Source organism: Cricetulus griseus, chromosome 8 (genome assembly GCF_003668045.3).
Source record: "Cricetulus griseus strain 17A/GY chromosome 8, alternate assembly CriGri-PICRH-1.0, whole genome shotgun sequence".
In the NCBI taxonomy this organism is placed as follows: Eukaryota; Metazoa; Chordata; class Mammalia; order Rodentia; family Cricetidae; genus Cricetulus; species Cricetulus griseus.
Window position 1 is genome coordinate 32,229,655 of NC_048601.1, and position 62,690 is coordinate 32,292,344.

The window sequence follows — 62,690 nt, forward strand, 5'->3', positions numbered from 1 at the left end:
TCCAGTGGTTGGCTGATGTGGGAAGTCCTTCTGTGTATATGTCTCTCTTATTTGTTAACGAATAAAACACTGTTGGCCGATGGGGAAGCAAGATAGGCAGGACTAGGAGAGAAGGAGGATTCTGGGAAATGTAGTAAGGAGAGGCACCTTGTAATATCCAGGAAGGAAGGCTGGTGTTCTCGGTCATATAAGTCCTTATAAAATATATAGATTAGTAGTTATGGTTGATAATTAAGACTGAGCTAGCAAATAAGAAATCCTAGTCATTGGCCAGCAGCCAATGTAACTAATTGTAACAATGTAACAATTGTAACTAATATAAGACTCTGTGTATTATTTAGGGCCCCTAAAGCTTCGGTAGAACCCAGGCAGCTGGCAGAAAGAGTTATCATTACAGTTGGCCACTCCCACAATTTCTGCAACATCTCTATCCCAGCATATCTTGTAGGCAGGACAAACTGTAGGTTGAAGATGGCTGGGTTGGTGTCCCAATCCCTCCACTGGAAGTCTTGCCTAGTTATGGGAAATAGCCAGTTCAGGATCCTATAAAGAGAGTTCTTAATTGGTCTAAGTAATAAAAACCCAGAGTCAGACATAGAGGAAAATGCTGAGAGATCAGAGACAAGGAGCAAGCTCACACCTTACCTCCTTAGCATCTCAGCAGACAAGAGAGCAAGTTCCTGTTTCTCCCTGCTTATATCCTGTTCCCGCCCAGCTATCTCACTTCCTGTGTGTCTGTACAGACCTCCAGACCTCTATGGTTAGCTAGTGGCAAGCTCCATTTTGTGACCTTCAGACAGGCTTTATTTATACATGCAAGATATCACCACAGACAGGCTCCATATTCCCCCATTACTAGGAGTCTTAGCTAGGTTCACCCTCAAAAATTCCCGAGAGTTTTCATTGCACTAGGTTTCTAGCTTGTCCCTGAGATGCCCTCCACCATGCCATTCGCCTCTCCCAGTACTGTCTCCCTCCATCCTCCCCCACTTGATCCCTCCTGTTCCCCACCCTCACCCCCTCCATCTGAGATGTCTATTCTATTTCCCCTTCTCAGAGAGAGTCATGCATCATCCCCCCTTGAGTCTTCCTTGTTATTTACCTCTCTGGGTTTGTGGCTTGTAGCATGGTTATCCTTTACTTATAAGTGAGTACATTCCATGTTTGTCTTTCTGGGTCTGGGTTAGTTTTGCTGGGGTTCGCTCTCATCAGTCCCACACTACAGAGGCCATCTATTCCAGACTGATGTCTTTGGGACTGTAATCAGAACCATCCAAACAGCTCCAGGTCCATCCCTGAGTGGGAGAGTATGGACATGGGAAAACTCCTAGCTACCCTGTGGCATTAAGGATGAGACACAGACACATCTTGTCATCTCAGGAGGGCTCTCAGTCCATGCTGGAAACTGGAGTCCACAGTTTATTCAAGCATCCTCATAAATAGCTTTCCAACCATGGGGTGATATCAGAAGACATCTATTATCATGTATAAAGCTGATATCAAATATTTCCTTTAATCTTAGAGGCACCTCTAAAACTGCACATCCTCTCCAGCCTCTCACCAATCCCTAGGCCTAGTTCTATTGTTAGGCTAACTAGGAGACATTCTCCACTGAGGCCAAGCCATCCAGTGGTAACCAGCCAGACATCTAAAAGACAATGTGAGATTCGAGCTCCTGGGATAGAGCTTGAGACTTGCACCTCAAAACATCATAATCAATGTTTTTCGGGCCTGGACAGGTTAGCTCACTGAGAATGATTTTTTTCTAGTTCTATCCATTTGCCTGCAAATTGCATAATGTTGTTTTAGAACAGCAGGACAGCAGGGGAGCTGCCCCTGTTGGTAGGGGTAGGGGGCATGGGTGGGCAGACCGAGACCTTGAGCATAGGAGATTTGGCCCTGTCCCTCATCTGGCATATGGTGGCATGGGTCGGGGAGAGATGTCTTCCCCCTACCCCTTAATGCCTAAGGCAGGTGGGAGAGCTGGATCTGAGGTCATAAGAGTGAAAGAGCTGCCTCTGTCCCCCATCAGCTGCAGGACTTGGGAGTACAGGCCATGTAAGCTGTCTGGGAAGCACAACAGAACCAACACTGTTGGCAGAGGAGTGGGTGAGTATAGTAGGAAATTACCAATACGGAGTCAGGTAGAAATATAAGGGTATTTAATAGGGAAAAGCCTTGCTTACAGAGCGACCTAGCCAGCCAGTGTGGCAGCAGTCTGTCCAGCAAGTACCAAAGTGAAACCGAAAGAGAAAACGCAGTCACTCTACATCACCCTGACCACACCCTGGCAAGCGCAAGCGTGGTCAGGCACACCTATAGCCAGCCCCTAAGTAGGCGTGGCTACAGCTTCCCCTACAGGTGAGCCAGCCCCAAAGCTTAAGTTGGCAGAGGAGTGGGTGAGCCAGCCCAAAGCCTAAGTAGAACCTGACACTACTCATCTGTCAGGCTGTGGTGTGGGTAGGGAGACAAGTCCTTTACCTCTTGCCCCTTACAGCCCATGATAGATGAGGGAGCTGCTCCCCCTTGCCAGCTGCAGCACTCAGGAAAGCAGGCCCTGCTCTTTGCCTTAGCAACACAGTTGAGCTGACCCTGTTGGCAGAGGTGCAGGTGAGCTGGCCCTGAAGATGTGAAAGTGGGATAGCTTGTTACACCTCTCTAGTTGGCCATGTGGTGGTGAGGGCAAGGGAAAGATACCCTTCCTCCTCTTTGCCCCTGCCACCCATGGTGGGTAAGGGAGCTGGCCCTCCCCTCACCAGCTACAGCGCTCGGGAAAGTGGCCCTTAAATCTCAGGTGGGCAAGACAGTAGAACCAGCCCTGAAGGTGTAGCTGTGTGCAAGAATGTGAAAGCAGTACTAGCCTTGTCTCTTGCTCGTCCCTGCAAGGGATGCACTAGCAAGGGCAATGCTGGAGAGCTCACCCTGGAGGTGAAGACAGGGGAGCTCTAGCAGGCTGACCAGCCCTGCAACTACCCAGGCCTAAAGCCAGGGTTATGAGTTAGCCCACCCCAGCATCCACTCTATCTATTATCTGCTGGAGCAGAAGGGGTGGGTCCTGGAGGCCCAAAGCTGCAGGATCCTCCATGACACAAGGCAACAACAGGATATCCAAGAGGAGTCCATGTGAGGGCCCAGCATCAATAGTGTAGCAGAAAGCAGAGACACACAAACCAGACCAATGACTCTTTGCAATGAACACTCAACGATATATGGACAAAAGGGTTTACTGCATGACTTACTATGTCACACTACAGCTTCCATGGTGAGTGTTCCCCTTTTTTTCTCTTAAATTTTATTTTATTATGGGGAGGGGGTTTGCAAGGGCCCAAAGTAGATATGAAGGGATAGGAAATGAATGGGACCAAGATGTATGATATAAAAGACACAAAGAATAAATAAAAAGAAAGTAAAAAAAGAATTGTGTTGGAATTTTGATGGGGACTGTGTTGAATCTGTAGATTGCTTTTGATATGATAGCCATTTTTACTATATTAACCCTACCGATCTATGAGTATGGGAGCTTTTCCATCTTCTGATATCTTCTCTAATTTCATTCTTCAGTGACTTGAAGTTCTTATCATACAGGTCTTTCACTTGCTTGGTTAAAGTCACACCAAGATATTCTATATTATTTGTGGCTATTGTGAAGGATGTTGTTTCCCTGATTTCTTTCTCAGTCCATTTATCTTTTGTATATAGAAAGGCTACTGATTTTTTTTTGAGTTAATCTTGTATCCAGCTACTTCACTGAAGGTGTTTATTAGTTGTAGGAGTTCCATGGTAGAATTTTTGGGGTCACATGTATACTCTCATATCATCTACAAATAATGATATTTCTTCTTTTTTTTGATGGGTACAGTGAACTTTATTAATGATATTCAAGAGAGTAGAGCTCCCTAAGCCCCTCCTTATTCTGGGGGTCTGGGATGGAAACTGTGAGGGAGATGATCAGCGTGGGGGTTGTTGGACAGGGACTGCTCAGCAGCCAGGGCCTCTCTCTTGCTTGAGTCCTTGCTGGGAGTGGATGGTCCAGGGTGGGCTTCTTACTTCTTGGAGGCCATGTAGGCCATGAGATCCACCACCCTGTTGATGTAGCTGAATTCATTGTCATACCAGGAAATGAGCTTTACAAAGTTGTCATTGAGAGCAATGCCAGCCCCAGCATCAAAGATGGAAGAGAGGGAGTCACTGCTGAAGTTGCAGGAGACAACCTGGTCCTCGGTGTAGCCCAGGATGCCCTTCAGCGGGCCCTCAGATGCCTGCTTCACCACTTTCTTGATGTCTTCATTGGCAGGTTTCTCCAGGCAACATGTCATATCCACAATGGACACATTGGGGGTGGGAACACGGAAGGCCATTCCAGTCAGCTTCCCGTTCAGCTCTGGGATGACTTTGCCCACAGTCTTGGCAGCGCCAGTGGATGCAGGGATGATGTTCTGGGCAGCCCCATGGCCATCACGCCACAGCTTCCCAGAGAGGCCATCCACAGTCTTCTGGGTGGCAGTGATGGCATGGACTGTGGTCATGAGTCCTTCCACAATGCCAAAGTTGTCATGGATGACCTTGGCCAGGGGGGCTAAGCAGTTGGTGTCGCAGGACGCATTGCTGACAATCTTGAGGGAGTTGTCATACTTGTCTTGGTTCACACCCATCACATTGCTGACAATCTTGAGGGAGTTGTCATACTTGTCTTGGTTCACACCCATCACAAACATGGAGGCATCAGCAGAAGGGATGGAGATGACGACCCTCTTGGCCCCGCCCTTCAAGTGGGCCCCAGCCTTCCCCATGGTGGTGAAGACTCCAGTAGACTCCACAACATACTCGGCGCCAGCATCACCCCATTTGATGTTGGTGGGATCTCGCTCCTGGAAGATGGTGATGGCCTTCCCGTTGATGACAAGCTTCCCATTCTCAGCCTTGACTGTGCCTTTGAACTTGCCATGGGTAGAATCATACTGGAACATGAGGACATGTAGTTGAGATCAATGAAGGGGTCATTGATGGCAACAATGTCCACTTTGCCAGAAGTGAAGGCAGCCCTGGTAACCAAGTGTCCAATATGGCCAAATCCATTCACTCCAACCTTCACCATTGCGTCTCAGGAACGAGGCTAGCACTGCACGAAAAGATGCAGCTGTTTCTAGAACAGGAAGGAGCAGAAAGCCATGATATTTCTTCTTTTCCAGTTTCTCCCACCTTGATCTTCTTTTGTTGTCTTATTGCTCTAGCTAGAACTTTGAGTACTATATTTTTTAATAGATATGGAGAGAGCTGACAACCTTGTCTCTGTTCCTGGTTTTAGAGGAATTGCTTTGAATTTCTCTCCATTTAATTTGATGTTGGCTGTTAGTTTACTATACATTGCCGTTATTATGTTTAGGTCTCTCCATTTAACTTGATGTTGGCTATATGCTTGCTGTATATTGCCTTTTTTATGTTTATGTATGTCCCTGAATCCCCTAATCTCTCCAAGGCTTTTATCATGAAGGAGTGTTGTAGATTTTTTTTATCTTTTTTTTTAATTCTTTGCTCTTTGGGGGCCTGCTACCCAGCTCCCAAATAAATATACAGAGACTCATTCTTACTTTTGAATGTTCAGCCTTAGCTTGGCTTGCTTCTAGCCAGTTTTTCTTAAGTTAAAATATCCCATCTACCTTTTGCCTCTGGGCTATCAACTTTATCTATTCTATATTACTTTCTTTCATTGCTGGCTATGTGGGTAGGTGGTTGGCTCCTGGTATACTCCTCTCCTTCTTTTCTTGCTCCTCTCTCTCCTTTTCTTATTTGTTTTTTTCTGCCTGGCAGCCCCACCCAGCCCTCTCTCATGCCTAGCTATTGGCCATTCAGCTCCATATTAGACCAATCAGGTATTTTAGACAGGCACAGTTAATACAGCTTTACAGAGTTAAACAAATGCAACATAAAAGAATGCAACAGATTTTTGCATCATTAAACAAATATTCCACAGCATAAAAGAATGTAACACATTGTTAAGTAATATTCCATAACAGGGCATTGGATTTTGTCAAAGGCTTTTTCAGCATCTTGATGAGATGATCGTGTGTGTGTGTGTGTGTGTGTGTGTGTGTGTGTGTGTGTGTGTGTGTGTGTTCAGTTTGTTTATATTGTGGGTTACATTGACAGATTTTATTTTTCTTTCTCTTTTTAGCTATTCCATTTTATTTAAACTATAAAGGACTTGGGGTAAGTAATCTCAAGATAACTTTAAAGGGCACACAATCCCACAAGCCCTTCCCTGAAGAAGGAAGACATAGGCTTCCCCTATGTCTCCTTGTCAGAGACATAGATCTCATGTCTTTTTATGCTGATGGGAATGGTATCTGGGACTACATCTTCATGGCTGTGTTCTGTAACAGCAGCAAAGATCAGGAGGAGGCAGCCCTGGTCCAAGGCTGAGTCATGGGTCTACAAATGTGGCCAGTGGGGAGAAGGTCTGGATGGGCCTCTCCTTTTTATCTGATTCATCCACAGTCTTCCAGCCAGTATGGTGTGTGTGCAGCATGTATAGTACTGACCCTGGAGTCCGGCCTGTAGGGTTTGTTCTTCCAGCTCTGCTATTTTCTTAATTTCTTTTAAATTAATTAATTAAAAATTAATTATTTTATTGAGTCATATATTACCCCCACTTCCCTTCTCTCCTTTCCTCTATCATTCCACCCTCCCCAATGCCCCTCATGCTCCCAATTTACTCAGGAGATCTTACCTTTTGCCCCTTCCTAGACAGAGTCATGAATATCACTCTTAGGATCCTCTTTGTTACCTAGCTTCTCTGAGGTTGTAACTTGTAGACTAGTTGTCCTTTGCTTTATGTATAATATACACTTGTGAGTCAGTATATATTATATTGTATTTTTGGATCTGAGTTACCTCACTCAGAACAGTGTTCTCTGGTTCCATCCATTTGCCTGCTAATTTCAAGATGTCATTGATTTTTTACCGCTGACTAATACTCCATTGTACCACATTTTCCTTATCCATTCTTTGGTTGAGGAGTATCTAAATTGTTTCCAGGTTCTGGCTATTATGAGTAATGCTGCTATGAACATTGTTGAGCAAATGTCCTTGTGGTACGAGTATGTATTCTTTGAGTATATGCCCAAAAGTGGTATTGCTGGGTTTGAGGTAGATTGATTCTCAATTTTCTGAGAAATCACCATACTGATTTCCAAAGTGGCTGTACAAGTTTACACTCCCACCAGCAATGGAAGAGTGTTCTCCTTATTCCACATCCTCCAGCATAAGCTGTCATCAGAGTTTTTGATCTTGACCATCTGACAGATGTAAAACGGTATCCCAGAGTTGTTTTGATTTGCATTTCTCTGATGACTATGGGTGTTGAGTATTTCCTTAAGTGTCTTTTGGCCATGTTTAACCATCCCTGCATCTCTGGGATGAAACCTACTTGATCATGGTGGATGATCTTTTTGGTGTGATCTTGGATTCAGTTTGCAAGTATTTTCTTGAGTATTTTTGCATCAATATTCTTAAGGGAAATTGGTTTCCAGTTCTCTTTCTTTGTTGAGTCTTTGTGTGGTTTTGGTGTCAGGGTGGCCCAAGGGTTTTAATGACTGCTTCTATTTCCTTAGTGGTTATAGGTGTATTTAAATTGTTTATCTGATCTTGATTTAACCTTGGTAAGTGGTGTCTAACAAGAAACTTGTCCATTTCTTTTAGATTTTTCAGTTTTGTGGAGTACAGGTCTTTGAAGTATGACCTAATGATTCTTTGGATTTCCTTAGTGTCTATTGTTGTATCCCCTTTCTTGTTTCTGATTTTGTTAATTTGGATATTCTCTGCCTTTTAGCTAGTTCAGATAAGGGTTTGTCGACTGTTTTTGGATATTTGTGCTCTGTGTGAAGATGTATTTCTGTGATTGGTGTCATCAAAAGCTAAATATCAACTAGCTAGGCAGGAGATAAAGGCAGGACTTCCTGGCAGAAGAGAAGAGGGAGGTGGGATCTAGGTGAGTGAGCTGCAAGGAGACATGGAGGAGGCAGAATGGGTGGTGCCTGACAGAGTGTAGAGTAATAGAAATGGGTTAATTTAAGTTATAAGAGCTACTTAAAAACAAGCCTAAGCTAAGGCCAAGCTTTCATAATTAATAAGTCTCCGTGTTGTTATTTGTGAGTTGGCTGCCCAAAGAAAAATCTGACTACATTTGTTGTCTAACATGTGGCATATACACAGAGCTCACTGCTCTCAGTGTAGAGAGGCCCAACTTGTAAGAGTCTCCCTGGCCTGTTTAAGAGGCTCTCTTATGAGCAGCCAGCGTGTTACTCTGCATCAGCAGACTAGAAGGAAATGCCTGCTGCAGTGCTGGGACACAGCAGCTTCCCTGAGCTGGGATGGTTAGGCAGACCCAAAGGGGGCAGAACCAGCCACTAGAGCCATAAGCCAAAGCCACATGGTGGAGGCCCTAGCCATACAGTTTAAGATTTGTTTCACATGGTCAGAGAATGCTGCAGATGCTTAGTAAAGTTAGGCCCAGACTGAAAAAAATCTAAACAGATACAATACATTTGAACAGGCTTAGGTGATGAAGGAAAATAAAAAAGGAAAATGGGTATGGATAGTCATAGAAAAAATGGTTTAAAATAATAAAGTAAAGGCTTTAAATAAAAAAATAAAGTAATGTAAAAAGAATAAGCCATGTAAAGATGGGAAATACATAGGGTGTTTGGATCCTGTATGGTGCCTTGATGACTTTGAATTTTTAAATGCTAATGAACAAAAAGCAATAGCTGCTGAGACACATTGGATTATGAAAACTGTTAAATTAAGTCAACCTATATACTTTAGGAATATCTTAACTTTAGAATGGAAGTCAGAAAATGTGTTGTGTTGGGGGAGAGGTTTTGCCTTTGTTTCCATAGGAAACAAAACGTTATGGTTCTCTTTAAAATTAATAAAGACCAGATTTGATTGGGGGAGACCTCCTGAGGATCATGGCTGTAGATGTGAGAAAAAAAAATCCAAGAAACACGTCACGCTTTATAACTGCCACAAACAACATAAAATACCTTGGGGTAACGCTAACCAAAAAAGTGAAAGACCTGTATCATAAGAATTTTTAGTCTCTAAAGAAAGAAATTAAAGAAGATACCAGAAAATGGAAGGATCTCCCATGTTCTTGGATAGGTAGGATCAACATAGTAAAAATGGCAATCTTGCCAAAAGCAATCTACAGATTCAATGCAATCCCCATCAAAATCCCAACACAATTATTCACAGACCTTGAAAAAAACAATTCTCAACTTTATATGGAGAAACAAAAGACCCAGGATAGCCAAAACAAGCCTGTACAATAAAAGAAACATTACAGGACAGGTGACATTTAAGAAACATTACAGGACAGGTGACGTTTATGCTGATCCCTGTATGAAACATGATAAATCTTGCTGGCTGCAGAGTCCTCATGACTTATTATTACATGCCATCCTTTCTAATGGCATGAATAGAAGTTTGGTTATGCAGTCCAAACTTACAAAGTTAGCAGATGCCTTTTACTTGCTCAAGCATAAATATATATATATATATATATATATATATATATATATATATATATAATCTTTAACTGACTTGTGCACATTCTGTACTTATGTTAATGCAGATATATATGCTACCTTTAGACGTTTCTGTGTTTTCAGGGAAAAAAAGATCAGACACTAATAAAGCTAAGTATTCTAGGTGATCCAAATCTCAGAATGCCTTTGTTGCAGTTTCCTCAAAATTCTTCATCCAGAACAACTTCAAAGCTGCTAGCTGAGATGGTCCAGCCTCACAGACTACTCCAGCTAGGGCTTCAGATAAGCTCTACACTTTCCCATCACACAGAGACTAAACAAAAATTAATAAAGCTAGCTCTCACAGGACTTGAAAATTATCTAATTTTTTTAAGGTTCCTCTAAAGATTCTGTCACCCCAGACAACAGGAAAGCAGTCTAGAGAATGTGATGTTCACAAATTCAAGAGGTGGCACAGTGGATGGTTTTTGGTCATTTTGTGGCTTATGAATGTTTGTCATCATTTGGGAGGTTGATTACAAGTTTTTTATTGGTAATGGTCAGAAAAAGTGCTAAACAAAGAGATTGGATTCAGGGATCTCTTTCTGAAGGAAAAAGGGGGGTATAGTATAAAATGATGGGATAAAAGGATGAATTGTTGAGTCTAGTTTTGAATAACTATAGTGTCATATACTTTACATTGATAAGGATTTTTGTATATTGATACAAATTTAAGGTTGTTTTTGTTATACTATATATATGTTTCTGCTCTTGTTTAAGGTATTGTACCTATCCAGTTCATTTAACAATGCAATGTAAATTTCCAGTCCTTAAAAGTTATTATTACAAACTATTTAGGATAATTAAGAAATACAGGTTAGTAGGGCTGGAAAGATTGCTCAGTGGTTAAGAGCACTGGCTGCTCTTCCAAACAACCCTGGTTCAATTCCCAGCACCCACATGACAGCTCATAACTGTCAGTAACTATAGTTCCAGGGGATCCAACACCCTCTCACATTCATGAATGTAGACAAAACACCAATGCACATAAAATAAAATTATATAAAAATCTAAAAAAAGAAATACAGGTTAGTAATTAGTCATCTATAATTATCAAACTTGTAGTCATGCCAGGTATGCTTTCAAGGTCAAGCAGATATATTTTAGATAGACAGGTGGTCTTCAAACACTTCAAAGACCTATAGAATATATCATTTAAAATGTTTTAAAAACACAACACTTTTCATGACAGCAAGATACATCCTTTACTTCATAAAAGGATGAAGGGCATTGAAAAAACTCCTTATAGAATTTGCTACTTTTGTGGCAAAGTTAGCCACCAGGCAAGAAACTGCCCTTGGCTTGACTGCTGACAGTATGCTGGACAAAACGGACAAGCAGGACACAAAAGAAAGGATGGCTGAACTTTGCCAAGACAAGGTAGGACAGTCCTTAAAAATTCCTACTTCACAGAAAAGTCTGTTAGACATTCTAGGCCTGTAGGCTGAGGGTGGATGCCCCAACATTGCAGAGGAACCTTGGGTTACTGTCTAGGAAGTTGCTTGATCTGAACTTCCTATTTAATCAGGTAATATTTTATCCTTCTCAGATCTCTGATGGGGCTGAAGACTAGATAGTTACAGTTTTACAGTTTTTTTCTGTTACTGAATTCAGAAAAGAAACCTACCAAAGAGGTATAAAATATATAGGGTTGAGAGATGTAAAGATTAAGTTGTTTATCTAAGAAAATGTTTTGAAGTCTAAAAAGATAGTTTTGGGTTGATAATACAGTTATCAATATAATAAAATGAACAGTTTTATTCATTTATTTTACTTGTTTGTTTTTGTTTTCCTGGAGTTCTTTAAGTGATTTACTCATTCCCTCTTTAAGGGCCTTTACTGTCTTCATAAGATTGGATTTAAGATTATTTTCTTGTGCTTCAGCCATGTTGAAATATCCAGCCGGGGCTTGCTGTAGTAGGATGCCTGGGTTCTGGTGGTACCATATTGCCCTGGGCATTTTAATTGTGTTCTTTTTTTTTGGGGGGGGTTCCAGACAGGGTTTCTCTGTGTAGCTTTAGAGCCTATCCTGGCACTCGCTCTGGAGACCAGGCTGGCCTCGAACTTACAGAGATCCACCTGCCTCTGCCTCCTGAGTGCTGGGATTAAAGGCGTGCACCACCAATACCCGGCATTAATTGTGTTCTTATGATGGCCTCTAGTCATATAGGTTTGGGATTATTATAGGTTTAGGTGCTGATTTCTGAGTTTATCTTTGTTGGATGGATGTTTCTTTCCATTGCTTCCTGGTTCCTCTCTGGTGTTCTGACCTGAGTGGCCTGTGGTTCTGGTGACCAGTAAGTCTTCAGGTTCAGTAGTGGACCTGGTGGGGTTTTGGCAGCTTGTGTGACCTCTGGGTTTCAGGGTTTTGGTAGATTGGCTTGGCCTTTGGGGTTCTGGATACCAATGTGGTCTCTGGGGTTCCAGGTACCTGGGATTCATGGGTTTCCTAGTACTGTGTTGGTCTCCAGTAGAATGGGTGTCTTCTGCCAGAGTTGTGGGTCAGGATATGGAGTCAAAAGGAGGGGCTGTTGTTTGGGACTGGGGTTCCAAGTACCTATATGGCCTCTGGTAGAGAAGGAATATTCTGCTAGAATTGTTGGCCAGGATCAAGGTGCTTTTGTCTTTGACATAAAAGTGTTTTGAGTTTTACCAAATGCTATGACTGTGCTAATAGTTTATCACTAGAATTTTATTCCTACTTCTTTTTGAGGGATTGCATCACTAATTGCTAAATTCTTGCCCATTTTTAAGACCCAAGAAGGCCTCTGTAGTAGTTCCCAACTTCCTGTCATAGAGAATCCTTTCTCCTCTCCTTTTACTCAATAGCTAGTCTTTCTGTGAATGGAGACTGTACATTTCATGTATGCATCCCTCAGTGCCCAGTGCACTGGCACACAGTCATGTTAACAACATGTTGGCTCAGTCCTGCATCTTTATTATGGCACCTAATAATAAATGGCTAATAATAATATGGCTCCAGTTTTGGTTGTGCGGTCCTCTTGTTTACGTGTCTTTGCTTCTCCAGTGGACTAGAATCTTCAGTGGTACAGTCCGTATTTGATTATTGTCATTATCACTGTAGGGTCCATCCCATGACCTGTTCCTTGCTTTCTTTGGTAAACTCTCATTCTCTTTTCAGACTTCTAGGAGTGGCCAACTTCTTTAAGATCCCATTTGAAGTTTGTTTTACTCTTACCCACAGGGACCCAGGCAAGGTATGCCAGCTAAGGACAAAGGAATTTGATCCTTTGCTCCATAGCAATTTTTAAAAAGTGATTTTGCAATAGTCTGGGCTTGGCTGGCCAGGAAGAGAGGATGAAGAAAGAAGCCATAAAGAGCATTCCTTCCTGAGATGGAAACTGAAACAAGAACAGGGCCAGCAGCCAGGCAGTCAGCCGCTGATGAGTCTTCAGCCTCTGTGCAGCCTAGTCTCATATGTACTCTCTCCACTCTGACTGTTCAGAGCTTTCAAAATCATCCATAAGACCACAGGACTCCTGCTTAAATGATTAAATGGATTTCCATGCCTTGAGGAGAACATTCTCATAGTTCTTTTTTAAAGTGAGTTTAGATCTTCATGAGCCTCATCCCTGCCTATTCTGGAGGGAGATCTAAGTCTCATTCCTGGCCCTGGAGAATTTGTTTCTTACCTCGAAAGAAGGAAATCTACACTTGACTAGTTAAACAGCAGCACAAGGCCATCCACACACTTACCCTAACATCCATTCCCTTAGTATTTAAGTTGGAGGCAGGTACTGTACTCAGCACTAGAAGACTCAGGAGTGAAAAGATGCTGCCTCTGCCCCAGGGTGGTGCATGGCTGAGCAATGGGGCTGGCTGTGTAGACATCTCCAGGACAGTGTGGTAAGCGTGATGGACAAGATATGCTTTCAGGTACCAGAGAAGAAAGAGATACAGTGGGCCTCTGGGATACACCGAATGCGTTAACAGAGGACATAGATTTGGTGCATAAGCTCATTACTGGGGTACGAGGCGAGGACATGTGCAAAGCAATGGGAACTTCGGAGCAGGGAGAGTTTGCGGGATGATCGCTGGGACTTAGAGACAGGATTGGAGGTAAGAGAGGAGGAGAAAGGAGGGCAGAATAGGCAGGAAGGAGTCTCATGAAGAACTTAATTCACTTTGAAAAACTGAGAATGTTCTTCTTGGGACATAGAGATCCATTTAATCATATAAGCAGGAGAGTCAAGGATACTATTATGATTTAGAAAGCTCCAGCCAGAGTGGAGAGAAGAAAATAGAATCTTGTAAAATACAGAAGTAGGATGGATCTCTCTTCCAGCTCTGCCAACTTAGGATGCCACACACTTGCCACTACTATTGCAATCACTACTGTGCTTGCATTTTCCAGGCCATGATAACCATATTCACCACCTAACTGAATCCTTCCAAAGTCTGCACAGGAAGCAGAACTCATGAAAAGAAGGGACAGGACCCAAATAAGCAGAACATCAGAACACAAAGCAGGGCTAAGCACCCAGGAAGATGGTAACAGACAAGGAGACCCCAGTATTTGAAACAAGAGATCTGATGAGTAATCTTAGTGACAGAAAGGAAATAGTTGAAGAAAAACACACCAGCAAGCTGTTGCTGTGTAACAAATTACTGCCGATCTTAGTGATCTTACCACAGTAGCTTTTGTGTAAAGATCAAGCAGGAGGTGTTATTGATCTCGGGCAGACTCTGTTGGTCTCAACTGACCTTGCTTATGCTGGAACGTCAGCTCAGGGCTTGTTGGTCCCCGTCTTTCAGGAATGAGAATTGTCTAGATTTCAGCGGGAACAGGGGAGCTAATAGGGCCACATGTTTTCCATTGATCATTGATCTTGTCTACATGCTACTGTGGTTTGAGAAAGTCCTCTACAAAACTCATAGTGAAATTGTGTTCTCACAGTGGTTAAAAGAGTGGGGTCTCTGGGAAGTGATGCAGCCATTAAAGCACCTGTCTTATGGATGGATGGATAAATGAATGAATGAATGAATGAATGCCCTTATGAAAGACACTTTAGAAAGAACTCTCTGGCCTTTTCACTTTCCACTCTGAGGACACAGAAAAAAAAGACACTACCTTGGAAACAGAGAGTGGCTCCCACCAAACCAATGCTTGAACCTTCAGCTTGGATTTCCAGTGTCTATAACTATGAGGAATGTGATTGTTCCTTATAATTTCATTAGAGCAACACAAATGGACAGTTATATGCTGGTATCAGGATTCAAAGAGGCAAGAGGGAAGGAAGGCAGGAAGGCAGGAAGGCAGGCAGGAAGGGAGGGAAGAAGGGAGGGAGGGAGTCAGGAAGGGAGGGAAGGAGGGAAGGAGGGAGGGAGGGAGGGATACAATGGTAATATGTTACAAGGCCCATCAAGAGTCAAGGATAGAGATGCTGCGAAGTACCACTAGAGATGGTCTAGACAGAAGGAGGAATGGAAGAATGGGGCCATTTTTCTTTTCATTCTACTTAAGTGAATTCTTTGGCTTACATTATTCACATGACTGCCATTGTACATATGTACATTTCATTCTAGCTTCCCACCACTAATTCACATCAAATTATGACATCTAGCTTGAAATCTAAGGCCATATGACTGTTATCACATTCCAACAAGACTTCCCTTGTGTGGCTTCTCTTCTCTTGTAGATCCAAAGGCCAAGAAGGGAAGCTACCTGATTGATACATCCTGGAAGTGCATTGGTGGGCAAGGGGAAGGATAAATGTAATGCCTCACAGTTGCTAAAAGTACAGAAACTGGGAAAGGATAGCTCTGGCCATAGAAATACTGAAATCCAGCTGGGCTCTTGTTGAGAGGTCTTTCTGTATAAGATGGAGATACTTTATCGGGACTAAGTTTTAATTCTGGTGGTGGCTGTCTAGTCTGTCTCTTTTCATTGGTTCTTGGGTCTTCTCTCAGAAACACCTCCTTGGAAGACATTATTTGTTTCTAGGTTGTGCCTGCTAATCTCAGGACCAGAGACCCTTTGCCAGTGGAAATGAGCTTAGACCGTGGCTGGATCTTAATGACAGCTAGCAGCACAGTAACATACTAGCCTCACTGGAAGCCACCACATAAGTTTCATATGAATCTGACCGAAGTCAAATATAACTGACAAAAATCACACTTATAATTATTTCCCAGGTATTGTTAGACATATTTATGGCTACTTTTGGTCTTTAAAATTCCTTAGGGTCTTTTTTACTATGTGAAAGGAGTCAACAGTTTCCACCCTGACTATGTCTTAACAAAGGGTCTTCCATTCATACTTCATGTCTGCAGGAGAAAGTACATGGAAGCCCCATTGACTTGAAGACTTCCTACCTGGGCAGTGACAGTCCCTCTAGGCTTAACTGACAAATTGTGATGTTTAAAGCAATCCCTCTTACAAGTAGGCAGGGTAAGTTTTGCCTACAGTGTGCTAAGATAGGTACTTGGAAAATTCCATCTCAGACTCCAACTCCTTTTTTATATCTCCCATTTCTTAAGTTCCTTTAATAGAGACTAATTGCTCTGGGTTAATTATTAACCTGTCACGGGGCATCTACCATGCACAGCCATTGTCTTGGATAATGTATATTTATTACCTAGCCTGGTGCTTGGCCCTTAGCAAGGGCTCAGCAAATCTTTTTTCTTCCTCCCAGCACACTTCTGCTCTTGAAGGGTCCTCCTCTTTTGTAATTCTGTTACACTGCAGGAAGGATCATGGCAAGTCTCCATTACTTCTGTGTAAGTGACTTGGTTTTTGAAAATATTTATTAAGTACCTAGTATATTCTAGGCACTGTTTATATTTATACATAATAGGTATATATGTTTATACATAATAAGTACATAGTATATGGTAGGCCCTATTTTAGGTGCTGGGGCTCTGGCCTTGAGTAGAGTCTCTTCCTTTATGGAGCCTACAGTCAAGTATGTGGGGTGGTGGTAGGGGTTATAAGTAGACAGTACATAAACAACTTCTAAAACACTTAAAGAAGACAGTGGAAACCAGCAAGGGAGCTGAGACTGGGCAGCTGGGAAGCCCTGAGGACTGCTAATAGCTGAGTGTGGGGAAGGGAGGGAGGTTAGACAAGAGGAATGAAAGGGAGTCTGAGGACAATGGGGCTGCTGTGCCTCCTCCACAGTTTTGCCCTATGACTACAGAAAGGACACTTTAGTTCAAACAAACAAATAAATCTAGAGAAATATGACCTGTCATAGCAAACCCAACACAGTTAGTCATGATTCCCTCAAGGATCAGAGCCATGGATTTGAGTATCAGGAACCCGTAGACCTATGCTAGCATAGCCCTACCTTCTATACCCTCTCTAGACCTCTGTTCCCAGGATTCTATCTGAGAGGTGAGCCTATATCGCTGTTTGCCCACCCGTGGCGCCAGCAAATGACCAGCACCTCCCATGGGAATGTGAGCAGAGCTCCGGTAAGACTGATGGTTGCCGTTGCCCAATGTCTCACTGTCAGATGACCATTTCTCTGCCTGCTTCACTAGGTTCCAGCTCTGGGCTATCTTTTCTTTTGAGTCACAGTCCAGATGGTTGGCAAGTCACTATGCCCCTAGTGCTGTGGCAGCCTGGCCTGGGCGCTGTTCCAGAATGTCATTGCTTAACTCCCATCAGAAGTTTGAGGACCGACTGCTGTGTTCTAGAGTTCTAAAACCTCCTTACTCCAGAAGTGAACATGAGCCCTCACCCCTAACAAAGAAGCTGTCTTCAGTTGATATCTGCTTACAACAGAAAAATTAGTTTTCTCCAAATGGGAGTCTCACTGGGTGTATAAACCACACTTAAGGGCCAGCAGCAGGAGATAGCCAACATAAAATGGTATTTTGTATAGACTTTTGGTCTCATGTTGCTTTGTTTGGGCTTTTTCTCTCTTTTGGTTTTATTAGTCTTTTGTTTGTATATTATGTTTTCAATTTTTTATTTTGTGAGTTTTGTTTTGGCTTTGTGTCTGTGTATGTGTTGCTTATACTCGTTCTGTTTTTAAATTTTTGTTGTTGTTGTTTGTTTGCCTGTTGGGTTTCTAAAGACAGAAATAAATGTTGTGTGTGGAGTTTGGTGCATGAGGAGGTGGGAAGGATCTGGAAGGAGTTGGGAGAGGGGAAAGCATTATCAGAATATATTGTATGAAATTTTTTTCCAGTAAAAAAAAAAAGATATTTACAACTCAACTCTTTCCATGGACCCCAAAGTCACACTGAGTGAAAGATGCCAATATTCCAGTTCAAGAACAACATACATGCTGATTCATTTACATCATTTTCAAAATAAAAGAATGATAGGTATGGATTAAAATAAACAACACCCCATTCCAGGAATAATAACATATGACAGCAAGAGCCACCACTGCCTACACTGCGTGTCCGGAAAGTGGGGCTTCCATCGAATGCTAATGTCAATCTTGTGTAGTGGGCATCACTGCTGTGATTTTGTACACTGAAAAGCTGAAGATTAGGAAGCAAGTCAGAGGTGATACAATAGTCAGTGCCAAAGGTGTGGCCATCATCCACAAACTGCTGGCTCCTGGAGCCTATTCTTTGCTACTGTCCAGTTCTGCAATTCTGTCACTGCCTGCACAGACAGACTAGCAGCTGGAAGGCCAGGGCAAGATGGCAGTTGCCTTGACCAGAGGCTCTCCTTGGAATGTTCGCCTTCACCATGCACTGCATCAGAAGCATCTGAAGAGACTTACTCAAGCTCAGCCAGTGCCTGGGAAAGGAGCTCTCTGCCTGAGCTCTAACCATTCTTGAAGCTGGTAATTCTTCCCTTCCACTGAAGTCATAGGGACAGTAGAGGCCCTGTACTTCCCACATGTGCCCAATAGTTGGGCACAGATTCATCTATCTGCCTCTCTATCTGCAAAATAAAAGGGAAAGGCTCTTCTCCAACATGGCCAGGACTGGAAAACATTGGGTGGCTGACGAGAAGCAGGAAGTGATGTTGTAATATAAACCTCCCAGGACAGAGATGTTCAGCCAGCTGTGGGCCTTCGACCACAAGTAACTCAAGCAACACTGTTTTCTTCACCTCTGTCTCATGCTCTAACCAGTCACATGCATGCACAGTAGCTGACATAGGTTGGCCCTGGCCCTTCCTGTGGCAATGCAATAGCTCTTGGTCTCTTACCATCTATCCACTCTGCTATTTCAGTGTCAGCTTCCTCTGAGACTGGTCCCCCTTTTGGTCAGATGACAGCTCCAGTGGCAGCAAGCTATACCCTGTGGAGTGAGGCATAGCTTTCTAAGACTTCCTGTTAAGAGGGAAATAGTCTGTTTCCCAGAAGTCGCCAGGAAACGACTCCCAGAACCTTGCTGGCTGGAAAAGAATTAACCCATGAAGGTTAAGATCAATCACAGCCCACATGATACTCTTCCAGTGGCTCGAGAGCAATGACAAGGAGGGGACAGATGTAACACACTGGGACTTCTGTGAGGATGGAGGACCATGGATGGCAACCTAGAAGGTAGTTAGCAGTGTTCATGGCTCAGTGTCAAGCTAGAGAAACTCTCAGGCTCCTTAAGTGTGACCCCTTTGGACCTGCAAATCAACTTACTAGCTAATGGACTCAGGGAAAAGGAACATTTTAAAGGGAGTTACCATAGGTGGCATTTCTCTCTGACCTGGCAATCAGCTCTCTTTCACCAACTGGCTCCCAAATAACCACACTGAGACTTATTATTAATTATAAATGCTCAGCCGATAGCTTAGGCGTGTTACTAACTAGTTCTTACAACTTTAATTAACCCATATTCCTGTCTATATTCAATTGTGTGGCTCCATACCTTATCTCAGTATGGCAAGTTCATCTCCTCTGCATCTCCCAGGGACTCCTTGACTCTGACCTTCTTCCCAGTGTTCTCTCTGCCCTGAAAATACTGCCTGCCTATTGGCTAGTCCATTTTTTTTAATGATTTCTTCTTTTCTCTTCCATTTTTTTTTAAATTTAGATTATAAACAAGCTTGTTTTATATGTCAATCCCAGTACCTTCTCCTTCCCCTCCTCCCCTGCCCATCCCAACACGCTATCCCATACCCTTTCTGCTCCCCAGGGAGAGCAAAGCCTTCCACGGGGGATCTTCAGAGTCTGTCATATCTTTTGGAGCAGGGCCTAGGCCCTCCCCCATGTGTCTAGGCTGAGAGAGGATCCCTCTGTGTGGAGTGGGCTCCAAAAGTCTATTTGTATGGTAGGGATAAATACTGATCTACTACCAGAGACCCCGTAGATTTCTGAGGCCTCCTCACTGACATCCTCTTTCAGGGGGTCTGGATCAGTCCTATGCTGGTTTTCTAACTATCAGTCTGGAGTCCATGAACTCCCCCTTGTTCAGGTCAGCTGTTTCTGTGGGTTTCACCAGCCTGGTCTTGACCCCTTTAATCATCACTCTCTCTCTCTCTCTCTCTCTCTCTCTCTCTCTCTCTCTCTCTCTCTCTCTCTCTGCTCAGTATTTAGCTGTGGGTATCTGCTTTTGCTTCCATCAGCTACTGGATGAAGACTCTAGGATGGCACATAAAGTAGTCACCAATTTCATTATCAGGGGAGGGCATTTAAGGTTTGCCTAGTCCATTCTTTATTAACAATGAGAGCAGCATAGTACAGAAGGATTATTCCACATGAAGTTACTGTTATGAAATTTAAGCACAAGGCTTAAAGGTCAGTGATTGCATGGCTAAGTGGACAACCCAGGAGAATCTCTTTATTGTGGTCTGGATGTTTCCCTTGGGCTCATGTGTTTGAACACTCGCCCCCCAGCTAGTAGCACTGTTTTGAAAGATGGTGGATTGTGGGAAGTAAAGCCTCATTCATGGAAGCCAGTCACTGGCTGGGGTAAGGGTGATGAGCTTGGGGTTTTGTAGCTCAACCCTCTTACCTGTCTGCTCTGATACTTTTCTACCATGGGGAAAGATGGGGAGTGCCTGATACACACTCCTGCCTCCATGGGGTTTCTATGCTTTTCCCACCATGATGGAACAAATCCTCTTGAACTGTGAGCCAAATGAAATCCTCCCTCTCTTGAGCTGCTTCTTCCAGATATTTGGTCACAACAGCAGAAAAAGTAGTCAGTGCTCTCCCATCATATGGTCCCTGACTTCAGTACATCTGTGAAGCTCTCCTTGCCCTTAATGTGACATTGTAGGCACAGGATTCAAGATCTGGATAGCTTTGGGGACTACGATGCAGTCTACTGCTGGAGGCCATGGGAGAGGAGACCTTGATATGAGTCAGTAAAGAGAAATAGGAGCTGGACTGCAGAAGCAGAAGGGAAACAACACTGGAAAGGATAACTGAGCATTCATACGTGCCAAACCTAGAGCTGGATGGAGGTTCACTGTGCAGGAGAAGATGCCAGACAGCGTCAGGCTAGGGCCAGGTGGTGAGGTTCTTGTGGTGGGGACTGTGGTCCATGGCTGAAAGACAGCCATTAAAGGTGTAGGGGTCCAGGAACAGCATGATCAAGGCTTCATCCTGATCAAGCTAGGAATGGACCTGACAAGGCCATGGCTGAAGGAGAGGGGACCTTCGGAAGGGATACTGCAGCAGGTGCTGGATGAAAATTGACTGGACCTGAGCAGATCAGGTGAATCAGTGAAATGGAGGGAGTTGAAAAGTGAGAGGGCAGAAGCAAGGGGAGAGTAAGACAGACTACCAGGGGCCCTGGAGAAAGGTTAGCCGTTCCTTTCTCGTGATAGCAAAGTACGGTAAGGCTGTGTACTCAGAAGAAAAAGGCTTGTCTTGGCTTATGTATGCATCAGCAGCTAAGGCCATGACCTTGTTGGCAGAGTCCTGACATAGTACAGGATGCCATGCAAGACATCAGGTGTGTGTGTGTGTGTGTGAGTGTGTGTGTGTGTGTGTGTGTGTGTGTGTGTGTGTGTGTGTGTCTGTCTGTCTGTCTGTCTGTCTGTCTGTCTGTCTGTCTCTCTCTCTCTATCCGTCCACCCATGTCCTCTGTTCTCTTTTGTCTGATAAGGTCCTCACCTAACTCTGTTCTACTGACCTTTTCTAATCTTAATTACTCCACAGACTGTATTCAGGCACAGTGAGGCTGAGGCAAAAGGACTGTGGCAAGTTTGAGACTAGTTTAAGCTACATGGTTAGACCTTACATGAAATAATAAAAATCTAGTCAGATTGTTTCTACTCTCCTACTTCCTCTTAATGGGGTTTCAATTTCAATGTGTATGAACTTTTAGGCGACGTATGCTAACTGTATGCAAACCATGGCAAGGAGTATCTGAAGGAAATAGGGACAGCTGCCAACTTCCCATGGACATAGTTGGGTTGAGATTGTCAGTATGGGTCACTTGGGCATCTGGGAAAACATAGGGCTCCAAGGCCTTGGACACGAGGGGGTTAGTCTGGGCCACAGATGGAGATGTTGGATACTGAGCACATAGGTGGGCTGGGAATGTTAGACAAGAATTGGGCACAGAGAAAACGGCCATGATAGGATACTGGAAAGATGTGCTGTAGAGCAAAGACTTTATTGGTTTCAGGACTTAAGCTTGTACACTGGGGTCTTTTTGTTTTAAAATGGTGGGGGAAGGGAATGGCTTTCTAATGGTGAAATTTAGGAATACAACTGGAGTGCAATATGGAGTGAAGAGCATCCTAGACTGTTCATGGGTGGACTGCCTCTCGGTCTCTTTGCTGGGCCAGCCCTGGCTGCCGGCTTGTCAGTCTCTGGAACTCCTGAGCACCTGTTTGGATCCAGCAAGGTCCCAGCTGCTCTTGTCACTGAAACTTAAACCATTATGTACCAATATCATGGCTGCAACAGAAAGCAGGGCTAGAGAACAGTCAGGGATGAGCCAGGCTTCTCCAGTGTCCTGTTACAGCAGCTGGGTGAAGCAAGCCTTGCCCCAGATACGCTTCCTGCTCTGCCCACTTTGAGACTCAAATTGTTAAAGCCAGTATGTGGGGAGGAATTGGAGACCCACTGGGTGGGAGCTCTTCTGCTGAGAGGCCTGGGGCAGGTCATCTACCAGCTGGCAGCTGCCTTGTGGTCTCCGCGTTGAGATGATGGATACTCATTGCCAGTGCTGCTTTACGGCCTTGGGAAGCTCTCTCCACATTCACTACTCCCTCAGTCTCCAAACCCGGCAGATAAGAATGAAAAACCCCATTCTAGAAGAGGACCAAGAAATTAATTGCCCAAGGCAGGCCTGACTCCAATTTCCCTGCCTCTTCTCTCCCTGTGTGACTCCATCACAGGTCGCAGAACTCCAAACCCACCACACCTGCCTGGCCTGCCAGACTCTGGGCCCATGCGACAGGCCTTGAGAACTTTTGGGCACTTGCCAGCTGGCTCTTTCAGGAAGAAGGAAAAATACTTTTCAGGAAGAAGGAAAAATAGGGAGGGGCACCAAAACAGATGATGTCTCGGTGTAGCTGTGGGTTGGCTCCAGGTCATGTGACAGGGTAGACCCTGAGATGTAGCTGAGGACATATGTCCTGACCTCAAGTAATTGGGCTCAGGCTTTTGGCTTTAAAAAGAGAGCCAAGTAATGCACAGGGCAGACATGACCCTATCACTGAGCCTGCCCTGCCATCCATCACGAAACCTCAAGCCAGTGGGGTTGAGTATCGTATCCAAATCTTGAACCTCAGCCCGAGATAACCCCAAGCAACCCTCTTACCTCCACCCAAGATGGAATCACCCTTGTCTGTGTCTCATCCGCTCTTTACCCAGAACTGTCCTTGCCTGGTCCTTGAGTCTTAGCTAAGCCCTAGCCCTAATCACTTCATTCAAAATACAACCTTTCACCCCATCACACTCCATCTCATCCCCCGCTCACCCTTAATTCTACCACCATACCTAACCCCAACATTTCACTTCCTATTCAGATCATATACCAAATATCACCCTACTTTACTGCCACTGAGGCCTTTACTCGAGCCTTGGGCTAGGGATGCAGGAGTTTCTTGTGTGCATTACTGGGGAATTTCATGAATGTCCAATGGTTAATGGCATCTTAGGAAACTAACAAACTCAGCATGGCTTTTTGTCCACAGTCAGACAAGCTGCCTCAGAACACTTTTCATGGCTGGGACTAAGTGTGTAAAGTCGCGGAGTAGACTCCTAAGCTTGTCCTTCCTGTTTTTGTCAGAATGAGGGCGTTCATGTTTACAGTGGGCAAGGTGAGCAGCCACATAAATGCTACAAATGGAGTCTGAGAAAAGTGATGTCATTGGTTTATGAGTTGACACGCATTGGTGCCACCTCTGACACAGGGAACACAGGCACAAGTCATCCATCTTTTAAAGAAAACAAGAGGCTTATTTTTCCTGATCTGGTAATATTCATCAGAACTAGGTATTTTTGTTTTTAAAGATTATTTTTATTTTACATTTTTAAAGATTATTTTTATTTTACATGCATGAGTGTTTTGCTTCTATGTGTGTATGTGCACTATCTACTTGCTTGGTGCCAGCAGAGGCCAGAAGAGGGCTTTGTAGCTCCTGGAACTGGAGTTAAGGATGGCTGTGAGCCACCACTTGGGTGCAAGAGCAGTAAGTACTTTTAACCATTGAGCCACTTCTCCAGCCCTATAAATTCCCTGCTGCCCTTCTGAGTGACTGACATTCCCAAGCACTTGGTTCCCTGAAAGATGAATGGGGTCTTGGAAGATGAGGTATGCTGGAATTGTCCCTGGAAGCACCATCAAGTGGCTAAGTGACTCTCCTCTCAACTTGTCTGTGACAACTCTAGCTGTCCTTTGGGAAAATGACAGCCATGCTTCCCACAATGGATTAAGGAAAAATGGTGATATATATATATATATATATATATATATATATATATATATATGTTTGAGTGCTTTACATGCACTGCATGAAGAGACCACGAGAAAGAATGTGAGCCTCCGGAGCTAGAGTTACATCTAACTTCCAAATGGGTGCTGGGAATCTAACTCAAATCCTCTGAAAGATCAGCCAAGACTCAGAATCATTTACTGAGTCATCTCTCCAGCCCTCTACATAAATATTTAAAGATTTTTGTTTATTTGTGTGTGTGTGTGTGTGTGTGTGTGTGTGTGTGTGTATGTTTACCCACAAAGGCTAGAAGAGGGTGTTGGATCCTCTGGAGCGAGAGCTCCAAGCAGATGAAAAACACGGTGCTGAGAGTCAAACTCTGGTCCTATAGAAGAATAGCGAGCAGTCTTAGCTGCTGAACCATCTCTCTTGTCTTTGCCCACGCCCAACACCCTCACCATTTAACATTAATATTTTCCTTTGTTTGGTCCCAAATTAGAATTTTAATTTGTAGAAACTTCTAAGCAGTTTCACCCAATGCTATAGTTAAACCAAAGCTTGGGTTAGGCTGTTAAACCTGTCTCGTTTTTAAAGTGCTGTGCACTTTCCAGCCCTTATCCCACCCATCTTTCTAGCCTCCCTGTGCCCAGGCCTTGTCACCTGCCTTGCATGGGTGAGGAGGCGAAGCTTGAATCCCCCGTGACTTGCCCACATACTGGAGTCTAACTCCCCTTCTTCCAAGCCCTGAGCCTTGTGATGTGGACTGCAGCAGGTATGGGAAGCCAAGGCTGGACTAGATGCTGGTATGGCTGCCTGGGATAGGCAGAGGCAGTGCAGAAACAAACCTAGGTGCTGTCTGTGGAAACCAGACACAGAGCGGGCTCACTGGCAGTGACTTGGCTGTTGTGGTAGCCACAGACTGTGTGTGAGCTAGGAAAAGCAGTGAAGACTTGACTCACTTGTTTTGCTTCTGGCTTGTCACCAACTACTGCTCTTTTTAACCAAGTTTTATGCTTGATACCCATGATCTCATTTCATTCTTGCTACCATACTTTAAAATACAGGCCTATTGCCTGTGTTTTATGAGTGAGCCATTAATTAACTTGCCTCAATTCCCCACACGTTTGGGAGCAGGGCTGAGAGCCGAAAGGTTTAGATTGCTTTGCAGCACTCCAGTAAACCTGATATATAAGAGTTAGAACAGAAATGGACTTTTCAATTGAGCTTTTGCTCTCTTTAGTTCTTGGAGTGAGTTGGACAAGCTTTTCTGGAAGCTTCCTTCTAGAGCTCCCATGCTATCTATGGGAGATAAATGGAAGCGATGTCCAAAGTTTCCATATGTGGGTCTGAGCCTGTTGGAAGTAGTCTTTTTCACATTCCCAAGAGGACTGCATCATTCACCATTGTGCAATTTTAATTTTAAAAATCGGATTTATTTATTTGGGTGTAGTTTGGCAGGGAGTGTGCCACAGCACCTGTGGAGGTCAGAGGACAACTTGCAGGAGTCAGTTCTCTTCTTCACCATTGTGGGCCCAAGAAAGCAAACTTAGGCATGACAAGAAGTCCCTTTACCCACTGAGCCACCTCGCTGGCCCATTTTGATAACTATTATATTTGGTCCAGGCACCCGAAGTCAGAGCTCTGTATATTCACAACACCGTCTTACGAAAACGGAGGTTCATTGACTTTAGTCATTTACCAAATGCCATGGAACTGAGAGGGTAAAGCTAGGGCCGTCCATCAGAAAAATGAATGCACTAGGCATTGCTTCCTGACACTTGGCAGGGAGGCGCCCTGGCCCTGGGAGAAGGTGAGGTATACCAGCAACATGGCCAGCCCATGCACCCGCTGGGCCTCTGGAAGAAGCTTTTGAAGATTCTCAGTGGAGTCACAAGCTCTGCTTCTTCACGGAGCATCTGCTACCTGTGGTACTAGAAGCTTTTCATTCTCCTTCTGACCCTGTCTGTGAGCCAGTCCTTGATTAATGTTAGGACAAACCAGGATGGAGTGAGCGGCCCAGGTGATCTTTGGGAACCTCTCAGCCTCCTGCTCTATGACACAGGGACACTCAGTCTCCCTGAAGCCCGCCTGTCTCTGACTCAGAAACAAGTGGAGACTTTGGGAGACTAATGTCCTCACACTGGGGTGATGTCACTTGCATTTCATGAACTGTCAGCAGCCTGTGTCCCTGACTGGTGGCCATCATATCCCCCAGTGGGCTTTATCACCCCCTTGGAAAAGGAAGGAGGTGAGCTTTCACATCCTCATAGTAACTTCAAGAAAGTGTATTTGCACTGTAAAAACTACTCCCTGGAGCCAAGGAGACTTGATATATCCAGTGGCAAATTATTTTAAAATCAAATAAGTCGAATATATTAGAGTAGTTGGTGGTTACTAAATCTAGCTGGTCACTGGAGTTGAGATGACTGTTTTCCTGTCTGCAGCTTTGAGTTTGTAGACGTGACTTCATTCTTAGATCTCAGCACTCAGAAGCCTGGGGGGTGGGCGAGTGCTGATAACGGAAAAGAATGGGAAGGTTGATATTATCCATACTGTTAACCCTTCCTCTTTTTTGCTGTGATTCCCTCAGGGAGGACTTCCCGGCAGATCCCAAAGCAGCTGGAATCATGGTCAGATATATGACAGAATGATTCATGCATGTCTGCTCATCACCAAAAGGAATTTAGCCATTCCAAAATGGACTCAGCTAATTCCCGACAGCTTCCTCCTCAGAAACACTGCAGAACATGTCCCTCCTCTCCCTGCTTGCCCACAGGACTGTTCTTCACTAGATAGGGACAATCAAAGGCCTTTTCAACATCATTAAATTTCTAGTGGAATTGGCTTCTACAGTGATAAGAGCATTACTTTACAAGCATGTTCTATTGCAATGGAGCCATGCCCTCTCACTGGCTTTTCAATTGAGATATAGCTTATACACGGAAAAGTATATAAATCTAAAATAAATAGTTTAATTAAACCTCACAGATTTATACACCCATGTAATAGTATATTTGTCAAGATTAAAACAATTTGTCATTCAGCACCCTCCCTTCAGTCCACTACCAATTAATACCATTGTCCAAAGTAACTGATGTTCTGGCCTCTTTTATTTTTTGATTAATGTTTTGACTGGATAACACTGAGGAACAATTAGTTGTACTTTTTAAGCTTTTGAGACAGAGTCTCACCGTATAGCCCTTGACTGGCCTGAACTCTCTATGTAGAACAGGCTAGCATCAAACTCACAGAGATCTGACTGCCTCTGCCTCCCCAGTGCTGGGATTAAAGGCCTATGCCACTATGATCCGTACTTCTGATTTCTTTTCTTTTCTTTTCTTTTCTTTTCTTTTTCTTTTCTTTTCTGTTTTCTGAGGGTTTCTCTGTGGCTTTGGAGGCTGTCCTGGAACTAGCTCTTGTAGACCAGGCTGGTCTTGAACTCACAGAGATCCACCTGCCTCTGCCTTTCGAGTAGTACTTCTGATTCCTAATGCTGTATTTTCTTATACATAAACTCATTTGTTGTCTGTGTTTTTGCTGTCTATCTGAGAGCCATGCTGTTCTATGCAAACACCATCTTGTTATCTATGAAAAGAGCAATTTTATGTTTTTGCCCCACTTCTACTTTGTTACAGAGTTTTGTTTTGTTTTGTTTTCGAGACAGGGTTTCTCTGTGTAGCTTTGGAGCCTATCCTGGCACTTGCTCTGGAGACCAAGCTGGCCTCAAACTCATAGAGATCCGCCTGCCTCTGCCTCCCGAGTGTATTACAGAGATTTTAATGTTCCTGTTTAATAATTCCAGCAGTTGGACTGTCTTTATCTCTGTTCATACTATGTCTTCTTTTAGTTATAGACCTCATGACTTGTTTTTCTCATATTTTTTAAATGTCTATGTTTTTTTTTAAAGATTTTTATTTATTTATTATGTATAAAGTCTTTTGCCTGCATGCCAGCAGAGGGCACCAGATCTCATTCAAGGTGGTTTTGAGTCACCATGTGGTTGCTGGCAATTGAACTCAGGACCTCTGGAAGAACAGTCATTGCTCTTAACCGCTGAGCCATCTCTCCAGCCTGTTTTTCTCATATCTTAATACCTTTAATCATATGCAAACATTTAAATTAAGAAATACAGAGCTAAAATACTGTTTCTGATAGCCTTCCTTGTATAGGTGCTGCCTTAATTTGGTTTGAAATCAAGTAGGGTTTAGGTTTTAGCCAGTTCACCATTGCCTAAGAACCATTGGCAACCTTCTGTATCATGTATTCCAGTGGTATAAATCAAGATTCCAGTATATATTAAAAATATCTTTCAGCCAGTCATGGCGATATATGCCCTAATCCCAGCATTTGAGAGACTGAGGAGGAAAACTATGAGTCAGAGGCCAGCATGGGCTATATGGCAAGTTCAAGGCAAGATTGAACCTTATCTCTAAGGCCTGAGGACCTAGCTCAATGGCAGGGCTCTTGGCTGACATGTACAAGGCCCTGGGCTTAATGCCTCCCACCAAAACCAAACCAAACAACCTAAAAAAAAATAAGCAAAAAAACCTTTGCTGAGCATGAATAAACTTAAATAATTCTATTTATTGAACAGTATAGTATAACAACCTTTATATAACATTTGCACTGTATTAGGTGTGGTAAATAATGTAGAAAGGATTTAGAGTGCATAGGAAGATGTGTATAGATTATAAACACTACTCTATTTGAAAGATAGGAGTCAATGCAGAGTTTGGAACCAGGCCCTGATAAAGGGTAAGGCCTGTGTTTGAGATCAGTGATTTCCCCTCAGCAAAGATTCACTCGATTGCCTTGTCATTGAGCTCAGTTGACACCCTCAGGCCCTCTCCTGATGTTAGGTTGGTCAGAAGTTCCACCTTTATCATCACTTGACTGGTGTTTGGGTGACTAGGCCCTACTATGATAGCATATAGGAGCCCATCATGAGTCACCTCTTCAACAGTATAAATCACTAACATCACATTATGACTCAAGAAATTCCAGGAAGTTTGAATCTCTGTGTCAGGAACTTAGATTTAAGACTAGATATGATCTTTGATATGTCCCAGTTTCCCTCAGCCCCTTTGCCCACGTCTGCTCTGAGAAAGATCCCAGACTCATCTTCCTCATCATGGTCCCTCTCTGCTGCCTCTGCCCAATCTCTGCTGAGGATTCAGGAGGATGCGTTCCGCATGGGACTCCTTGGGCTTCTAATGGTCAAGCCACTAGGATCACATGCTCTTCTAGCCTTGTTAAACACCTGGATGACGCCTCCACACTGTGTCTTTTTGGAGCTATTCCACTCTCATCCTGTAGTTCCACATGTCTTCTCTTTGGAGAGGCTCAGCCTTTCACAGTGTTTGGTTTATTTTTGCTTCTATGTATCCATGCCCTCAGAGTGTTTAAAAACTATGATATTTTAGCACATACAAGTTGCTGTTTGTTTTGCTTAGGGAAGGCTGATCTTTCCATAATTCTCTGCCTCGGGACTCAGCCAGTTCACCTTTTCAAGGAATAAGCTAGGAGCAGCCAGATGATTTGTTAATGTGTGTGGAAATTGCATTTATTCCAACTTCATTCAATTCTCTTTAGCACACAATAAGACCTGCTTTGAGTGGTTCCACATCCTCCCAGGCTTCTTTATAGACTTCTTTTACTCCATCTCCATAGTCACCATTCATTTTTTCACAGTCAGAGCAATTACCAGGCTCAGATTCTGGCGCACTGACTTCTACTTCATCCCCCAGCCACAGTATATAGTGTGCGCGCGCGCTCACACACACATACACACACACACACACACACACACACACACACACACACACCACACACACACTGTCTCTCTAAACACACACACACACACACACACACACACACACACACACACACACACACACACACACACACACACACACACACACTGTCTCTCTAAACACACACACACACACACACACACACACACTGTCTCTCCACACACACACACACACACACACACACACACACACTGTCTCTCTAAAACACACACACACACACACACACACACACACACACTGTCTCTCTAAACAACACACACACACACACACACACACACACACACACACTGTCTCTCTAAACACACACACACACACACACACACACACACACACACACACAATACACTCACATACACACACTCAGGCCAGCATTCTTTCTTGTTTAGATTGTCTGAGTCTTTCAAATTTATGTCAACATAGTATATAGGTAGCTAGTAGATTTGGCCCCAACGGATTAATGTATCTGCCATCTGCCATGCTGGTTTTAATTTCAGAGATTGTTTTTCACCCCAAGTTAGGCACTTAGCTCCAAGAAAAGGTCTGTCACACAGGGTGATAGGCCACTTTCACAACTGGAGAACTTTTCAAAGAGGTTCAGTATACATGGCACTCAAAACAAAATCAGGACAGATTAGAAGACACTGGGGTGAAGTGACCTGAAAGAAGCTTGTGCTGGCATCAAGAGCACACTGAGAAATGGGAGGTGAGCATAACCTTCAGGGGTCCAGCATTTCTTCAAAATATGATTGTTATTCTTTGAGCATTTCATAAGGCTTACAATATATTTGATCATACTCATTCCCAGTCCTCTCTCTAACTTCTCCCAGATCCACCCTTTACCCTCTCCCCAGCTTCATGTCCTTAAAAGATTTTTTTTTTTTATACCATCTAATTTGTGCTGCTCGGTACGAATAGGTGTGAAGCCATCACTGGAACATGGCTGACTAATCAGGAACTGTGGTTAGAATGACAGATGTCTCCATGGCCTTTGGCTTTTGAATACTTGGTTATTGGCACTGCTTAGGGAGGCTTGGGAGGTGTGGCCTTGCTGAAGGAAGCACATCACTGGGGACAGATTTTCCAAGTTCAGAGACTCTCACCACTTCAAGTTCTCTCTGCTTCCCATCCGTGGTTTAAGATGTGAGCTCTCAGCTCTCGGCTCTCAGCTTGCTGTTTGATTGCCATACCCGCCTGCTGCCATGCTTTCCTGTCAGGATGGTGATGGGCTCTTATCCTTCTGGAACATAAGCCCCAAACAAATCCTTCTCTAAGTTGCCTTGGTGTTTCATCAATGGTGTTTCATCACAGTAATAGAAAAGCAATTGATACAAAGACTACACCCTTAAAGAAAACTGACTTTTTCTCCCCCAGAAGTCACCAACTGTCAATAGCTCCTCAGCAGGAAGTGAGTCTCGTGAGCCTCTTTCCTACTACTTTGAAGTATTGACTAGCTTGATCTTGTGCAGGTCTTGTGTAAGCCAACTCAGTGGTAGTTATAGTATTTGTACTAACAAAGTAGATAGCAGCAGCAGTGAGGTGCACTGTGTCATATAACTTGTATCAGATAATATAGAGCATAGTAACAGGGTGTGTTGTATAAGATACTGTAGAGCATAGTAATAGGATTTTTATATCAGACAGTATAGAGCATAGTAACAGGGTGTGTTGTATAAGATACTGTAGAGCATAGTAATAGGATTTTTATATCAGGCAGTATAGAGCATAGTAACAGGGTGTGTTGTATCAGACAGTATAGAACATAACTGGCTGCTGCTGCTGAACTTGATTTTGTTCAGTCCGTTAGTACCACCTGTTCTTCTCTTCACTGCCGCAGCCTCTACAAGTGCTTTCCATAGTCATTGTCTGACACATAAAGAGAGGAAGCATCAAATGCTTGAGCTTCAGTAGAGAGCAGTCTGGGGAGCTCTGGCTTTCCATGATAAAAGCCAAGCATTTGAGGCATAATTGGGGTTAAACCTTTTTAAGTCTAAAGGTTTCCCTTTTCAAGTACCAAGAACTGGAAAGACTCAGAGGATAGCATTATACTTAAAATTTATGTTAGGCTTTTCCTATCGGCCAACCAGATAGAAAGGAAGGATGGAGATCAAATTGGAAGATTTCTCCCTCCATGCAAATCGTAGACTGCATGGTTTTGAAACCCGTGTTAGTCATTTTTATAACATTGTGTCGACTATCTGAGAAAAATTACTTATAAGAGAAAAGATCCATTCTGACTCACAGTTTTAAGAGGTTTCTGTCCACTATTGGCTGGCTGCTTTATTTCTGGCCTTTGGTGAGACAGAGTGTCATGGAGGACAGTGCATGGCAGAGCAGAGCTGCTTACCTTAAGGTGGCAGGAAGCAGAGAGGAAAAACAAGAAGGTCCCAGGGAGGAGGTATATCTTCCTACTTCCCCTGACTAGGTTCCAGCCCTCAGTACCAGCATATTGTGAACTCAAGGGATTAATCCACTCACTGGGTCAGAGCCCCTCAGACCCCATCATTCACAAAGGCCCATCCCATCAGCTGGGAGCCAGACCCCAGCATGCGCCTTTGGGGGATGTCAGAATCCAGCCATAGCAATCGCTAAGTTTACACTTTTGCACATTTTCTTGGTGTCTAGGGATTTAAGAGCTCATTTCTGGTGCTGAGGAGGCAGCTCAACAAACAAAGTGTTTGCTGCATAGCTGTGAAGACCTGAGTTTGGTCCTCAGAACCCATATACAAAGTTGGGTGTGGAGGCACACACTTGTAATCGCAAAGCCAGGGAGACTGAGACGGAAAGGCCACAGAGACTTGCTGGACCAGCCTAGCCTTATCGGTGACTTCAAGCCAGTGAGAAACACTGTCTCAAAAAATAAGGTAGATGGCTCCCAAGGAATGGCACCTGAAGTTGACCAGTAGCCTCTACATGCACACGGGAGCATGTATGTCCTCTCCACATGTGTAAACAACACACCAAAGTGTGTACAGCAGTGGTAATGACAGTTTATGCACAGTTATTGGTACTGGTTGATTCTCGGTGCTTAATACAACACAATGCTGTGACAATGAATCTTAAGCTAAAAGCAGAACAGTAGACAAGGAGAGACAGAAAGCAGGAAACTGGGGGCAAATGAAACATTAGCATCTGAACCCAAACCTCCATGGTGACGATGTCTGGCATGAGCTAGCACCACCCATTTCTCCAGCTCTCTCCTCTGCTGCCCCGCACTATCCCTCCTTCTACTTTCTGCTCCACTTAACCTGGCTTTCTTTTCCTCTAGCACACCAGCACCCCCCCCCATTTCATTATCTATTGCTGCACCATACGCCCCCAAACATCAATTCTGCGGGTTGACTGTCCTCAGCTGCATGGCCCTTTCATCCTGTGTGATGTTTGCTAGGACTGTAGCCATGAGAGAGTTCTGCCAGACAAGACAACTTGCCCACGTGGCTAGCAGCAAGGAGTACAACTAAGGTAGGTTTTCAGAGGATACATCAGCCAGGGTTCTCCAGAGAAACAGAACCAAGTGGCCATGTATGTGAAATATTTATAGTGAAGAATTGGCTTATAGGATTCTGAAGGTGGGAAAGCTCCAAGATCTACAAAATACACTGGCCAGCTGAGACCCAGGGGAGCCAGTAGATATTACTAGTCTAATGTGGGAACCTGAGAAAACAGAGGAACTCATGGTGTAGTTCCCTCTAAAGGTTAGAAGACTTAAGACCTAGGAAGAAAGAGCCAATGTTTCAGATGAGTCTGAAAGCAGGGGACATGAAGTCCATGTCCCTATCTCAATGCAGTGAGGGCGTGAGAGCTTCCTCTTACTCAGGAAAGATCCAACTGTGTTGGATCTTTCAAGCTCTTGACTGATCGAATAAGACCTACTCACCTCAGGGGAGGAAATCTTTCCCAAGCCTTCTAATTTAAATGTTAATCTCATCTAAAAATACTCTTAAGAACCACCTAGATTTTTGTTTGATAAAATATCTGGGCCTATGACCCAGTCAAGTTGGCATATAAAATGGACCATGCCACGATGGAGTGCTCGCCTTCTCTACCGGGTGACCTCCTCTCATGGTTGGACTTCTCATAGCATGTGGCTGGATGCTTAGAGGACTCTCTAAGTGTGCCAAAGCAAAAGCCTTGGCTCTGTTAAGGCTCCACCTTGGCAGTCACAAGACACCACTTCTACTGTGTTTGTGGTGACAAGGCCAGCCTAGATTGGAGGAAGATAAACAGGCTCTACCCCTCCATGGGAAGAGTTGGCAAAGACTTGATGGCTGTTCCTCAAACCCTTTCAAGTCTTGAGACTTTTCTGTATACTGTCTTGGGGTGAAAACATTCGTTCTTTCTATGTCCTCCCCGTCCCTCAGTCAAGCTAATCTCCTGGGACTTAGCTTCCCTCTTTCCTTCCGGGTAGCCTTTCCTGAAGCCTGCTCACAAACCTTAGGATCAGGGCAGGCCACCTGGTTCTTTGCCCACACACACTACTGTCATCACACTTTGTCACAGCTATTCTTGGTTATTTATACAGAGATGCACTTCCCCAATGCATCTAGTATTACTGTATTTACTGGCATTGGTGGCTAGGGTTGGGAGGTGCATTATAAAGAGATCCTTTAAGGGGAAGGCCTAGGTATAGGTTTTAGTTCAGCCTCTTATTATCCATGCCACTCTGGACAGGTTGTTTAACTGTTCCCTGAGCTGTGAAATCAGAAGAATAAGTCCCTTTCCTGCTGAAATGAGTGGAGCAGATTTGTTGACACAGTACTGTCTGTGTACACTAAGATGGACTTCTTTTCCATCACCCTTTTCCCTTTCTTTCTCAACAGGAGAAAGCCAACAATATGCACCTTCAAATTTCGGTACCTGTAGGACACATTCGTCCCTACCTGTGATTCCTTGGTGTGGAGATGTAGCTTGGGTCAGGAGAGAGAGCAAGCCCTGTGCACCTGCAGTCGGGGTATAATATCTGCAGATGCCTAGGTTCAGATGCCAATATGATGGGAAGCAGAGACTCCCAACTTGAGACTATTATGCTCCACCCTAGAGCACTGTGGGTTTTCCTTTGGAAACAGTCACAGGGCCAGAGGGCAGCAAGAGGAATGTAGGAGGATGTAGAGAAAATATGTTGGCTTCTAATCTGCTTAACCAAGGTTGATCTGTAGAATTGAAAATGTGTGTCCTAAAAAGCCAAGTTTCATTACCTACCCTGAGAGGAATCAGACAAAGATGATGTCACCCCTGTTTTCAAAGTACAGTCCAAATATAAACTCAGAAGATTTGAAAAAACAAAACATCCAAATAAACAAAAATCTAAAAGCAATATGACCAATTTCATATAAGCAGATGGATGCTGATCTAGAAAACATTGTCATTTTAGATTAGCAGGGAAGCCATCAAAGAGCATTAGGTTATAGCAGAAGGACCACAGCTTATTTGAACAGGCCAAGGATGTGCTCAAGTGAGGTTAACAATGGGCTAAAGTCTAGAAGTTCACAATGAAACATAAAAGAAGAAAACAACAATTTATTCCCTAGAAAACTAGTCAATAGAGCTGTGTGTAATGGCATACACCTGTAATCCCAGAATTTGGGAGGTTGAGGCAGGAGGATAATGGGATGATCCAGGCCATTCTAGGATAGTAGGACCCTGTCTCAGATAGACCACCAATAACAAAAACAAAAACAAAAACAAAATGAACAACAAAAAATAAAAACCTCTACTAAATTAAAGGGCAGAATCAGCATTTTAAATAAAAGGAACTAAGCATTTTATCTTTTATTTTTAAATTTCTGTAAGAACACTAGATCTAGGTAACTAAATAGTAGGTAAGAGTAAGTTTCTGTTTGCAGAAGCATAATAACTAATAAATTAAGCAGGCAGGCTGAGTAAGAGTGTTACCATTTGGCAACCCCTAATGGCTTAATGGATCTCCGTTCTAAGTAATAATAGCTGCTAACATTGCAAAAAAAGAGGAGATAGCCAGTCATTACTCACTCTCCATGGAAGTCCATAAATGCCACCTGTGATGTAAGTTCAGGGGGGTGATTAAAGCTGAATTTAATCAAGTGCTCAGATCAGGAATCAAATGAATTTCTTCCACAAAAGCACCCAATAACAGTATCTGGGGTGTTGTGGATCACAGGTTCTGCTGCCATAGCTTGGAAGCAGCCACAGACAATATGCAAATAAAATGGCTGTGTTCAATAAAACTTTATAAAGACTGGCCATGGGCTAGATTTGGTCTGTCAGTCATGCTAGTGTATATGGGAAATAATAGAAGACAGAAGAAATAATAATCTGAAAAATCTAGGGTGCAGGAAGATATATAAGAGAAGATCCAGTTTCACTAACAAGGAAACTATGAAAAAGTGGGGAGGAGACAGAGACACAGAGAGACAGACCAGCTTTGAAATTGTAGACTGGCACCTTTATCAAAATGGCCATCACAGGTTCAAGGGACAGGAAACATTTTGTTGTTGTTGTTGTTACTTTGTTTTTGTTTCCTTGTAATTCTTGTTTGTTTAAAGAGGACCCTTCCTAGTTGGCTCCAGAAAGATAGAGAACAGATGATCTGGGGAGCCAAGGAGGAAGGCAACCCAGAGGCCACCAAGACTAGGGTGTGTTAGCAGGGAAAACTGAACACCAAATCACTATTGGAAGTTCACTTGAAAGTGTACGAGCTGAACCAAACCTACTAAAAGGGACACAAGAGGAGACATGAGCTTTGCACCCCCAGTTACTCATGAGAGCACAATGGGAGCAGTCAGACAAATGAGAAAGAGAAGACATCTGGAGTCCTGCTTCCCGGTGAGCTATCCTCTGTTCAGCCAGGCGTCCTTGTAACTCTTGTTCCTGTGCTTAAGTTATGCACAGCCATGTGTAGCTCTGTCCCAGCTGAAGTCTGATTTTATGTGCTAGGCGTACCCTTGGCCTTTCTTTCCTGTGATGTTACTATGTTGCTTCTCAATAACTTTTACATCTGCATAATATTATATCAACTAAATCCACTGTTCATATAAGCATTTCCTTACCTTTAGGTTTTCAGGCTGCTTCCAGTCTTACGTTGTTATGAAAATATTGCAATAACTACTTTCCCACTTTTAGGTTATTGCCTCACTGTTATTAATATTTGTTATTGTCACATAAAAATAAACTTGCTGAAGCAAAGACATTACTATTTTATGGCTATTAAACAGAGTGAAAATTTGCTTTTCAAGAGAACATAGCTGGTACCTGGCTCCAGCACAAATGTGCTTTGGCTTCTGACCCTGCCTCTTCTACCTGTGTCCCAGGAGATTGTTTTGCTGGGTTCCTTGCATCGTCAGACATTGGGCCTCCCCTGCATCTCCCTGGATTTGATTTGTGTCTTCTCTTGGCTAACTCAGGATCAGGAAACCGGCACTTCTTGATTTTAGTCATTCTTAATGTCTTTTCTTCTGTCGTCTCCTTTACAGCATTTGATGGATTTTTCTGGGATTCAGTGTTGGGAGTGCACAATCATCTTTATTTTGTTGTGGAAATCTTCACTCCAGCCCAGCTCAGCATCAGAATTGTTTTCAGAAGACAACTTGCCATAGTCAGCTCTGTCCTTGGAGCCTGTGGGTCCCAGGGATCAAACAGCATGTCAGGTTCCTTTGCCTGTCTCACCAGCCCCAGAATTCTATTCTGTTTCCTTGAATGCCTGCTCTCTCCCCTTAGCAGGCATGTCTGCTGTGAGATGGAGCAACTTGTTCTTTTAACAAATGCACACAGTGATGCTGACCACTGAGTAACCCCCCAGCCCTTCTGCCCCTCGGGGACTGCAGTGACTCCAGCTTTTCTTATGTAGTCATAAAAGTGTGCTGTTACCTTTCTCTGGGTTTGTAGATTTAAAAAAGAAATTGAGCTAAGGTCTCTTTCTATAGTTCAGGCTGGCCTTGATCTTGCAATCATCCTGCCACAACCTCTCCAGTACGGAGATTACAGGTGTGTGGCACCATGCCTGACCTGCGTTCTTAGATTTTAAATGTTGAACCTCAAGTCCTCACTGTAAACTGGTTCTTCTCTGCTGTTAACAACACTGTTGATAACACACCTGCTCCTGTGTGGGGAGTGTTTTCTGTGGACCAGGAGCTTTGAGAAGGATGTTTTGTCTTCATGAGAATTCTGTGGAGCGCTACTACTGTTGCTATCACCATCCCTCCTCTCGCTGTAGGGAAGACGGAGAAATGGAGGTCAGATGTGGAAAGTAATTTTGCCAAGAGCGTAAGTGCGCTCAGAACTTGAACTGGAGTTTTGACTTAAAACCAGACATTTTCATCATGGATCTATGTTCCGATGTACTGATTGAATAGGAAGCTCAGAGGAGAGACGTAGCAGCCCCAGCCTGAGGCCAACCGCGGTGGGAGCATTTCCCAGGGGCAAAGGCAAGGCTCAGTGAAGATGAGTTCAGGGTACAGAGACCTGGTGTCAAGTCCAGAAGGCAAAGACATTGATCTGGCAATGCTCTTGGGGCTGTGAGGAGAGCAGCCTAGGGGGAGGGAGGGGTAAAGGACAGTCCCAATGAGACCAGAAGTCCAAGCAATGTGTCCCTTGGGGCTAGTGTCATTGTCTCCACTTTGCCTTCCCTGAGTTGTTATGAGGAACAGATAAGCCAGTGATATGACCAGAATATAACTGAATCATTTTACTTGTTGGCGCTTATTATACAAAGGCTGGAAAAGAGGGAAACTCTACACATCGGGTTATTTGATTTCCCACCATATCAGCTTCTTTGCATCTCTGTATCTGCAGCTGGTATCACATCTTCCTCACATGTTCCTTCTCCCTGGCCACTGGTCAATAGATGACCTCACCCAGTGCTTCACCAAGGCAATGGGAAGCCAGGTGAGCTGCTCACATTCTTCCCTGTGCCCCTATGCTCTACACTTGCCCAGCTGTCCCTGCCCCCATCAGAGGCCAGTGTCAAGGTCCTGTCCTACTCAGAGCCTTCTTTCTTGCAGTCACCTCTCTCCATGTGGGAGTGTTTCATAGTCAAATGTGCTGTTCTGGAAAACTCCATCCTGGGGAAACCCCAAGTAAGACCCTCCACTGACTGCTCTCTCGGTCCTCTTTTATGGAAACTGCCTCTCATGGCTATTGTCATTGCTGCCCCCTCCTGCTGACTTCCTTTTTCTTTTGCTGGCACTGGCAGTTTCTATGTACCTTTTGGGGGATCTGTCTCTGGGAGTTGGTCCAGCTAAGTGTTGAAGATCTAAGACTCTGGGGCCTTCATCTGTCACCTACCTGCCTCCTCCTTCCTCCCCAATAATTTACCCAACCTCCTTTGTGCTGACCTCTCAGGTCCACACCTTCCCCCTGAGTTACAGAACCATTTCCTGATTGGTCCCATGACATCTCATCTTGCAGGGAATGTTTATGGGAACTCTTAAAATGCATGTCAAACCAGAACCCTGATTTATTTATTTATTTATTTATTTATTTATTTATTTATTTATTTATTGCCTCCCCTCATCGAACCTAACCTGTTTTCCACACCAACTGCCCTGCAAAGTTTGGGTAGAAGTAGAGTGAGGAGAAGCTAAGTGCAGAAGGGGAGTCATCACTAACATTCTGTAAAATAGAGAGGAGCTGTCCTGTTGGGTCCTGGTTACAACCTGACCTTCAGATTTTTTTAAAACAACCCAATTGGTGCTGTTTTAAGCCATTGGGGGAGATGTAAAACAGGCCCTAATTCTCTGGTGTCTTCCTTCATTATGACTTCCTGTAGTTAGAATAAAATCTAAGTTACTCACCATGGCGTATAACCTGTCTTCACCCTTTGTCTCCACTTTCCTTCTGCACGATGCTGAAGTCACGTACTCTTCTGTTCCTCAGGCCTGCAACACACATGCTGCCCTCAGGGGCTTTGCAATGGCTGTTCTCTGGACCTTTGCTATAGGTTTTTTTGTGAGACTAGGTTCTTTCTATTCTTCAAGAGCCAGAGCCAGTTAGGGCGGCGTCTCTCAGGGGGACTTTTTCCTGACCACCATTGTCACTTTAATATGCTACCACATCTGTTTTTGTCCCACTATCACCGTGGGTCTAACTATCTTATCTACAGAATTTTATTCCCTGGTTGAACATAAATTTTATGAAAGCAGGATTTGGTTTCATGTTATGGCTATATTCTGGGAGCTTTGCAGGTTTATGAATCATAAAGCCTCAAAGGATTTTTAGTTTTGAAAGTGATTGGGCTAGGATGTAGCTCACTCGGTAGCGTGCTTGCCTACTATGCATGAAGCTATGGGTTCAATCCCCAGAACCATGTAAGCCAAGTATGATGGTGCCGGTCTCGACTTCCCAGCTACTCAGGAAATTGATGCATGAGGATTAAAAGTTCAGGACCATCCTTGGCTGCAATAGATGTCGAAGCCAATCTGGACTAGAGCCATGTCTAAAAATAAGGTAACTAGGTGTTCCTTGGAGACAGTTTTAATTCACAAAGGTAAATGACTGCGGATCAGTGTTTCTTAGCTTTGGTGAACGTGCAGAGCACCCACATCCTGGAAAAATGAGATTCTGGTTCTGTGCTCCTCGGAACACTGAGCTGGACTGGGATCCTGCATGGCTGCTGGGTACCCTGATGATACTGAGCAGCTGGTACCAAGGCATATCAAACAGCAGAGCATTTAGAAGTGTATACTTATGGCACCACTTAACAACCACACAAGTCTTGCTTGTTTTGGTAGGAAAATGCCCATGGGCAATCCTTATCCTTTACTCAGGTGTCTTTCCTTGTATGATAGTTGTATTGTGTATATGGTCATTTTGGGGTCTCTTGTTCTTCAAATGTGTGAGTATTTTTAAAAGTCAAGACTGCTCCCCAGAATTCAGTCACCAATGGATTTCCACATCTCAAAGCTGCAGCGGCTTCCACATGTATACCTCTGGTTTGCTATGACCCAGGGAAGGGATTGTCATTAGGGACAGCTGATGTCCAAGAGTAACATTGGCCTGGAGAGGGGGGGAGATCCCATCGCTGATTGCCTGTAATCGCTTCCACAATTAGCTAATGTCTCTGAGACTTTGAGTCACCAGCTTCTGGTGAATCACAGACTATTGTGTCCATTGAGACTCCTCAGGCAGCTTTGCTCTCTGGCCTGTGTCTGGTGTCCTGCTCTGTCCCTTGTGCCAGCCTCAGTCCATCTCTTTCACTTAAGCAAAAGAAGCCATGCCCTATATAGTCAGGGCATTAGCCCAAGTTATGCCTGTCAGGCTCAATGGCTTTGACTGCAGATGCTTCTCATCTCCAAACATATAGCCTTAGAGCTCATGCTTGATTGCCAGAACAACAGGCTTAGCTAGCACATCCGAAGCCTCAGAGTTCTTCCTCAGCAGTGCATAAATCCATGTGGTGATGCACACCTGCAGTCCAAGCTCTTGGGAGTTAGAGGCAAGAGGACCAGAAGTTACAGGTCATCCTGGGTTATATAGTAAATTCAGTATGATTGAATATGGGATATGTGAGTCTCAAAAGAAAAACAATTGTTCCCCAAAATGAAAGAACTTCAGGGAATGGTTGTCTGTTAAATAAGGCTGTAGAAACAGGACAAAGAGAAACCTACAAATAAACCTTCACTGGGGGCATGTTCTGGGGCTCATTATCTCCCAGTACAGCCACCCCCCGACCCCAGGCCCTTAGCTGCTGCTCCCATAATTCTCTCCCTAGATAATTTAACGTCCCTGTGAACAAAACCTTCAAAACAAAGAATTTTCAAGAAAGGAAGGGGTGGGGTTCATAAGGTCTGCAGGGCAGTTGTCCCAGACACACCACAGCCAAACCTGCTGTCACTGCTGCTTTGTGCTGAGTGTGGACCAGAGTCCTCTGGGTAAGAGGGTCTTCTGATGAGGCCAGGCCTGCTCAGGGTCTGGAGGAGGTATGGAGAGAATGGCCAGCTACATGAGAGAGGAGGGTTCTCTGGAGGGCAGGCATCATTCTGAGGGTGTGGCTGTTCCCTAGGCCAGCATGGCTTCTCAGAACTGTCTGTGGTCAGCTTCTCTGCAACTCTCTGATGAGGCAGCCTTCTACTTTCGACCTTATCCCCAGATCTACTCCAAAGCTCCTCTCTGTGGGCAGCAGTTTCTGTACCTATCAATCTCACTCACCTGGTGCATAGGTGTGAAATTGACAGCATCCTGACTGAATTGACCATCCCAGTCTTGGAGCAGGCAAACTTGGTCACTGTGGAGGATAGAAGGTGTAGGAAAAGGGACATCATTCCTGATGGTCCATCCCTGAGTATGAGGCCCAGTGTGGGGCCAGTGAGGAGGGAAGTTCACAGAAAGCAGTTGGAGATTGGCAGCTGGGCTGGGGTCCAGTCCTTGCTTCACACTAAATCAGGGGATAATGGAATACAGGGGAGTCTTCTTGGCCTGCCTGGCACCATGCTAAGAGCCCTCATCTCATCCACTCCTCACAGTGGAGCAATGTGCAGGCTTAGGGAGACTGGTGGATTTGGTGCCACTCCTAATGTCAGAGTGGGACTTGTGCTTGTTCAGAGCTTTGCTGCCTCCATCAGAAGGAAACCAAGCAGCAGAGAGAGGGAGCTCTAGTGAGGGGGTGAGGGCCCGAACAGCCAATCCAGGCCACTGGGGATAAAGCTAGACCTTCATAGGACCTGGAACTCATGCTTTGCTGAATGGGAGGCTGACTTACTCTCCCTCCCTCCCTCCCTCCCTCCCTCCCTCCCTCCTCCCTCCCTCCCTCCCTCCCTCCCTCCCTCTGTCCAATTAACTCATTCAAGTAACCTAGTGCCCATGTGCCTATCAGTTTAGACAGTGCTGAAATGTTTAAAACAGAACTGCAATCCACTACCTAACACCAGTCTAGCCTTTAGGCAACACCAGCTACTGCTAACAATTTGGTATCTTCTCTATGATCATTTATATCAAACAAAATTTCCGTGTCCCCATTCAACCTGTTTTTCTCCCCTTACTTCAGAGCATATGCAGTTGTTTTCAGAGAGCCCTATGGCTCTGTAAGGGTAGACTCAGAGAAGCCTGGGCAGAACTGGACTATTGAAAGGTAGTTCCCAGGAAAAGGCGAGGAAAGCACCAGGGAAGAAATGCTGGGTTGCCTTAGACTAGCGTTTATCCACCCAGCACAGTGCCAGGTTGTCCCATAGTCTGACAGTGGCCCTGCTTGGTCAGTGCTGGTGGACAGCCATCTTGTATGTTCCTCTTCTTGGGCTACCATGTCCAGTTTCCTTCTTCTTAAAGATCAAGGCAGGCAGACAACCCCAGACAATCTGAGCCTCTCAGGTTCAGCCATTGAATTATATACCAGTCACTGTGAATGTTAGAGGGTGGAGTTGAGGGAGGTGTTGCTTAGCAACAGCATCCATAGTGGGCTTGAGGATTTGGCTGAAGTGAGTCTATGTGAAGTGAGTGAGTCCACTCACTTCTACAGAAGCCAATTTGTTCTCCAGCCACATTAATGGAGGCATGGCATTTAGGGTAAAGGGGAGGACTGCCTACCAGGCTCTCGGCCTGTCAGATGTCATCAGTAGTAATGGATTCATCTGAAGCATATTATTTCTGAAGGGTCTGGCACTCAGGAGTGTGGGCGGAGCAGAATGACCTTAGAAGAGAAGATTGTCTGAAGGAACTGAGGCTACAGAGCCTAAATGGGGTGCCATTTGCAAACCCAGTAAAGTCACTGTGCCTAGTTCCAGTGGCCCTAGATTCAGGAGAACTTACTGCTAATAGAAGTATAGTGTCAGACAAGTTATTCAACCGCTGGGAGCCACATTTCCTTAAGTTTTAAAAGAAGATATTTCATGTGTGATTTCTGAGGCCTCCTCTTGATTGGGGGCCTAACTTTCATCTACTTTTTATTAACTTATTGACTAATTCAGATATGGAACTGTGAACATAGCTAGACTCTGGGGAGCACTATCTAACCTGCCCCCCCTTTTAAAAAGATTTGTTTTTATGTCTATGAGTGTTTACATTTGTGTATGTATGGGCGCTACATCTATGTCTGTTGCTCTCAGAGTCCAGGAGAGGGCATCAGATCCCCTGGAACTGGAGTTGCAAATGATGTTAAGTCACCATGTGTGTGCTGGGAAGTAAACCCAGGTCCTCCACAAGAGCAGCAAGTGCTCTTAACTGCTGGCCATCTCTCTATCTCCTTTGGCTTTCTTTTTTATTATCTATGGTCTTCAAGTTGGGGAGGCATCATGAGAGAGGGGTTGGAGACTGCACTGCACTGAGAAGAGTGCCCTGGTTTCTGAGACATTCAGAGGAGATCATCTCTCAGCAGTAAGATGAAATCTTTTTCCTTTCGATTACTGTGCTTTGTTTACTAATAGAAAATTTTAATATTTACTAAATAGGATTTATGACTTTTTAAAGCAATTTTAACATTTTGGATAATATAATATCACATCATTGATCCCTTCCCTTCTTCCTCCCAAGCCCTCCTTGCCGCCTTTCAAAATTCACGCACCTCTTTTTCTTTAATTGTTGTTGCATAAATATAGAAATATAACCTGCTTAGTCTGTATAATGTTACTTGCATGTATGTGTTTTCAGGGCTGACCATGTGGTATTGGATAGCCAACTGGTGTGTTCTTCTCTGGGAAAGATGATCTCTCCTGCTCTCAGCACTCCTAAATTGCCTAGAGATGTTGGTGTTAGACTGAGGTCTCCTGAACTTTCCACTACCCATGTTAGCTTGTCTATTGGTGTCAGCCTGACGGAACAAGGCTGCTGTGTTGGTGAGACTTCAGTGGTGTAGCTTCTAACATTGGGACACCATCTCACAGAAAACTTCCTGCTTCTCTGGCTCTTGCAATCTTTCTGTCCCCTCTTCCTCAATGATCCCCCAGCCTTAGGGTGTTGAATTATAGATGTATCAGCTGGGCCTGGGCTCCACAACTCTGCATTTTGATGGGTTGTACTTTTTTTTTTTAACAGTCTCTATCTGTTGCAAAAATAAGTTTCCTTGATGAGGAGTGAGAACTACACTTTTCTGTGGGTCCAAAGCCAAATATGTAGAGTGTAGTTAGGGATTATGCTGGTTTAGTAACACAGTGGTTTCAGTTTCTCCTCTGAGATCTATGACTTCATTAACACTAGGTAGTTGGCTAGGTTTCCAGTGCCAGTCATGATTCCCCTATTGTTGAGTGAGTTTTAAATCTAATTAGAGAGCTGTTGGTTCCTGCCAAGGTATGCATGCCACTGCGGTACCCTTAGGGTGATTGTGCTGTTTGTTGCTGTGGTTCATAATTCTCATAACTGGGTAGGACTGTTGGTTGTTTCCATCAATTGGAACCTTGCATGGTACTTTTCTGGTTGGGTTGATATTGGTAATCTATAGATTAGGCAGCCAGAACTATTACTATTAGCGCTAAGTAAATAAATCAGAACTGTATAAGTCTTTGATGTTAGTTAATTTTGATATTAGTCCTGAGAAATGTTGATAAAAAAATTAATCCTGAGAAGAATTATTATTGTGAGCCTCACCCTACAGATGGGAACAGCTAAGGCAGAGTGGTTAAGAAGTCGCCTGAGATCACCTGGCCGACTTTGATGTATTCTTTCTGCAGGTTGAACACTTGATAGAAAATCAAATTCACACAATCCTTCTGAAACAGTATCTAAACTTAGTCCTCCTAAAAACCCCCTTCTCACCACTGTCCAGCCTCCTCCCTGCAACTCCCACCAAAGAGCAACAGAACAAGAATGGCCTTTGGGAAGTGCCAACAGCTCCCTCCAAAATATAGAAGCACTTTCTGCACTGAGCAAAATGACTAAACTCCCTTTCTTTAAGTGGCTCCATCAGTTTAAGGGCCACGCAAAGAGGTGAGTCCTATCTCTCATTCCTTCGGCATTTTTAAAAATAGTGTTAACATGACTGGTTGCTGAGTTGTAAATCTTCTCAGATCCTTTTAGAAAGATGACAGAATGCAAGTAATGAATAACTGCCGTGTGTTTTATGTTCTAGCTTCTGCTCTTATTTATTAGAAGTCTATGATGTGCTTTATCTGCACTTTAGAGACAGAGAACTTTGTAGATTAGTGTCTATTAGGGGCCCAGCTTTGAGTAATCACCCCAATTACTACTCCATTTTACAGATATGCAAATGGGGCTTCAGGGGGAAAAACTGGTTTATCCAGTTCTTACTCAGATCCAATTGCTTTTGCTCCTAACCATTGCCCTAGTCCTAAACATCTTCTCTAGATAGCTGTGGAACTTTGTGTGGGCTAGTTTGTTTTTGCTTTTGTCTTTATTTTGTTGTTTGGTTGGCTGGGCTTTTTGTTTGTGTGGGTACAAGGTCTTTCTATGTAGCCCTGGTTGTCTGGAATTTGCTATATAGACCAGGCTAGCCTGGACCTCACCTGCCTCTGCTTCCTGAGTACAGAATCTACTATGCCTGGCTAAAAAATATGGAACACTTCCAGAATTTGTGTGTCATTCTCCCCCAAGGCCCATGTAATCTCTGGATTGTTCAGTTTTAGTGTATGTGCTACCAATGAGAGCACTACTACTAATTTTCTGTAACTTGACACATGTTAGAGTTAATTGGGGGAAAGGGACTGCAATTGAAAAGATGCCTGCATCAGATTGACCAATAGACAAGTCTGTGGAGCATTTTCTTGATTAATGATTCATGTGGGTGGTGCCACCCCTGGGCAGGTGATCCTGTGTCGTATAAGAAGTAAGCAATGGGGAACAAGGCAGCAAGAGCCATCTCCCCCTGCCCCCAGTCTCAGCTTCAGTTCCTGCCTTCAGGTTCCTGCCCCACCTTCCCGGATGATAGACTACAAGCTGTAAGATGAAATAGACCCTTTCCTCCTCAAGTTGCTCTTGGCCACGGTGTTTTATCACAGCTAAAGAAAAATGTTATATAGCTGGAGAGTATTTTTCAATAAGAAGAAATGGAACCTGATACATGCTATGGCAGAGGTGAAATCGAATAATAGGCTAAGTTAAAAAACAAAAACCAGACACAAAAGTCCACAGATTATGTGATTCTATTTGTAGGAAGTGTCTGTAACAGAAAACTCATAGGCAGAACATGATTGGTTGGTTGCTCATGACTGGGAGCTTTGGAGATGGTGCATGGCTGACAACAGGATGAAGTTTCACCATGAAATGATGCCAGTGTCCTAAAACTGTGTTGATAGTTGATATATTAGTTTCATAAGGCTGATACAGTTAAACACCACATGCTTGTCTATGGTTCGGGAGGTTGGGAATTAGCAATGGCTTCAGCAAGGCTGTTCTGGCTGCTTCTTCCTATAGACTTCCTGCAGGTACCAGGCTCCCTGCATATTTTGACTTGCCTGCTTCATCTTCAAAGCCAGCGGTGTAGTGTCTTCAGCTGTCTGTGACATAGACAGTGACTTGACATACACGTGTCTTTCAATTTAAGTAGTCTTGTGCGGGACCCACCCCCCAATAGCCTAGGAAAATCTCTATCAGATGATCAGCAATGTCCCCCGAATGTGTCAACTAGAAGAGCAGCTTGTTATCCTCCTCTTTCCCCACTCCTGTCTGTGTAGTGGGAACCTCTGAGATGAGCTGTTTCTGGACACTCTCTGCCATCCTGGCCCTTCGAATAACCACACGTGGGAAGACAGAACATGGAGCCTTTGAAAGCGCAGACCATCGTTTTTCTCATGTGGCACAAGTAATCTTGCTCTCCCCACACTCTTAACTTCTGAGCTGTGGCATGAAGAGGGTAATAGAACTTGCTTCCTGAAATTTAATTGAGATAATCCAAGTGAAGCTTGTAGCACACAGAAAACACTCAATAATGGTTTATTCTGCGCCTGATGATGGTTATGTCCTGAGTCATAGATTCTTCTGAAGAATGGGGCAATGACTCCTGCTTGTAGTCTCATGGGGTTATTTTTGAAGCTCTAACAAGCTAATAGTCTAGAATGTGTTCTGAGTGGGAACAAAAGCTGGGCAAGTGCAGGAGGTGATGGTGATTCTTTTCAAGGGATACTTAGCTCCCTGCAGACTCCAAATGATGCTGGCTCAGAGGAGCCAGCATTGCTACTGAGGACCAGCTCTCCCCTGCCATCAGTCTCATTTAGCACCCCTCCCCTCTCTGGAGACATTGGGCAACTATTGGATAACTTGATGCCCAGCTGCCTCCAGACCAGACAACACTGACTGCAAACCAAGCCCAGGAGGGCAAGCTGAGTTAGACTAGATGCGAGCAGCTCCAGTGCTTGTACTTCTGGTCCCTGGGGATGGGGGGTGGGGTGGGGTATAGTCTGGCATGGAGTGCTAACTCTCCTTTTGTTTAAAATGACTATGGCACTTGGTAATCTTTTCCACAAAGTCTCAATGTGAAGCTTTTTAGTGTCAAGAAAGATGAACAAAGCTTGAAGGGGCTGTGCAATGGGCTGGGGTGTTTATCCAATTTCCATCAAAAGCTAGTCAATACAGATTAAAGTTAGGGTACAGAATAAGTGTGATGAAAGGCTGAAGTTAGTTAATTTAAGTATTTCCCCAAAAGGCAACCCAGTGTAGAAGGAGGCCTGGGTTTGGTTGCAACTGGATTTAGACCATCTCAGCACTCACCTACACATTCTTCTTGGCTGAGGAGGAGAAATATATTCAGCCTAATATGACCTAGAAACAAATTAGCCTAAAGTTTCTCCTAAGAAGCCCTGATACCTCCAGTAGATGGGCTGTTTCTGGGGGCCCTGGCATCCTAGCCCTTTGCATAACTACAAGCGAAAAGGGCCCCCTTGACATCCCTTTGCTGTCAGCATCACAGACTCTGTCCTAAAATTTAATAGCCTCTTCTGCGCCAGGCTCTTTTAATGCACAGCCTTGTTTATTTCGCACAGTCTGCTTTCAAGGCAGCTATTCTCATCCTGTTATGGACCGAGGGAACTCCCCTGTTTCTGTTGGATATGTTGTTAGTCCCAGGACCGGCTCATCGGTTAACTCACTCCACATACATGTTCCTATGTAAGGCACTAAGACACACATGAATAAAGTTGTCCTGGCTCCCGGTAGTAGGCATTAATCAAAACCCTACAAAAGTGTGCCAAACTGCACCTTTGGAAGAACTAATGTTAAACATAAGGTCTGGGTTGAAAGAAAGAGACCACTACGATAGACAGAGCAAACTTTGCTCTTGACCAAGACGTTGTTCTTGGAAGATCCTGCACACAGAGGCAGGAAGTACACTTGGTTTTTATTCTAACTCAGGTAATGACCATGCCATTTCCATTTGGCTGGGGTTTGACCTCAATCTTTCTGATAGGCTAGTCTTAAAAGAATTGGCACACAGGAAATGAAGGAGGAAGAAGAAAGTGGTTGCTGTACCAGGCTATCTAATTATTAGAACGCAGCAGGAGGCCTTTACGGAAACAAAGGTTTTACCTGGGTAGTGTGTGTGTGTGTGTGTGTGTGTGTGTGTGTGTGTGTGTGTGTGTAATATTTACTGCACAAAACATAGTGTCTGTAAGTTCAGCCACCACTGCTGCAAGTGGCAGGGTTTTTGAAGGCTGGTTAGTATCTCACTGTGTTTATGTAGCACATTTTTCAGTTGATGGACATCCATGTTGTTTCCAGGTTCTGGCTATTATGTATAATGCTCTGTGAACATAGTTAAGCACAAGTGTCTTTGTGGTATGGTTGGCATCCTTTGGGTATATGCCCAAGATTGGTATAGCTGGTTCTTGTGGTAGTTTGATTCCCAATTTTCTGACAAACTGCCATATTGATTTCCCCTGTACCCCACAAAATTGGGAAATCTAAAATGAATAGACAATTTTCTTGATAGGTACCACATACCAAAATTAAGTCAAGACTAGATAAACCATTTAAACAAACCTATTATTTCCCCTAAGGAAATAGAAACAGTCATTAAAAGTCTCCCAACCAAAACAGGCCCAGGGCCAGATGGTTTCAGTGCAGAATTCTACCAGAATTTCAAAGAAGAGCTAATACCAATACTCCTCAAATTGTTCCACACAATAAAAACAGAAGGAACACTGCCAAATTCTTTTTATGAGGCTACAATTACCCAACTTGCTTTTGTTATGTGATTCATCACATCAATAGTAACCCTACCCAGGACACTAACTTACACCCCACCAGTACTATACAAGGTTCCTCTTTTCTCCACACCCTTGCCACACTTGTTATCTTATTTTTTAAGATTTATTTAAAAATTTTATTTATATGTTTGTATATGTGTGTGTCTGTGTGAATATATGCCCCATGTCTATGAGTGCTCATGAAGGCCAGAAGAAGCCATCAGATCCCCTGGGGCTGGAGTTATTTGTGAGCCTGGCTTAGGTGCCGGAAACTGAACTCTGATCCTCTGGAAGAACAGCAAGAACTCTTCTTAACCCTGAGCATCTCTCCAGCCCTTTGTCTCCTTTTTAAACAATAGCCTTCCTAATAGGTGAGGTTTCCATTTGCAATTCTCCAATGAGTGGTGATAGCGCTCTTGCATGTACCTATTGCCATTTATATGCTTTCTTTGAAGAAAATTGTCTATTTGGGTCCATTTTTAAATTGGGTTATTTGATGTTTATTTTTCTGTAGCTGGAGGAGTCCCGATCACCAGTTCTTTATCAGCTATGCAGCTGTGCATGTTTTAGCTTTTTATTTTGTCAGTTATTTACATTGCTGTACGAAGCTTTTTAGCTTATTGTAGTCAGTTTCGTTTTGTTTTGACCTTCTTACCTATGTTTTTGGTCATCGTCAAGGCTAATTCAGGCACTTCCTTCACTTTCTCCCAAGAGTTTTCAAGCTTCAAGTTTTGCATGTAAGTCTGTAACCCATTCTTTATTGGTTGTTGGCATCAGATAATGTTGTGAGATCAAGGTTCAATGTCATACCTTTTCATGTTGAAATCCAGTTTTTCACAAACATTTTTTTGAAGGCCATTCTCCCATTGTGTATTCCTGGTACCTGACTTAAGTCAGGGTTTTCCAAAGAAACAGAATTGATAGAAAGAGTATCAGCCACGAGACTGGATGTCTATGCCATCCCAACCCGACCCTGAAGGCCTGGGGGATTCCTGGAGACCTGCTGGTCTTCAGTCTAAGTTAGAAGGCAGAACAAGTTGTTGGTGAAGGAATGCCACAGTGACAGGAAAAGTGGACTTGCCAGCAATAGTGGGGGCAAGCAGGCAAAACCCAGCTTTCTTCTTCTTTGTCTTTTATCCCTGCTGCCACCAGAAGGTGCCACCCATCTTCAGGGCAGGTCTTCATGATTCACATAATCTGATCAAGGCAGTCCCTCACAGGAGTGCCTGGGAGCTTGTGTTTTCATTGATTCTAGATGCAATCAAGCATACAACCTAGCTTAGCTGTCACAATGCAGTTGTAAAATTTAACAACCTGTGGGTTCCTTTATAGCTCCCTGTGCTGTCCAATTGCGCCATGTATCTATTTATGCCAGTTCCAGGCTTTTGTGCCTTTTATTTTTATTTATTTTTATCTTTACAGGCTTTTGTTTTGTTTTGTATTTTAAACAGACTCAGCTGGCTGCGTTCCCTTGCCTCCAGCCCTGAGTGTTGGGATTACAAGCATGCACCATCCACCCTGCTTTAAGTGGTTTGATCGTTATCACTTTGTGATGTTGTTTGCAATCAGAATGTGTGGTGTCACAGCTTTCTTTCACTCTAGATTGCTTTGGCTATTCAGAGTCCATTCTGGTTCCCTGAGAATTTTAGGAATGCTTTTCCTGTGATACGGATCTCTTGGAAGTTGTATGTTGCCTTTAGTAATATGGACATTTTAACAACACGAATTCAGATCTTTCTCCTTCTTAATTAAATTTATTCCTAAGTATTTTATTCCTTTGGATGTGGTTGGCGCTATTAATTTCCTTTTAGAACGTTGGTTGTTGGTGTACAGAAAAGAAGCTGAGTCTTTCTTGAGAGAATTCAGCATGACTAGGGTATTTTCTTTGTGGAAGATCACACCATCTACCAAGAGACGTTTCCACTCCATTGCGGCCCTGGATGTCATATCACACTTGCCTAATTGTTTGGTTGGAACTCCAACTCCCATGCTGAGTGGAGCTGAAGAGTGTCACCTGGTTCTTCTTGACCTGAGAGGTACCTGCAGCTGTTCCCCATTGAGTACAGACTTAGCTGTGGAGTGTCACATGTAGCCTTTCTTATGCCGAGTTACGCTCTTCCTACATTTCCTTTGCTCAGAAATGCTTCTTCCTTTGTTTTGAGACAATGTCTTGACATAAAGCCCAAGATGTCCTCAAACTCCTGGTTTTCCTCTCCACCAATGGAATTAGAGACTTGTAGTACCATATCCAGCTAAAAAATACTTTAAAAGTTTATTATTTTAAAGGATTTATTTATGTATTTATTTGTGTGTGTGTGTGTGTGTGTGTGTGTGTGTGTGTGTGTGTGTGTGTGTACAAGAACACATAAATAGTGCCCCTGGAGGCCAGGTCAAAGCATCAACTACCCTGGAGCTGGATTTATAGGTGGTTGTGAGCCAACTGATGTAGGTGATGGGAACAAACTCCAGTCCCCGCAAGAACAGCAAGCACCCTTAACAGCTGAGCCATCTTTTTCCTTGAACAATATTTTTAATTCTGAAAGAATGTAAAACTTTGTTCAATATTTTTTGTTATATAAAAGATATTATATAAAATTTGGTCTTCATTGTGCTGTGAAGTATTTCATATATACTGGTTTACATATGTTGAATAATTCTTACATCCCTTACATAAATTCCACTTTATTGTTGTAGATTCAAAGATCCATAGACTTTGTGGTGAGGTCTGGTTTGTAGTACATCTGGGGTAATCTGACCATGAAGGCTTTACCTCATCATACAGATCAACCCACTGATACACTCTACGGACTACTGGGAGCTGATACAGATGGGAGATAGGCTCCAGCTGAAGGTAATAAGTCCTCAGGGACACACCCTTGCCCCTGTGCCCTTTGTTCTGTCTATCACATGGTCCTTCTCATGACATTTTGATTCTCCAGAGTTCTAGAAGCAATGAGCCGAGTGATCATGGACCAAAGCCTTTGAAACTGTGAAGTTTTCTTCCTCTTATGTTGTTTCTCTTAGCCATTTTGTCACAGCAATGGAAAGCTAACTAACCAGTTATGGTATAGGTTTCATCTATTGTGACATTGAATTAGGCGCATTAGTATTTTGTTTTGCATATGTATGCATGTGTGGTGTTTATGTATGTGCTTCTTTCCCACGTGTGTGGGCACACATGTATGCACATGCATGTGTGCATGCATGTGCATGTGGAGGCCTAAAGTTAACATCAGATATCTTCCTCGATTGCTCTCCATTCATTTGATTGAAGCAAGGCTTGCTCTGAACCTAGAGCTCAAGGATTCTGGCTGACCTAGCTAGTGAGTTAGTTCTGGGGAATCTGTGTGTGCTGGAATTACAGGTAGTCTCATACCTGTCTGGCTTTTACTTGGGTTCTGGGGATCCAAACTCTGGTCCTCCCACTTGAGCAGTGAACGCTTTATCCACTGAGACATCTCCCTGAACTGGCACACTAGTATCTTTTATTGAACAGTTTTCTATCTGTGGGGCATATTGGGCTGTAGTTTTCTTCCTTTCCCCTCTTACCCACCCCCCATCCCTACTTCCTTCTCTCTTTTCTTCTTTATTTCTTTGTATTCACCTGGGTATAGCAGGAGGATAATGCTAGCTTGTTCCCTCCTCTTGGAAGTTTTGGAAGAGTCTTAACTTTGTTCATGACTGTTTATCCAGCTGTATTCTCTTGTCTTTAGGATGGTTATTTTGAATTAGCTGAAAGGTTCCTCTTTCTGTGGGGTTGGTTACTGGAGCGTTCTCAGTTTGCTTCTGTGGTGTTGTCTTTGCCACATATTTTGTGATCTTCTTAGCCTTGTGCTGGTATTCAGGCATCTGAGGAAGATATACCACTCTAGTCTTTCAGCCTGGCTTCAGACGGTGAAGGCTGTCCTCAGTCAGGCCCTTAGTTTAACACTACTGCCTCTCGGAGTGTGGCTCTTGTAGTTGAGTCTGGCTGGTAGAGCTGACAGATGGGTACTATTTGGTCTGCAGCTAAAGAGCCTATTGTTAGTCTTCTGTGGATGCACACCCTGTCTGGTCCCTCCAGAATACTGAGTCAAAATAAGCCTTACAACATTAGTTATTGTCTCTATTTTCTAATGGTAACATGGGGCCGACTGGTGTGATGTTTGGATGAGGGGCTCTGTATTTCCCTTTATTCTGCCTTGTACAAAATACATAGCCATCCCTGTGCCAAGACAAGAGCCAGCATTCTTAGTCCCCACCTGAAGTCCAGACTGTTTCCAACCAATTCCTCTAGAGCAAGTGGCTCAAGGCCCAGGAATAGGAGTAGTCACTGCCCAGGGCTTGCAAACTGTAGACAGGCTTGGATTTCAGCCATCAAAACAGTCCTGGGGAACCAAAGAAAACCAGGGCCAATTTCAATCACCTTCTGGATCTCACTTTTATTACCTGAGAAACAGAGGGATTATGATATATGATTTCTGTAGTCCTCTCTGACCCTAGCATTTAACATCTTTATGATTCTCTCGCTGTCTTTATTCTAGTTCCCATGGCTCCTATTGTGTCAGGTCAGGCTGGGGCAGGCCAGCCTGGCCTGGGCTGGCCACTGAGAACTTCTGCAATGTGGAGATGCTGGATTGGAGCAGCTTAGACAGGCCTTTGCTTATCTTTCCTGTTATAAAGTTCATGAAGGGAAAATAAACACTCTCCCAACCACAGTCTGTCCAAAGCCTGGCCACCCAGGCCTCCTGACTAGAAACACCAGGGATTCTGGGACTGTTCCTGCTGGTCTAGAATATATCTGATCCTCTCTTTCCAGAGTTTTCCTCAAGGGACAGTTTAATGAACAGTACAAACACCACATTTAAAAAATTAGTGTTTGTGTATAATGTGGTATGCAAATATGCCTGTGGGTACAGGTGTGAATGGGGGTCAGGGGTTAATATCAGGTGTCTTTCTTCAATCTCGCTCCACCTTTGGTTTTTGAGATAGGGTCTCTCACTGAACCAAAAGCTCATTGTTTAGGCCAGGCTGTGCCAAATGAGGATCTATCTGCCTATCTTGGCCTTGCAGCACTGAGGTCACAGATGTTTGCTGTCACACCTAGCCCCTCAGTCCTCATGCTTGTCTCAAAGACTTGTTACCAACTGAGGCATCTATACCTGATGGGGAATGAATTGTGTATGTTCATCTTATTGATTGTTGAATAAAGTACTGTTTGGCCAATGAGGCAGCAAGTTAGACGGGACTAGGAGTCAAAGAGGATTCTGGGAAATGTAGTAGAGAAGTGGTGATCCAGGCAGGAAGTGACATAGCAAGGAGACTCATATTTAAGCAAGGACAAACAGGAAGTGTCCCCTTTTCCCCTTCACATCCTCCAGCAGGGTGATGTGATCCACCGGCAAGGGAGGACACCAATGGAAGGTGTCAGATAAGATAAGTCTTGTAGAATATATAGATTTATGATAATTAAGACTGAGTTAACAGATGAGAATCCTAGTCATTGGCCAAGCAGCATTTGAACCTAATATAAGTCTCTGTATTATTTTGTCCATCCACGGGGTGGGCAGAACTCGGGCGCTGGCGTAAAGTGCACATGTGGTGGTGGGGCTTGGCGGTTTTTGGAGGAAAGATTTATCGTAATATATACCCCATAAGCACTTCGCTTTGGGGTGACTTGCTATGCAGCCTTGGTGACTGAAAGACATAGCTATCATTATCCTGTCATTCATTAGTGAACTGAGACATGGTGATGTTGGCATGTCACTCAAGGTAATTTGTTAATATGTTACAGCACTGGGCCTTAGATCCTTCATGAACCTTCCATAAAACTGATTCCAAGAAAGTCCAGCCCCCATTCGAGAAAGCCTGGTCCTCAGAAAAAGGCCCCAATGCTAGGAGAGCTCAGAGATTTGGTCTGATACCATTTAGCCTGGCAGTCTTAGGCAAGTTATGAACTCCAGTTTCTCCATATGTAAAATGGCGAGAGTTAATAAGCTAAGGGAACTAACAATAGTTTATCCAGTAGGGGGGATGGGTTGAACTTGGAGAAGATGAAGTCAAGCCCCACACAGGATGAGAAGGCTGACATTTCAGAGAACTACACAGTAGAATTAAGAGTGTACTGACTGGGAATTGGGTCAGCGGTGGCTTAATCAACATGTCCAGGATGAACTGGTGTCTGAGTCTTTAACAAATATGCAAAGATGCCAGGTGTTCTTAGAGGTCCTAACATTCTGGACTCCTGGTGTCCCTAACTTCTGGTCACATGACATGGTGTACCCGGTGCTCTGGTGTCTTAGGCCAGCTCTCTTTCTTGGTGCTTGTCAAGGAAGAGTTTCTGAATTCTTGGTGACCCAGACACTTGGTCATAGAGGGCTATTCTGCCCTAATTTGGTTTCTCACAAGGACATGTCCCTAGAGCTGGACACCTTTAAGAAACTGAGAATGATGTGTTATGAGCTGGGGGCAGGAAAACAGCAGTTCCCTTGGTAGCCATGGAGGAGGTGTTCCACTCTCAAAGCTGTGTCATCCCTTGGCTGGAAGCTACCTGCTGTCTGCCTGTCTGGTCCCTGTGAATGGAGTTGCTATTTGTAAACATCCAAGTCAAAGCAGAACATATTCAGGGTGAATTACAACACTGAAGGAGGGAACTCTGGGCTCTCTGATTGTTTTGATTTTTGAGGTACTGGGGACTCAACCTAGTGCCTCGTTCATGCCAGGCAAGGATGGTATCACCAAGCTACACCCCCATGTTTCTTACCTAGCTTCACAGCACTGGTTAGCCAAGTTCAACTACAATGAGTCTACAGCCTTCTGGTGCTGTAATTCAGGGGTGCACAATAGGTGTTTTGAACACGTTTGTGGAACAAATGTTTGTGCATAACAGATCAGAAGGGAAAATAAAGTATGTCCTGTCAAAAACGCTTTGGATTCTGGGAAGGCAGACTTCTGTTGGGTGCTTATTTGAGGAAAAATGGCCTTTTTAATTTTTAAAATTAACATGAGAAAGTTAATGGGCTGTTGGAGCTGATGGAAGAGGGGAACTAAGGCTCCAGGGCTGAGACAGGCATGTTTGGAACTGACAGCCTGTGGGAATCCCCCAGGAGCTGTTGCCTCCTCCTGGAGATGGGCAGATAAACTGTCTGAGAGGACAGCTTTGTTTCTTTTGCATTCCTGGATGAACCAAGCCTGGCTGGGTCTCTAGTGGTTTCTAAGGAGTCTCTCAAGCATTGCTGTGACTCCCCCAGTGCCCATCACCCTCCTGTTCCTTGGTCCCCAAAGACCATTTACAGCTTTTATCTCCAGAATAGTGTCAGTGCTTCTGGTCTTTCCTGACTCCACAGGTGGCTGGGTCAATGGAAGCAGGCCTATCCTGCCTCTGTCAATCACTCTAGCATCATTGTTGCCTGGATGCTAGTAGCGTGTGTGTGTGTGTGTGTGTGTGTGTGTGTGTGTGTGTGTGTGTGTGTGTGTGTGTCTGTGTGTACAATAACAATAGTGTCATTGCTTCTCAGGCACTGTCCACTTTGAGATAGGGTCTCTCATTGACCTTGAGTTCAACAGTTTGGCTAGGCTAAACAATAAGCCCCAGGAGTCTTCTTGTGTCTGCCCCCTCAGCACTGGGATTACAGGAGGGCACCACATGCCTATCTTTTCACCAGGGTGCAGGGGACCACATTCAGGTCTCCTGTGGTGATATCTTGCTTGATCTTTGTTAAGGAATTATAACAGGATATGGGATAAGAATGATATTGGTTATTGTGGAAAATTACTTACACTGAAAACCCAGGTTAGTCTCAGCAGCCTTTCGAGACCCGACTGGAACCCCGAAAGAGAGTATGTCTCTCCTCTCTCAGACCTTTATCTCACATGCCTTCTATGTACCTGTGACTGTGCCCAGATGGGCGTGGTCAGGACTACAAGTACCTAAGATTTCTCCCTACAGGTCTTGCTTGTACAAATAAAGCCTGTCTGAGGGTCAGAGAATGGAGCTTGCCACTAGCTAACCATAGAGGTCTGGAGGTCTGTACAGACACACAGGAAGTGAGGTAGCTGGGCAGAAACAGGATATAAGCAGGGAGAAACAGGAACTTGCTCTCCTGTCTGCTGAGATGCTAAGGAGGTAAGGTGTGGCTTGCTCCTTCTCTCTGATCTCTCAGCATTTTCCTCTATATCTGACTCTTCTGGGTTTTTACTACTTAGACCAGTTAAGAACTTCATTTACATTTTTGCGCCCAATGTGGGTGCTTTGTGGAGCAAACACTTTGGTCTCTGAACCATGTCATCAACCGTGCAGGAGCCTTTGATTCTTTTGTTGTTACTTGTCTCCTCCCAATCTGTGCCCCATGCTGATGGAACATATCAACACAGATCCCACCATTTCTCCTTTCCAACCCTTCTTCGAAATGCTTCCCAGGATTCTCAGATAAGACATCAAAGTCCCTTGCCACATTGGCCAGATCTCATGGTCTGGCACCTAGTTGTCTATATTCCACTCCAGCCATGTTTATCTTTTTGAGCCAGATGTCTGCCCTTGAGAAAGTGTCTTCCCATCTTTGAACCTCAGTTTCTTCATCTGAAAAGCAGACATCATAAGTATCCTGTATCCAGTGAGACTCTAAGCCACTCCTCAGTTACTCTCCACTCTCCTGGGTTCTCCTTGTTCAAAGATGAACAGATTCCAAAGACCTTGATTCACAATAGCTCTTTCTTTTGGGAAAGAATAGCCTGATTTTACTCTAAGCTCCCTGCCTCCCCAAGGAAACCTTTCCTCTCTGCATCTCTTCAGCTGTCTTAGCCTAGGTCCACAGTGTCTAGCTAGAGAGGTTGCTCTCCTGAATCCTCTCATTAGACTTGTGCTGTCATATCCATTGCTGGTGGGCAATTGGGCTTTGGAACATGAAGCCTCCTGTCTTATCTCAGCCATCAATTCCCCCAGGGAAAAAGGCACATGCCTACGAATGACATACTTTCTAACAGGGATTCCTCCTTCAGCTCCATTCCAGGAATCTAGTTTCCAGGAAGCAAGGACCTGGCCCCAGTGATTGATTTATTGAAGGATGTTCTCAGGAACCCATCAGTCATTTTCTGGTCACATTTTCAATGATTGGCTCAGATGACAGGAAAAGTAATGGGTGGATATACAAAGGACAGTGAGCTGGAACCAAATGGAGGCACTTGTCATCAGAATGGGAGCATTCATGTTGTAAGGGGAATCTGTGGCTATCTGCTGAGCCCCCAGAAATTAGCATCTTCTCTGAGGGCCCAGGTGGTCAGGAAGGGCTCACCTATAGAGGTGAGGGCTTGGTGTTCCTAGCTCACCAATTAGTTTAGAAGGAATTACTGGCACACTATACCTCCACCCACATATACTTTCTCTCACTGAACTGGAAAGACACCTAAGCTCCATCAGTGATGAAAATGGAGGCCAACTGCACAAGTATTCCCATAGTGCACTCCTGGAGTGGGGATTGTTGGCATGGGAAAAAAAGACTCAAGTCACACAGGACTTCAGCTGTTTGTAAAGCACTCTTCATATACACTAACTCTTTTTTGCTTGCACAGCCCCAGGAGGTCAACGTTTGGGGAAACTGAGTCCTATAGGGGTTCAATGAATTGGTCATTCAAGCAGAAGGTGGATAAACCCACGTGGCAATACTTATCATTGTGAGTTCAGAGTTCTCTCCACGACAAAAGCATGTTTTCTTCCTTTTTCCACCCTCCAAGGAACACGGGAATGAAAACACAGGGAATGATGCCAGCTAGGAGAATAATTCAAGTTAGAGCTGCAAGCTGGCATCCAAACACAACCACTCTCTGAACTTCCCAGGCCAGCTAGTCCACATGTCCTGCTGTCCTGGCCTCTTGCTGGCAGCAGCAAATGAAGAAAGCCAAGGGCAAGGCTTTCAACAGCAGGAAGATTGCAGCAGTGTGTTCACCACCATCAGGCCTGAGCAAGTTATTGACCCCTTCTGGAGGCGGGAGCCCAAGCAGAGATGATTTCAGGGAGGGAAGGGACTGGAGGCAGTGGCTATTCATTTCCTCACTGACATCAGAGAGGCTAAATGTTCCAGAACTGGAAAACTACCAAGCTACTAAACCTCTTTCAGGGGGAGGAGGTGTCATTCTTTCAAATGTCTTCCTCAGGTGGTGATCCTGCTCTCAAGAGGGCGAAACAACCTTGAGAAGTGTTTATTTCTCTCTCATTTCCTCCATCATTCTATCAGTCCATATTTGATAAGCACACAGAGAGAACCCTTTCTGCCGTGAACTGGGCCTTTTGAGGCACTGGTATATACAATACCACCAAGCTCAGCCACTGAGGTGGGGGAGATGTGCACAACAGGGATTGTGAGATACCCTATGTGACATTTCACTTTGGGTGTCGGTTGGGCTGGACTATGCTTTGTGGTCAGACGTTAGTCTGGATGTTGCTATGAGAGTGGGAGTATTTTGGAGAGGATAAGATTAACATTTAAACCAAACTTTTAGAATGGAGTGGATACCTGACTGCCCCATAGTGAGAATGGACCTCATCTAACCACTGGAAGATCCTATACCAACACAAGAATGGCTTCCCCAACTGAGAAGGAATTGTGTAGCAAATACCTTCTGATTTGAAATACAGCAGCCTCTCTGCACCAGGTTCTGGATGAGCCGACCCTACAGCTGTGGGGCTTGCCAGCCTCAGTAACACACAAGCCAATTCTTTAAATATATTTCTTTGTACATGTGGGTCTTACTGATTTTTTTTGTCTTTTTTTTTTTTTTTTTGACATGGTTTCACTATGTTGCTCTGGCTGTCCTGGAACTCATTATGTTGACTAGGATGGCCTTGAACTCAGAGAGATCCACTTGCTTATGCCTCCAGAGTGCTGGAATTAAAGATGTGTGCCACCAAGCCCAGCTGATTTTATTTCATTTTTTAAAAGAAAATCGTGTGTGTGTGTGTGTGTGTGTGTGTGTGTGTGTGTGTGTGTGTGTGTGTGGTGTGTGTTTGTTTACCTGGGCACAAGTGTACAGGTTCCCTTCTAGGCCAAAATGTACTTTCCAGTCTCACCATACTCTCCACACACGCTGGTAGCATGTCTGGGGCCACTAGAGTCTCAATGCCAGTCTCTCCCATTCATCTTCTCTGTGACTGTCACCTTCCCTATGGCCCCACCCCTGTTTCCCAGCCTCCTCATCTCTTATACCATCACTTTTGGGCTTTTATCATATAATCACCGCATAGCAACCAGCTTTGATCCTGGAGCTCCTGACTTTAATTCTATCAGACTTTGTCCTTGGTGTATCAAAGGGAGTAGACAGAAAGGAGAAAGAGCCACACGTTCTGTCACCTTCAGTGTCACTCAAAGCTAAATTTATAAATTGAGTACCATTACAGAAAACATTTCTTCCAAGGCTAGGGAAACATGGTTACCTAATAAATCCATTCTCCAAGAGGCCATTGAGACCCTTCAGCACTGTGTCTGTTCAGTGCTAGAGCTGGGCCAGGTTCAGCCCCCACATAAGGAATCATCAATGCCCACCCCATCCCAATGGCATTTCAGGGAAGGTGGCTGTCTTTTTTGATGCCAGGGGAATGACTTTTGTCCAGATTCCTCCTGAGAGCTCTTTAGGGCTCCAAGAACTTTGTTTCCTTTCTGTGAGAATCATCCTCGAGACTGAAAATAGACAAGTGCTTTTCTCTCTGGCTAGGGTTCAAGGATGCCAGCGCATGCCTTCCTCTTCAGGAGCCTTCAGAGGGGCCACCAGGCAAGAAGAGCCTGTCTTTTCTGCCTACTTCCCACACAAACTGAGAAGTTAAGCAAGGAGGCTGTGAGCATCTCCCCGATGCTTTTGTTCAGACAAAGGCCAACTTAGAGAACTTAGCTTTTTTCCTTAGTAAATCCAGGGGGATGGGATTATTTGCTGCACAAGACTACACAGGACAGAACAGGTGGGGAAGAACAGTCAGTGCTAGGGAAGCGGCTGGCTGGCTTGTCCCTGAAAGCCACTCTCCCCCAGGGAAGAAAGCCCAACACTTTCCTTTCCAAGGCTCCTAGTCAGGGGCTTGTCCCACAAATCATCATCCAGCCTTGCTGTAGGGCAGGCTTATTTGACCTGTTGGGATAATATTACCCCTCCCCATTGTTCTTTAGACAGACAGAAGAGTGGCTGGGGAGATGGCTTAGTGGGTAAAGCACCTACTGCACAAGTGTGAGGATCTGAGTTCAAATCCCTGGAACCCACATAAAAGCTAGATGTGTTAAAATGTTCCTGTCTAGTGGGAGATTTCAATACCCCACTCTTACCACGGGACAGGAACACCAGACAGAAACTTAACAAAGAAACAAAAGAACTAATAAAAGTTATGGCACAATTGGACTTAACAGATATCTATAGAATATTCCACCCAAATAAAAAACAATTTACTTTCTTCTCAGTGCCACATGGAACCTTCTCTAAAATCTACCACAAACTTGGCAACGTAGCCTCAACATGGGACAAAAAATTGAAATAACCCCCT

The 62,690-nt window shown here is 44.1% G+C and overlaps 1 long non-coding RNA gene, 1 other non-coding gene and 1 pseudogene across 2 annotated transcripts; all 3 read right to left on the bottom strand.

Moving 5' to 3' along the window:
• Positions 1–4,028: 4,028 nt before the first annotated feature.
• LOC100757738 lies at positions 4,029–5,095 on the bottom strand (annotated as a pseudogene).
• Positions 5,096–30,485: 25,390 nt separating this feature from the next.
• On the bottom strand, positions 30,486–40,080 carry LOC118239282. Its single transcript, XR_004771144.1, has 3 exons — positions 39,935–40,080; positions 37,395–38,670; positions 30,486–31,407 (listed from the first exon to the last, which is right to left on the bottom strand). It is a non-coding gene; the product is annotated as an uncharacterized LOC118239282 (long non-coding RNA).
• Positions 40,081–46,567: 6,487 nt separating this feature from the next.
• On the bottom strand, positions 46,568–46,669 carry LOC113831927. Its single transcript, XR_003487676.1, has one exon. It is a non-coding gene; the product is annotated as a U6 spliceosomal RNA (small nuclear RNA).
• Positions 46,670–62,690: the final 16,021 nt, after the last annotated feature.